This window comes from Rhipicephalus microplus, unplaced genomic scaffold, assembly GCF_043290135.1.
Source record: "Rhipicephalus microplus isolate Deutch F79 unplaced genomic scaffold, USDA_Rmic scaffold_15, whole genome shotgun sequence".
In the NCBI taxonomy this organism is placed as follows: Eukaryota; Metazoa; Arthropoda; class Arachnida; order Ixodida; family Ixodidae; genus Rhipicephalus; species Rhipicephalus microplus.
Window position 1 is genome coordinate 13,773,524 of NW_027464588.1, and position 72,089 is coordinate 13,845,612.

General features: G+C 45.7%; 2 protein-coding genes across 2 annotated transcripts in view; both read right to left on the bottom strand.

The window, feature by feature from the left end:
- LOC119183988 (uncharacterized) overlaps positions 1 to 5,715 on the bottom strand; it is a 13,269-nt gene extending 7,554 nt beyond the window's left edge. The window contains exons 1-2 of the mRNA XM_037433831.2: positions 5,570 to 5,715; positions 2,098 to 2,275 (exon numbers count right to left, since the gene is read on the bottom strand). Of these exons, the coding sequence (XP_037289728.1) occupies positions 2,098 to 2,275; positions 5,570 to 5,657 (266 nt within the window). The 5' untranslated portion in view covers positions 5,658 to 5,715. The remainder of the gene's footprint in view (positions 1 to 2,097; positions 2,276 to 5,569) is intronic.
- A 9,278-nt stretch (positions 5,716 to 14,993) lies between these two features.
- LOC142784777 (neprilysin-1-like) lies at positions 14,994 to 48,079 on the bottom strand. The gene is made up of 6 exons (XM_075883276.1): positions 47,951 to 48,079; positions 26,793 to 27,068; positions 24,579 to 24,840; positions 21,012 to 21,199; positions 17,174 to 18,084; positions 14,994 to 15,429 (listed from the first exon to the last, which is right to left on the bottom strand). The coding sequence occupies exons 1-6, from the start codon at positions 48,077 to 48,079 to the stop codon at positions 14,994 to 14,996; spliced, it is 2,202 nt and encodes a 733-aa protein (XP_075739391.1).
- Positions 48,080 to 72,089: the final 24,010 nt, after the last annotated feature.

Sequence of the window (72,089 nt, forward strand, 5' to 3'; positions counted from 1 at the left end):
AGTGTCTTTTTGGCTGGGCAAAAGAACTCTGGCGAAGTCCGTTTAATTTTTAGTGCAATTGGCTGCATTGGTCGACGTTGCGCGAAAGTACGGAAAACAATCAAGAATGGGGAAGGGGAGGGCGGTAGCCCTATCGGCACCCTCTCACCTTTATCTGGCTGCGCCACGGCATGGGGCGCCTTATGAAAGTGCGTATTAACGAGACAGCAAGTGGTCTACAACAAGAAACGCCCGGTCTTTCATTTATCCTTCTCTAACAACTGAAGCTTGAACCGTATTTTTTACGTTATTTTGTTGTAAAGAAACTCTATTTTTGCGTTTTTGAATATCCTAATAGCGCATAATTTTCCAGTGTACCTGTTATAAGCTTATGCGTAGGGTAGAAGAGTATATATTGGAGCTATTTGGAAAAAGACACAGAGAAGTTGGTGTATGTGGGCTACTCCTCAAGACTATGATTTCCTGCTAGCGCAAGTATTCTACGTCGGTGGGCAAACCGGAAGCCTTCCAGGACATGAGCCTGTAAAAAGTAAAACCGTGAGTGCATGCAGTGGTCTAAATTACTGACACTATACTGTGATTCTGTACAGTGTATATGTAGACGGAAAAATTTTTTAACGCAGAAATAATTGCTATAGAAGCATATTTCCAGACTACACAAGCTAACAGCATTTGTAGGTTAAAAAGACGAGTGTGCAAATGTCATCCAATTGTATGCGCATGTCATGTGGTCAGAACGGACAAAGCAAGAGCAAAAACATTGGTTCCAATTCTGCATGTTAAACCGCAAATGTAGTCGAAAGACGATAGTCTTGCGTCTGGAAAGAGTGAACAAAACGTTTAATTGATGTTCTGCTCAAGAAAATCGGTAAAGGATATTCTGGAGGTGCTGCGTTAGAGCGCCTCTAGCGTGTAGCGGAGGTGAACGAGCGCATCGAGGCACGTCAGACAAAACCACCATCTGGCAGTTATCTTCGAAAAAGAAGGCGTGCAGACCGCGCAGAAAGATGCGCACCAGACTCGGAGGTGATAAGATGTAGAACGCAAAACGACGGGCAGGTGCCACCACCGTGACGTCGTAGCAAAGCGTTAGAAACACCTTTTTGAGCATCGCGTTGCACTGTCAGCGCAGCGCGATAAACGCTAACTTCCTTAGTGTTTCTTGTGTGTGCCTCTTCCATTATGAAGGCAGTCATACAAAACTTCGAGGTGTTGTTATGGCGCCTCAGATATGCGCAATAATTGCTTTTTTTTTATTTTACAATCGCACAACTATGCACGCTAAACTTTGAGTAATATTGGTGGGCGGTGCGAATGGGATTGGCTTTTTGCTGCCGTTTGAGATATCGTTAGGGCGGACATACAGCCAAGTGTACAGACAGACAGATCAAAATTTTTTCATCGAAGGTCTCCAAGAAAGACTATCGTCTTTAAAAGTCGCGCTATATGTGAGGAATTGCTCTTGGCAGAACGTAAATAAATGTGTACGGAAGATGTAACTTTGGTAGAAGACTTGTTGTAAACATCTTCAGCATGGATCAGTGAATTATCTGCATAAGCATAGAGGAAATTACCTAAACGCATCGGTGCAACTGCAATAGTCATTGCTAGTTTGACGCCACCTCACGGGGAGTACTCCTTTCAGTGTGTCATTGGGGTAGTATTAACTAACCTGTATCTTTAAGATCCTAACTACACACTCCTCAATGCTGTGAGCTAAGGGGCAACAAGAGAGAATAATATTTTTAAGAACCACGAACTGCTGGGCGAGGTCATAGTTCATTTTAATTGTGTGCGCGAAAAGATTTAAAGCACAAAAGGAAAACACAAGGACACAGCACACTGCCCAGGTGTCTCACTTTTGTACTTAAATTTTTTTCGCGCAATCAGTTAAGATGAAATATTTTTCACCTGTATATTTAGTAAGTATTGTAACATATCTTGTGGAATTCATATCCAACCACATTGAAAATGCCGGCATTCAGCGCGAAAATGGCATCCGCTAATGTCATCTCTTTAACAGTATTTCAAAACGGAGCATTCTCTAGGTGAACAATAATAATAATATTGTATAATTAACAATCAAAGGGTACTTACCATGAACCAACATTGTTGATGCATGGAACTGTGGAACCACTGCTTGTTTTAATCGTTATCTTCAGGGTTGGGCTCGATGCTAGTTGCGTGGTGATGATCATAGAAAAATTCACTTTCATAGTTTTCCCAATCTGAGCGTCCGTTATGCTTACGCCGCTAAGCTTGACGCTCTGGGCACCTGAATGGGAGGGGAGAATATTGTGGTGCATATCAGGGTACATATAGTTCTTCATTCCTACATGAAGTTTCATGTGCCTCTACGATAAATAAATACAGTTTTATTCAAGGCGGATAAGTTTGATGGTTTTGATTTGTGGGGTTTGACGTCGCAAAACCACGCTATGATTATGAGAGACGCCGTAGTGGAGGGCTCCGGAAAGTTCTACCACCTGGGGTTCTTTAACGTGCACCCAAATCTGAGCACAAGGACCTACAACACTTCCGCCTCCATTGGAAACGCAGCCGCCGCAGCCGTGATTCGATCCCGCGACCTGCGGGTCAGCAACCGAGTACCTGAGCAACTAGATAACCTGAGCAACCAGGCGGATAAGTTTGTTTCTTACTTCCTACATGGTTAGTCATTCATATGCTTTTCACCCCTTCAATTCACACAAAGGTGTCCTGGAGACAAGGACACAAGGTGTATGTGTTTTCCCAAACGGTAACCTAGCACCTGAGCGGACACTCAAGCAGGAAAAAACAGCAATATCAATATAGAGCTTCGCGTCTTCATAATGTCTAACGCAAACCATGCCAGAGTGTCTGGCATTTGGTAGGCTTGAGCACGAAAACTAGAACAGCGGCGTTCATTTTCGAGCACAGCTACTATCGGTAATACTCAAATTTTGACTGCCACATGGACACGTGTGAAGGCGGCCGCGCCTCACCGCAGATCAGTGGATCGGTGAACGATGATCTGTTCATTGTATTAGCGTATTAGTGCCAGCGTGTATCACTGTATTGTAACTTTCCATCTACCGACCACAAGTTCGGACTCTTAAACAATTTCTTCTTGGACATACAGTCTACTGCCTTCGTCAACGTCACGATCACGTTACAATACATACAAACGCTGTTTGATACACCTTGAACAATATGTATTGCATTACTATTAAGAAGAAAACTCGGGAAACAATGAAGTATTCTTCTTTAATATGGGTCTTATAAAGCGCGAACGGCAACAAGCCTTAGCAGTAATATAATGAGCATACTCTATTTGTTCTAGTAACAAGCGCTCATATCCATTTTGGTAGCAGTGTGCATATCCATGCCTGTCCATGGTGATGGCTGCACGAAGAACGCTATTTTATTTGAAATGCTTGCCACTGATCACCTTTTTCTTTCAATGATGAGAGTACGTCTGACCAAGAATCTTGAAGTACAATAAAAAACATAATAGTTCAGAACAATCACTTACGTAACTAGCATTCCTTGAGAAGCTTCCTGTATACACAAGGGTAATGTAAAACTGCTCCGTAAATTTCGAATGGTATGCTGGGTATTACATTCAGAAACCACTGTTTGATTAAGAGAGATGCCTTAGTGAAGTGCTTCAGACATTTGGAGTGTTTTGTGTTTCTTAACGTGCGCTGACATCGAAATGCGACCACCGCCACTAAGATTGAACACGTGACTTTCTAGGCCATGAACCATAACAACTGTACCACCGAGGCAGATGTACTGAACAATTAGTCACTATTTCTACGTCGCAGTGTAGGGCCACACTGCTCACAGCGCCTTTGTAGACTGCCAAGTATCGCTCATCTACACGTACATTGCCTAAAGGAAACTAGTAACTGTAGGCCCCAACCATCATACCCTGTGAATATTAGGCACTGCGAAAATAACTTTGTTTTCGGGGCGAAGCTCCTTACGCTGGGGCTCAGTAACACCTCCATAGCCACCCCTTACTTTTCACGGTGTTCACTTGATGGCACTGCGCCGTTGCAGTACGTGAGTGATAACTAAGCGGCGTGGAGACAGACAGACAGATAGACAGACAGACAGACAGACAGACAGACGAACGGACTGAGCTTCACACCATTCATCATCAGTCACTACGTAGATATGCTGTGAATTTTTGGGTTCGCATAATGGAGACACGTCCGAGTAAGAACGATGGTTCACACACTCTTGAACTCTAAGAGGCCCTGCTCAGCAGCCTATACCCGAGCGTTTGGCAAAACACAAACAGTCACATCCTTGCTGCTGCTATGTCTCAAGAAATTCCAGCCAAAGGTTGGGGGCGACTGGATATGCATTGCGTGATTGACCGATTATTTTTAATAAAAATTTTTTCTCTCTCTCTCTGTCTTCCTCTCTATCAACAACTCATAAGGTTCAATAAGCAGATATGGCACGTTGCTTTCTATGACGTGATTTATGTTTTGTTAAAAACCGTCTCAGATTCCCCACGCGAAATGCGCTTAGAATCAACCACTCTGTAAACTGTAGATCTTGTACATGTATTTTTTTGCTGATTAATGTTCATCTCGGGAAATATTTCTGAGCCCGGCAAACTTCGTCAACTTGGTGCATCAGTCATTACAAACTTAAAGTTTAAGTATTGTTCACTGACTGCACTTGCGACAAAACATCACGTTTCCAATGAACAGATAAAGCTCTTAATTCTCTAAAATCTTTTAACTTCTAAACGGCCATGATGAAACACGCCTACGTAAAAGCGGAAAAGGCTAAAGGTTAAAGTCTCGTTTTTCTTTAGTTACAACTTTAATGAAAATCAACAAACAGTTAGGTTAAAATTGATAGGGTGGAGGCTATTTGTATTTTTCTGGCTGTATTTAATTGGTATATAGATATACAGAAAAAAGGAACAAAAAAATAACATCCGGCTGGCAGAGACCTTACCTGCAAACTCTAGTTAACACGTCGGGTAATCTACCCACTTGGCTGCAGTGGCATTAATCAACTCGTTCAATTTCAATACCTGTGCTTACAAACCTTCGCCGTCACTCATAGTTATAACGCCGAGTGTAGAACAATCTTTTTGTCGGCTGGTACTACGTAGGCCATAAACTCTATACATGCTGGCCACAGCCTAATAAGCCCTCACACATTATCTGAAGACTTCCATCCTGCATAAATGAGACCAGGAATTTGTCTGGCCGTTCGGGCACAAATAGCAATATTTGTTAGCTTACGAGCTTCGTGAAACCTTATCTCGAATTATCGAGTTTTAACCCCAGTGATAAATGTTATTTTATTAACACGCTTCTAGTCGTTGCAGTTATGTCCTCTAGCCTGCTCTTAGAGGTTGTTTGCTAGTTTCACTTTCAGTAAAATTTAGCCTATACTTAAAGATACTGATCTCATACTGCAATTTAGATATACGCAGAACGGCATGTTACCTAATACTGACTCTTATCAGTGTCACAACAAGTTATACAAGTTTAAAAGCTGAATATAGCAATGAGGGGTGCATGTGCACACCTTAGTATACTACTATACTCACTGGAACATGATGTTAGCGTAGGCGACTGTACTGAAGCTGCGACCAAGTTAGAGCACACTAGCGCGATGGATAACACAAAGAACAACATAGTCGGCTTTCTATCAGCAAGCACTGCTTTGCTTAAAAGCCGAGAAAACACGCAAACACTTTCAGTTCTCAGTAAAGTTGGTATTTGAGTGGTTAATTTATACCTGTGCTGTAGAATATTAATAGGCAACAAAAGCTACACGTGCAAGAGCAGCGGCGAGTATTGACTCGTTCATTTTCCGGTCTCTTGCACTTTCCCGGCACATGAGAATAATTTTTCACTTAACTATCACCAAATAGAACACGAAGTTTACAATGTGCAGTGACGTGTCTCGACGAAATGGCTTGAAAATGCATCCGGCCTCGTGTGTGCTGTCGCCATTAAAAGTTCGATAGACTCCAGAAAAAGCTTTAATATTCACCTACAATGAAATAGTGTTTCTGTCTACCTGTTAGTCGAGTCTTGTCACTGTTCCTGTGACAAAATATATCCAATTTATATATATATATATATATATATATATATATATATATATATATATATATATATATATAGCTAAATCATCAGTATTTCTACATGATCCGCCAATGTTACCTCAATACGAAGGCACAACATAATAAAATAACTGACGCGACCCTTCAGCATTCGATATTGTTATCTATATACAATTCTTGAATGAACATCTTTTCAACTATGGCAAAGTTTCTCCTGGGCTTGGGGTCACAATTCATAAGTTTTATTGCCTGAATGCGTAACCTTCTTGATTGTTTTGCTGTGAATCACTACTAAACACTTAAGCAGCTTGGTTGAATAGTATGATTGCTGTGATGGAAGCCAAATTTGTAATCATGTACAAAACATCATAAATACCACAGGAACGGTAATAATGAACGGCATAATAAAAAAATTGTAGTATCAAAGGTTATACGTCCCAAGATTAAGATATCAATACGAGCCACGTTGTAGTGGAAGGATCCAGAAGTTTCGACTATCTGGTGTTCTCTAACGTGCATTGACATCACACGTAATACGGTCCTCTACCATTTTGCTTCGATCAAACTGTGACCGCCGCGAGCGCGATCAAACCCGTGACCTTCAGTCAGCAGCCGAGCACCTTATCCACCACTGCAAAGAGGCGGACAGGCAAAATATCGGAAAAAAACACAGAGGATGCAGGAGTTCCAAGATAATAAAAAGGATTCTGTCTGAGCAATGAGAAAATTGTTCTTGTGCTAACTTCAAATCTACATTGAATCGAGTTCTCAATCCGACAGACAACTAAGTGGGTAACCCCATCGGCTGCTATAGTTTGTAGTTCGTCACACAAATATTTCCAGATAAGCCATGTCATCAACTTTTCAGCGTCAGTACTTATGGCCTTCTATATATTAGTTATGTATGTATCTGAATAGCTACCCATCTCTAGACTAATAGTGCCAATAAAAGCCAGATCGGCACTGGTTTTTCCATGCAAGCTTCATGACGCATATCTAAATTCTACCTGAAAGTTCAGGTAAGTGCACACTATATTCATCGTTGTTCATTCTTTATATCTAGCTCCACTGCGGTAGTCTATGGCTAAGGTACTCGGCTGCTGACCTGCAGGTCGGGAGATTAAATCGCGGCTGTGGCGGCTGCATTTCCTATGGAGGCGGAAATGTCGTAAGCCCGTGAGCTAAGATTTCGGAGCACGTTAATGAACCCCAGGTGGTCAAAATTTTTCGGAGCCCCCCACTACTGCGTCTCTCATAATCAAATGGTGGCTTTGGGACGTTAAACCCCACAAATAAATCAATCAATCTTTTACTTAGAGTAAGTGATCAACTGTTATAAATTTAATTTTGTGCGCATCAAATGTCATGCGTTGCTTTTTCTTGGGTGATACAAGCAACAGAGTGTGGTCATAAACGTTATGCTGGAAGTCAGCACTTGTATTTTGTCTCCTGCTTTGATGTTCTCGTTAATCCAGCGCAATCTTTTCTCCTCATCAATGTGTACCAACGAGCAAAACGTTCAACAGCAATTGTGAGGTTTCTTACTGATATCAAGCACTGTCTTGTTATCGCATGTAGGTCAAGACACTGAAAAGTTCATGAACATAACTTTTTTCAATTTGTTCGTGTTGGGCTCTGGCTAAAATTATTTTATAGTCCCCTTTGTCGACGCAGCACGCTACCAAGAACGTGACCGCTTTGTGGCCGATGTCGTAGACCACAATCAACAATATAAAAACAGCGCGTCAATTATCACACGGAACGTAGAAAAGTCAGAGGAAGTGGCTATCGCGATGGCCATAGCCCACACTAATGGCTCATGTGTAATCAGCGACTCGCAGACAGCCGTTCTAAACTACGCCAGCGGCAGAATCTCCCCCTCCCCCCCACCCCCCCCGAAGCATAGCGGATTCTTAGTGCAGGCAAAATCCACGAGGAGAACAAATACGTGCAAGTCCTTTGGTTCCCTGCCCACACACCACTAGGTAATCCGGAGGACAGTCCGAATGAAGTGGCGCACAACGTGGCTTGAGGTCTTACGTTCCGAGTTGCGTCAGACGAAGCGGCCCCCGAACGGACTTTTCTGCACCGGTGTGGGAATGGGATGATCGGCTCATTAAATTTAATGACATGACAACACTATCCACTGCAAAGGAGGGAGTACCCTCCGCCTCACCCCAAGCTAAATCGGGCCCAGTCCGTTCAGTGGCGGCCGCTACAAACACGCACACACAAGAACCCTGTCATCATGCATCACATATATCTCGGTGTCTATAGCCCAAATCTATACCAGAACTGTACCACTGGAGCCACTCTTGACGATATTCTAAGGGAATGTCCAGCATTAGTCAGAAATTCTGGGGTCGCGGCCTCCAATGAAGACCTTCGGGCGCGTTGGTGGACTACGCTGCTCAGTTCGAGCCTGGACAAGCAACTTTGGGCAATCCAGAGGCCAAGGAAGCTGCCGGGAGACACGGTCTCTCCATTATCTCGTAGGTGGGAGCTCCGCCCAGCAATTCGCCGAAAATTAATAAAGTCTACCCCTCTCTCTCTCCTCTTTTACAGCATTCTTACGCAGAACCTTTGAGATTATTGTAAATAAAACAATAAAAATAAAAAGGGCGCTTGTACTCTCAGGAAATTGTGCAGGATCTTTAATCGTTGTCCGGTAATTACATAACTATTGTATGGGTGAAGCACCTTAAGCCTTGGGTCATGCGTCCTCGATGTATGTAGTAGTAGTAGGCAGCCAACTCTTGTTTAGTCCTTGGATTGTCTGCTGGATGGCGGTACTTGTATATGATGAATGTATGATGAGAAGATAGAAGACGGTGGTACTAGGAGTGCTCACTAGATGTAATGATGGACGGACGGACAGACACACAGACAGATGTACATATGGACAGGAGGGAGCAAGGATGACGGGCTATAGGCAATGTATCTAATACTGTACTTTCGTGTCACGGGTGTGAATTACGTCATTTTATATAAACAGTGTACACGTATATATGCAGCACAATTCCTCAAGCAAAAGTGCTTTTTCGTCCTGTGAGCATTATACCTCTAATTTTTCTGAAATGAGGGTTTGCGAATATTCAAAAGTTTTGCCCAACAATTTCAATAACGTTGCATCCAATGCTTACTCGAATCGCCCAGTGTATATTCAAAACACCGAATATCTTTCAATAATCAGCACCGACAGGAAACCGTGAAAGCAACAAAATGCCGGCGCTTCCAGACGTCCTTTTTGTCGCTTTCGTCATTGAATTTACAAATGTGCAGCGCCGGCTTTTACACCATCGACGTCCTAATAAACACCGGATGAAGCTATTCTTTGTTTAGAGCACCAGTGTCACCGATGAGAAAGCCTCATTAATCTAAGTTTATCACCATGAGATCGCTGTTTCTGATAAGTGATATGTACGTTTTAACATTTCAGAAGATTTGATTAATTATGCCATCTAATTCAGAAAACTAACGTATTACGGAATTCTGGGGAGTTTGTTCTCAGCATGATTCAAAATTACTTCACCTCGACATTACAATGCACAAGTTATAAGGGGTTATATTCACAGATGAAAGAAATAACTCTTGGGGTCCCAGAAGAAACATTATTAGGCCCTCTTTTTTTCTAATATATATAAACGACATACCCCTTACTCCAAATGTAGTTTTGTATGCTGACGACACAAGTTTATTTTTTAGTAACAGTCTACGTGGGCTGAAATCCACAGCTAATAATTGAGTGAATCAATTTTATAATTGATTCTCTGCAAACCAATTATAGCTGAATGTCAGTAAAAATAAATATGTTGTTTTTAAGCCTGTAAATAAACTGTATATGGCAGTCTTGTTTGTGTAAAATTTAATAACGCTGTAATAAAACAGACTTCAGTTTTTAAACTTCTCGGAGTTCTCGTTGATGAAAACCTCAGTTTCACAAAACATATCGTGAAGGTTCATTCCACCATCTGTAAGTCAACTGGTAGATTGTTTAGGATCAAGCACTTTGTTGCCGTTTGGTTAACACATCGCTTGTATCACGCAACAATTCAATAGTTACTGCCTCATATGGGGAACCACATGCCAATCAAACCTGAATAGGCTCATAAATCTTAAAAAACGAACTGTTCACTTAATATAAAGCCTTGGATATCGTGATCATGTGGCCAATGTATTTTTAAAACATCGTCTTCTAAAACTTACTTATCTATAATATCTTATGCTCGCAATATACATACAAGGTTAACTATAGAAAAATGCCATCTTTTTTTTCAAAAGTACCTTTCAAGTAACCATCAATGCAATTTTAGGCACGATAAGTTTAAAGTTCTCTTTTGTAGAACATTATACGGCACTAAACAACTTACATACCTAATCCTACCCTTTGTAAATGCACATCCCTGTACTATCAGTGTTTATCGAAACAGCGTGCCTTTTAGTTACTTTAGAAATACCATGAACAGGTACTTCCTTTATGTTAGTGACTGAATATATTACTAGGTCTCTTCTTTTGACGTATTGGTTTGGTTCAGTTTTGTATGCTTAACTATCCTTTTAGGTTGCTACTCTGCCAGTGCCACTTTGTGCTTGTATATATTTCTTTTTTGTTATTACAATTCTTATTGGCGTATACAAAATATTTGTTTCTGAAATGTGTTAGTTTCTTTTCTTCATTTTCATGTAACATAGTTACGTTTGTTACTCTATTGAACAAAGTTTGAGTATTTTTGATGTTCTATGCCACCGCTTGCTGCCCCACTATTGGAGCAATGTACGGGTGGCAAGGTCTCAATAAGGCAGACAATGTTCTCCCTTTTGCCTTGCCATTCAAAACTCACTCTGTGTCTGAAATAAATCACTTATTAGTATTGTTATAAAACCACCATATCATTATGAGAGACGCCGTAGTGGAGGGCTCCGGAAATTTCGACCATCTGGAGTTCTTTAACATGCACCCATATCTGAGTACACAGGCTTACAGCATTTTCGTCTCCATCGAAAATGCCGCCGCCGCAGCCAGAATTCGATCCCGTGACCAGCGGGTCAGCAGCCGAGTACCTTAGCCACTAGACCACCGTGGTGGGGCAGGTTGCTGTTTCTGTTGACCTCATTTGTGAGTCGTGACAAAACACCACGACATAAAGTAGACAGTACATCAAGTATCAATTTGCTTCGTTTTGCATTTCCAGTGATATTGGCACTTGCGTGGTCTTTTCTGTAAATTTACTTATGTGTTATTACCATGTGAGGTTTAATGGTGCAAAGTTTTTCTTCTGATGCGACTGCTGTCCAACGACCCGTTCTGACATTTATCTTGTATAAAGTGATCATGGGTACATGGCAGAACAGCTTCAGAAGAGTTATTACTTTACACGCTTACTTCTACAGCTAAAGGCGCAAAAGTTGAGTTCACGTAAATTGTTCTTTCAAATGCGTAATTCAACGCTGACTACTTTATTTTGCTGCTGAATCTCATGCTGCGTTCAACGATTTATCAATTTCATTCCATCTTGTGCTCTACAGTGTGTCTGCGTGTTCACTTCACCGATGAGCTAACTTTATGTCTTACTTTCATTCACAGCCTGGGTGCTAAATACCACCATCAATGCTGCAGTATTTTCTGTGTTGCTGCCTACAGTTACAAACATTTCGAAGGCTCTAGAGGGCACACTATATGTCAGCATGCATCACCTTGCGGAATTGCAATTCACGCCTTTTGTAAGTAATAGTAATGTTCAATTCTTGAAGTTTGCGCATAGTTGTTCCGAATAAAATATGTATGATTCAAACACTAGAATGAAAATAGTGACCTATACTATTCGACAGTGACCTGCACGTTGTGGTGAAAGGTTGTGTGAGAGACTGTTGTAGTCGATAAGAGCCGAGTATTTGTTCCGATGTGAGACTGCGAATACATGTACTTTCCCTCTGAGTGCTACCTCACTTATTGGCTTCTTGAGTATGAGTTTCTGTCGTTTCTTCTTCAAGTCTAGGCGAATCCGAGACCTCACCCTTTTATGGTTACTACACCGTACCTCCCCAAGCACTTCCACATGCTGCACTGTGCCTGGCTTTGCACTCGGTATGAAGTCTATTTCGTTCTTACTTTCAGAATTAGGGCTCCTTCATTTTCACCTATGGTTCACTCGTTTTCGGTACAAAGTGTTAAATATCTGTAAATAATGCGTTCTGTGAATTCTTCCAATAACTTCTCTCTGGCATTTCTAGTACCGGTACCATAATTTCCAACTGCGTGGTCTCCAGCCTGCTTCTTCCCTACCTTGGCGTTGAAGTCGCCCATCAGTATGGTATACGGTGTTCTTACTTTACTTATTGCCGATTCAACATCTTCATTGAAATTTTCAACTAAAACGTTGGATGTAGGCGCCTAGCCTTGTACCACCTTCATCTTTTATATCTTAATAAGCTTAATTAACAAATGATTCCACCCTTCCGGGAATGGTATAATATTCCTCTATGTTACCAGTTAAATTTTTGTGGATAAAGAACCCCACACCCCTTCTTATGGAAGCCAAGTCACGAAAACAACGGACATGCCCACTTTGTAGCACTGCATAGGCCTCATCTGTATTGAGCCCTACTACATCCCACTTAACACCATCTAGATTTTCTAATTGGACAGCTAGACTTGCCTCACTGGATAAAGTTCTAGTGTTGAGCGTTGCCAAGTTCAGGCTCCAATTGTGGCCTGTACGGACCCAGAGATTCTCAGCACCCTCTGCTGCGTTGAAGATCTTTTCACTGCCGTGGTCAGCTGCTTCGAAGCTGCTGGGGACTGAGGGCCGAGGACTATTTAACGTATGCTTCAGCGAAGTAGTGATCATTTACTGCACCATGGTGCAGTATATCCTTCCTCTGTTGAGGTATTGTGTTACCGGCGATGGTCACCGGCGAAGCCGCACCCCCGGCGTCTTTCATGCAATTGCATCAGCACGCGGATAACTTATTTTTAATCTGGTAGGGCATTGCGCAGCACCGGAATTAGAACCAGGACCTATTCTATGTGAGGCTTATACTATAATCATTACTCCACCGCGAACTATAATTTATTTACTATGTACTAAACATGCCATCGAATGCCATCATTGTGCGCACAACGTGAATCACAGACACTGGCATGAATATTGTGTAGCGCATATCATTCACGTCAGGACGAGGTCTTAGTTCGCAGTCGGCTACTTTGTCCATCGATAACTAGTGCAAAACTTACCGCAATGAATTGCGCGTCTATGCAAAATCTTGGTATTCTCGCGGCCATTGCATTTACTTAATACGCAATTGAACTAACATAGCACACGACGTCGGAGTAAGAGAAATATTTCACATCGCGTAACTTTAATGTGATGCCTGTCAGGACATACAATAGTGTTTTGGGGGCCGTTTGATCGACCCTTTTTATACTATAGGTACACCGTTCATGCATGATCAGCATGTTTTCTGAGTTGTGACATCAGTATAGCATGCATTTGCCATTCGTCGAGACATGAATAGCATGATAAGCGTGCCCCGTGCGCTATGACATATATGAAAAGGCAAAATTGTTCTTAATGTGCTGTAAACTGAAAGATGCATTGAGTGATGAGTGCACATTAGGAAAAGAGTGACAGGCTGTGTGAGCAATTTACATGACATTTAAATACCAATTAAGCAATCGTCCCCATCTCCCAAAATTTACAATGGCTAGATCCGTCGCCCTGACCACACACACTCACGCATACCACAGTGCTTCCATCTCTGTTTTCTTTTTTGTTCTAAGCAATGCGGTGACGAGGGAGCATTAGCCAGGAAGCTTCAGAGTTACTCCAGAGTTGGAATAACGTTTCTGGTTGGCAGCACAAGCACTCCATTCGTCTGGTACGCGCCGTGACGTAATATTATCCTACGAAACCTAAAAATTTTGAACTATAGGTATACCTTGTTGTGATAAGTGAGAGACACTACTAGTTATTGAAGAACAGACACGTGCCGTCCTTGCTCAGTCTATGATGATTCGGTGCTAGCAGGTTATCGCTAAAAACTACTAACACATCCTAGCGTCTACGCTGCTTTGCACTGCGTTCGTGTTCCCGAAACGTTGTCAATAATGGCGTCAGCACACAATATATTCTGCGCTACACATCTAGGACCCGTATTATACCAGAAGGCAATACAAAATGTTGTAGTGAGATCTCTTCCAGCTTGCCAAAGCAACGTCAAGGCAAACAAGGAAAATTGCAACCAACGAAAGATACCCTTAGGTTCATATTTATGTAACTTTGTTTATTAACAACTCACTGCATACCCAGTAAGGGCCGAACTAAGAGGAGAATAGGAACACAATATTAACATATGTAAAAAGAGGGGAAAGAGAAATGAACATGTTTTGTTTGAGCAAGAACACAATTTGTTAACAAGATGAAAAAAATGGTGCGTACATGAACAGTCCGAAACCTAACATATAAAAAAATAATGTGAACAGACGACACTATTAAAAGTGCAAATAAAAGATGGCCAGTTTGTTATATTATCCAAAAGGTGCACCAAAAGCAACGACGTAATCAAGAAGTTATTGCATCAATAGCGCATGAATCAGCCACGGCTGAGTTTTCAGCAAGTAGTGGCACAGAAAAAAACAGTATATTTAAAAACGTTATTGCTCGTTGTATAAGGCGTTAAGGATGCTGCATAGTGACGTCTCGTTCAGCCTACAACAAGCGGCTTCATACTGGTGCTTGTACTATGCACGTGAGTTCGTTATGCCTTTATTACCCTTTCAATGCAATAGCCTTCAAAAGTCCGCCTTTCCTACGCATTAAAACAAGCTTTATTAAAATTATTTCTGCTCATATAATCTACTCAAAAAAACCACAATGTCTAGATCGTAGATATTCGCAATAACTCAGAGGAACTCACACGGGCTCCCGCTCACCGTGCGGTCTTCACAGCGGAATGCCTTGCGAAAACGCGCCGTCTTTGCGACCAGGTCGCAGAGTTCTGTACGTTCTTTGTCTCCGCAGAAATGGCTACACAAACTCACAAAGAACGTTTGGTCTTCACTCATTGACTCCAGGAATCGGAGCTTGGAATAGCTTTGCGTAGCGGAATTGCTGTCCTCAAAAGCCCGTAGAGTCACGTTCAAGGCGAAGACCTCTGCGAGTGCTCGCTTCTCGCGTCTGGTCTTCGCATCATAGAGCGAGCACTTCAGCTTCTGAGCCCATCGAGAATCTGGCTGCCCCTTGCCGTCGAGCATTCTTCCGTGACTGTCGAGTGCACAAACCAGGCTACGGGCGATTTCGAAACCCAGGCCGCTGAACATCATGAGACTGGAGCCATTCCTGCATTCAAAACCCGCAAGGTGAACACGTCATCAGTGCTGTACAGCCAGCGGCAGAAAGGGAGTGGAATTCAAGGTAAAGCAAATGTTTGGGCAAGTTGTTTCACAGTTGTGAAAGAATTTCACAGCACACAAAGACAGGCAATCCAGTGAAGTGCATTTACTGCTCTTAGGTCATACTCAACGCAGTGTATGTGTGCCTTCCTGGCTGCTACGTTTTCTTGAGTGGTTAAAACCACTCATTGGCAGTCTAGTAAAGACCTTTAATTTAATATTACAACGTGATCGTTTCAGGCTTTCATCAACACCAAAGTGCAATCCCACCTCTAATTTTATAAAAATATACCATAATGGTACGCTTTTTTATGTACAGATAAGTAGGCGTTATGGGGCGATTTCAGTATGCTTTCTCTACCGTATATATTTACAGTTCAGTTGAATATCATCACTGAAGTGTTTCAGCATTTCGTCTCCATCTTAATGCTGTTGCGGTAGCCAGATATCTATCCCAAGTTTTTGTACTTAGCTTCGTGACATCAGAGGGGCCAAGCTACGCCAACGCAGATATCATCCATGTCATCAGTAATCACCTAGTGCACTTCCCTCTAGCTCTAGCCTACTTTCTTTCCTTATGTGTGACCTTCGGATCCGGAGGTCACTGACGGCAAGTTGTCTTTTCGCCCACTTCACTTACTTCACGTCTACATCCAGAATATTTACGATACACTTAGAACAGTACAGTAAACGTTCCCCAATCCTTCGTTGGCTTCATCGTCTGCTGGTTTTCGTTGAAGATACAACTAGAGTATGGCGCATTCCGAGTGTTAAAAGAATCTGCATGCAGAAGTTTGGACCACCTATTCTAAGAATGCCTTCGTTCTTGCATACCTCAAAGTATAAGCATGAGCTGCTTTTACATTGCACCGCTGTGCCACATTGTTGTGTATTTCTTTGGCTCTGGAGCATGAAAGAGAGACAGGGATAGTAGCGCGAACAGCAGGGGCGTTCATATTGCCGGATGTGTTGAGCTCGGGTCGCATTCTGCTTCTTCGCGACCAGCCTCAACTCATCCTCGAGATGGCAACTGGCCGAGGCTCTCTCTTAATGCTCACTGGTTTAGAAGTGAATCGATCATTGTACTGTTCAGCCGTAAGGCATGCATGGTTAAGGCGTTCAGTGCAGATCGCTTGGCAGCCAACTCCAGAGCAACAGTAGCGGGAGCCACAGCAGCAACCACGGCAATTGAACAATTTTCTACCATGGCCTCTGTGATGGCCAGCGCACGGCGTGTTTTGCTTCGTTCAATTGAACACTGCTAGATGGCACCGCCTATCTAGCATAACCAGGCAAAAACAAAACTTTTAACCGCTCGCGTGAATCCCCATAGTAACGCCAGGCGGTTCTATTTTCGATAAAGCAAACAGAAATGGACAAGCAGCATTTTACTATGTCTTTTTTATGCACAGAAGATTCTTTTTATTGCAGCTAGTTTGATTACTAGTGAATGATAGTAGTCGGATGATCTGACGTCCTCGGGATTATTTTCAAACTATCCCACTCATGGGGCCAGTCGTGTGGCACGTTTAGCCTAATTTCTCGGTAAGTAGGGCACTGCAGTTGAAAATGTTGCCGTTTTAAACGTTGTCTGACAGTGAGCTTTCACTCTTACATAATTTTTATTTGCCTTTAGTGTCTCTTTAACATCTTCGAAAGCCAACTGTTGTACTGTTGGTAATCCCACTCACCTTCTATAGGAAGGTGCAAGGAGGGCCCACACACCGACTTCAAGGTAATTTTGGCTGTACAGGTAGCGGACGCTACGAGTAAACCAGCGGACGCGCCTCGTGAAAAGGCTGGAGTAATAGCGGCTGGTCCTCGACTCCTGCAGCACTTTCATCGTTTGAAGCCGTAGAGAGAACAGTGACGTGCCTTCTGCGGGAAACGCTGTGGTGATCTCGTTGAGCATCTGCCTGCTGAAGAATGGTTCGGGAGGCCAAAGAGAAATGCCTAGTTCGTCGGCTATCTTGGCTTCCGCCCTAAGCCTTGTCAACGGAGTGATACTATTAGTATTTGTAATGACAACGCGCAGGGCGTTAGTAATAGAATCCAGTATGGCTTTCACGTCAGCCCGTTGCGATGCGTTGAACAGTTTTGACATGTAAACAGCGACAATAGCGAGACCGTGCATTTCGTGAACAGCTAAGAAGCACAGAGTCCTGGAGCTCAATGTTTCAGGGTTTCCATGCCCAGAATAGAACGTGTCGAATCTGGCACCCATCGTCCACCCGTAGATGTAAGCGAACATCCACCCCGTCACATTTAGAGCTACTTCATACGGTAGATCTTCGAGCATGGTGAAAGCGTCGTTGATTGTCGCCTTGTTAAAGGCGAGTATTTTAGTTTCATTCCAAAGGGTCATGCCGAAAGCGTCTTGAAGTGAGTTCCGTAATGCGGCCAGCCACTGGTCAGAACCCACACTCCGAGACAGGACATGGACTTCTGCGATGGGCATAATTACGTCTACTTCATCTGCTTCTTCACCCTCCGGATCCCGGCGAAAGGACAAAGTGTTCCGCACAATTCCTTCATCGAGACGCAGGTCGGTCAGTTCTGTTTTGCTGAGCGTCACGGTGCCTCCAGAAAGGAAAGACGCCATCTGGTGGCGTAAGCACAAAATATTTCTGATTAAATGGTCAGTAAGGGGTGTATTGACGCTACAAAATAACACGTTTCAAGAGACTGTTGTATTATATTGAAAGTGTTTACGAAAGCATGGCTTCAAAGATATACCTAATCGACAACCTGAACATACCCTATATAGCACGGGCAGAAACGTATGTGCAGAACAAATGCAGGAGCCTTAAAATTGAGCTTCCTTTTTTTTTTCTTCGTCTTTGGCTCTTCGAGAAGTTAGCGTTTTTAAGCAGGCTGTGTGGAGTTACTAAAGATTGTTAAGCAGCGCAGTTTCATTGCCATATATATTCGACGTACAGGACTCTTGCGTGTTTTAGATTTAAAAAGACGTTTGTCATTATTACAGCTTCTTGGGTCAATTGTACGTCCTGCGATTGCCAGCGTACACTTTAAGCCCACGAAGGCGACTCAGAATTCCGCCAAACGAATTTTTGGCTGCAATCAGTCTTTGACTCTTGTACCTGGCATCGTGTTATGCCAAATGTATACTGGCGTCGCCTCATGTAAACAATGCAATGCGTTTCCAAACTTGTAAACTCGAATTCCGGAAATTTTTGCCACTTTTGAGCAAAACAACTGCCCGAAGTACTCTTCTAATAATCTTAGTTTTTTGATACACAACAGTAACATATTCGGTGAAAAACATTAAAACGAGGTGTGTCTCTCGAGCCAGCGTTTCGGTAACGGGCCTTGCTTACATGATGGCGCTCATGAGGGCAGGGCCACTTTGCCAGCCGTTGGCTGCAGTGGCACACCTCTGTTCCAGAATTTTTCACCTGCTCAGGCCTTCATTTTCCCCTGAATCTCTGCTACAAAGATACTTTTATGTCACCAACATTTTCCGCCTTCCGAGAAATCAAAAATCTAAAAGCTGAATTATTATTGAGGCTGGCTTGACTATCACTTGAGCTTAATTGATAAATTTGCTCAAACTGTTATAATACTCCGATGCTATAGATACGATTATGTGTTAATACTTTGTTTTTACCGTTATAGAAATAAATTTTATAGTCACAAATGATTCAATCACAAGAGGTACAGGTGGATGCAGTAAAGCTCTAAAATATCATCAAGAAATAGCAGTATTTTGAGAGTCTCATTAAGCTGCCCATTTCTGGGGTGGGTGTTGTATGCGCAACACACACTAAAGTTCCAATACAGTCTCTCTATTTTCCGATTCTGGCTTGTATATTTGTTACCAATGAATCTAATGAAAAAAACATGATTGTCAAGAGGTTTATTTGATCCGCTAAAACAGCCTGATTAAACGAACCCAAGACGTTCACTTTATTGCTTGCATAAAAATAAACAAAGGTGGTAAACTACACTCGCGATTATACCGTACCTGGCTCGCTTGATGGTCCCACCACCACATTTTATAGCTCAACCCATTCACACTGTGTTCCAGGCTGCTTTTTCATATTAACCTATCAGGCTCATAACGAATGTTCAACTGTAGAACCTGTTTGATTTTCTTGTCTTCATGACTACTTTGCTCTTTATTGCGTCCTTCAAGCATAAATAAGTAATGTCTTACCTATTTCGCCTATTTTATTCACCGCGCAAGAAGCAACGTAACTTTGCTGATTGTCTGTAAGCTTGCAAATTATATTAAAAATAACATTCACGCATCAGCATCTTGGCAAAACGTGCCCTATGCACTTAAAATTCATGTATGGTACTTTTATGATTACTCTTTAGGAACTCCGATGCTGTGGACCACCTGCTCTCGGACAACGCCTCCTATATTTCTTTCAGTGACAGTGCAAACGCGCACTTATCAACGGAGCCGTCAGTCTGCCTTCGTACATGGAATGGTCGTATTTCGAAGCTGCATGAGGGGTCGCGCTAGGGAGCCTACATGACCACCTGTCTCACGTAGGCTCCCTAGGTCCCACTTCTTGCGTCACACGTGCTTCCGAGCGCTTCACTCTGCAGATGCGACAGACGTGTTTCTCACCACAATAGCGTACGTCTGTCAGATTCGTTCCTTTGTGCTCCTTTTTTGTCGCTAAAAGCAACGCCGCCACCGCATCACGGCGCAGCTCATGTAGTATCATTGCAGTGATGCATCCCCATTGGTTGCTCGCATAGTGTCACGAATGGCGACACACTATCTCAAAACCGTATCTTTTACAGAGGCAGCACGACAGCCAACATAGACAAGAGGAATGCAAGACACCACCCCACGGCTCTGTACGCACCTGAATGAGGAATTCGTACAATTTCCTTCGTCAGGCACTGCATGAGGGGGTTGCCTCCCCCATGACAGCAAAGCACACGGGAAGGCTAGACGATGGGCGAGAGCAGGAAAGGGGCTAAAGGAGAGGGTGGTGAGCGGCTGGATTGGGCGCATCTAGCTGGAATTGATCCCCAAAGATGTGTCTCTACTCTAGTATTACCTTTAAATTTAAAAGCATTATAAAATATCAGGCGAAAATTGAATAAACGTATGAAGAAGGGTTCGACACGAAAGGCGCCGTTTTGTTTCTTCTGCACTGTTCATTTGTTGACCTTCTCTCATAAAGCAAAGTTTTCCGAGGAAGAAAGGCATCAAATTAAAAGCAGCATTCGCAAATATTAAGCTAAGCAATACGCTCAATCGCCAACAGTCCTGTCAACTGAATCAACGTGTCGAAAAGCCGATACCTGCAGGACAGCGCACGTTTCAGAAGACCATGAGAAGCACTCGAGAGGTGAAACATTGACCTAAGCCATAAGAGCATGCGACCGTCGTCGTTCAAGTCTGTTGCGGTACTTCACGCTCACGTAATGAACTGTGCTTAAAAACTTCCTGTTTAATTTCATTATGAGCACATGTATTTACTCTACATATTCAGCGAACTCATATGCAAAGGAACTACGTTTCTATAAAACGACCTGCTGTACAACTCCGTCGTATGCGTCATCTCCAAGGGACGAAAGCTGCGCCATGCGGAACACAGGCACAGGTCCTGGGTCGTCCAGGGTGACAATGAAGCTTTCTTCACGGTCCAAGTTCATAACGTTCACGTCGAACCAGAGAGATACTCGCCAGTTCAGGGACAAGTCCACCAGCATGGGAAAGATCGGGTTACCTGCGCAAGCGAATGCGCACCGGTGTGTTCTTTTTCTCGATTCTCAAAGCCGATACCTGTGATAACGAAGCTTTGTTTGTCCTGAGCTGAACGTAAAATTTCACGACGGGGTTTGTCGTCTCAACACACGAAAGCTTACACCAACTCGGTGCATTGGATAAGGTTTTGATCTGTCAAATCACAATTCCATGACGATACCACCAAAATTTCGTTTGTGCATCTCGAAGTCTAGGCCTGCGTGTCACAATCGGGTGCATTGAGCAGAAGCTACGCATATATCTGTGGCGTCATGGCACCCACTGTCGCAAGAGCCTAAGCTCCCGCGTGCATTGTGCGGTTTGGCTACCTGTCAATAAAAGTCACCACGTGGAGTCAGCAGTTAGATTTCGTACGCTTCGGTGAGCTGCTGACACACCCCGTATTGACACCTTTCATCACTACAGCTTATCACCCACTGTCCAATGAACTTAACTCTTCCAGTACCTCAAACAATCTCTCATGCTGCATAGATACCTAAAGAGACACTCCAGAGGCCTGTGGCTTTGCTCGTCATAACAGGTACACGCAACAAATATCTGGGCGGCTCCTTTGTTAGCTCGTCTGCACCCATATGCTCACTGAACTTTCTCGCTGAGGTGTTTTTTCTGAAAACGTTCACACGTAGTTCCTCTACACTTTCAAAGCACCTGATTTAAGTCAGTTTTTCATGCACTGAATACTTCTATCCAGGTCTTCGTCTATAACTGCGCTGTGCGTAAGCTTTTGCAACTTCACGACACCAGCCCGATCTAGTTCTCGTGCGCTGGCCTGACTCGGCGTGACCATGGACGTGAGCTTTATTGGCTGATATAATATGTGTCAAGTCCGCCTATAACCCATCCTAACCTTCTAATGAGCCGATTTCGCAAGCCATTCTAAAGTCGTAAATTCAGTTTAAGAGTAGCAAGTGTCCTGTCTTAGTCTTCATTGTTTCGTTTAAGTGTGCTACTGCACTGTACGGTATATTGATCAGTCACCAACTAGTCCAGCTCTCACCTTACTGAACTTCATTTCACTGTTTCCACTACGAGCCTTCCAAAACACCACATGTCACTCTAAGTTCGCGTTAGCCGTCCGGCTTGCTTCCACACTTAGCGAGTGGAAGCCACTGCAACTTGAGGTGCATTGCACATCAATAAAAAGAGTGGATACTTGCCTACTCACGAATGCAGATGCTCTGTATGGCATGCTCTAGCACAGGCTAGTGTTCAAAACTGTTGAAACCTCTGACACGTACTGTTGATTTTCTTCAGAGGTCCACATGCAGAGGTGCACCATGTGGCCCCGCCGTGGCGGTCTAGTGGGTAAGGTATTCGGCTGCTGACCTGCAGGCCGCGGGTTCGAATCCCGCTGCGGCGGCTGCATTTCTGATGGAGCGGAAATGTTGTGGACCCGTGTGCTCAGATTTGGGTGCACGTTAAAGAACCCCAGGTGGTCGAAATTTCCGGAGCCCTCCACTACGGCGTCTCTCATAATCATATGGTGGTTTGGGGACGTTAAACCCCACATATCTATCTATCTATCTGCACCATGTGTCCTGCGAGTACCTTCCGTCTCTGCTCACCTAGGTATATGAACAAACAATGAGTGGATACACAAGGCCACTTATTATTCTTTACTGTATAAATTACAGGTTCATTTCAGTTCAGCTTATTACCTAAAAGGCCTCCTTCCTAGGAAGCTTTGCATAAGGTGAAGCTTGCTTCACCTTCATAAGGGAAGCTTTGCTTGGGTGAAGTTTCGTAGATGTTAAAAATTAACGGGAAGCATCGTTTTAGTGTTTCAAGCAATCAACGATACAATCTTGCAAAGCAGATGAAGCAGAATAGTTTATGCTATTCCATAACTTCTCCTTTTATTGCACGAAAGCCGCCGTATGCACGTAAAATTTACAACCTGAAAAATGTTCAAAATTAAACATGCCGTTAAATGCACCCGTCACGGCAAAACACATTCGTAAGCATTTGTAACCCGGGAACTAAGAAATTAATACTTGTACGCTTTCATGGTCTAGATTACTTCTAGTGATAAAATGAACTTCTCCCACTATGTGATCTCCATACTGATTATTTTGTCTTTAAACTCCTACTACGAGCTGTATTCGTAAAACTCGTACTCGTAAAATCCATGCACGATCGCTTAGCCCCCGTCGTCAGTTTTGCGTTCATTGCACCTTGAACAGTCCGGGTTCTTTGTGAATATTCTCGTTAATAATAGTATATCTTCCTTGGGACTCTTAAAATACTACTAATACAAAATATGCCCAGCAAATGCAACTGCCACGGCGAACATGGCTGACACCAATCTTCTCTTATTTTTTATATTTTTTTTTATTTCTTATGTGCTTGTCTGCGTGCGTATTCAATAGAGCCATGAGATAGCTCGATGTATGCATTTTTTTAGTGGCAAACCTATGGATATTGCACAACATTGCAGCTGCATTGTACAAGCTCTCATCACTGCTCCAGGGAAGAAAAATTGCGTTCAAAAAATGTTTTTTTCGAGTTTCCATTATTTTTTTTACCAAAACAGTCACGATAAAGTCTTGTGCATAACAGTTTATGTGTCATTTATGAACACTGAATATAAAAGACCTTTCTTGCGAATGAAATGTCCCAGACAATGGGTTTCCTACAACCCAGTACTGTAACCCATCTTCTGGTAGCTCTGTAAACTCACGTGCCAATGGGCATCTTTGGAAGCCGGCAGGCGCAAACACCGGGAGCAAAAGAACACAAAGCATTCAGCCGCATGCCGCAAAGTGAATTGCTTCTGTTTGCTCTTTTGAGTACACTTCTAAAATGCTCAACCACATCATATGCAAATTAATACTTGACGTTAAAAGCATATGACAATTGTAGTGGTCAATAACTTTTCAAATACTGAATAACTACAACAATTTTTGCTAGGTCCCGTAACAATTACTCACTTTTCAATATGCGGTATCTATTTACTCTACTTGGTACCTGTAAGTAATGTACTAAAGCACAAAAAGGAAAACATAGTTGTGTGAGCCTGTCTATTTTTATTCCCGCGAACATTATTGGGAATTTGGCGCAGCATTTTGCTTCAAAAAAGAACTGTTAATAATAAATATACAAGTGTTCAATATATTATAAGTTATGTGCGTCTGGCGATCTACAAACACTTAATCAATATTGCCACAATCACTGAGCAGCAGAGAAAGTAGCTAGCAAAGTTAACGGATTAACGGGAATCAGCAGTGCTATGTGTCTAAGCACCTCATGTCTTCTTGAAAAACATCTTAAACGTATTAGCGTTTATGCATCATCCATACGCTTGCTTATTGACGCAATGTAAATTTTTGGTGACAACTCACCTGACTCTTTGCTTGCACGTTTGGGTAGCTTTGGTTCCATAGGCCACATCATTCCATGTTCACGCATAAACTGGACGAATGGTGCCGGATCCGTAGTCTGTGGTCTATTCAGGCACATGTACAGCGCCCGCGAAGCCTTCAGTTCGTAATCGTGCGAGATGCCTGTGTTCGTCCGAGGAACTTCTTCTATTTCGTGCATAAAGTCCTCCACCTTTATACTGTACATTCTTAGCACCTTTTCTTCGTCAACGTCGAAAGCCGCCTTGGTGTGATTAGTGCAGAAATACAGAAAATTAGTGCCATGTTTAGCAGATAAATGCTAGAAAAAAACACGGTAAGCCTTTTTTCATGAATTGTTAAAGTGACATCATCGTTTAGTTGGGTCTTTTATTATATTTAGGGCACAAAATGGTGAACTTTATTAATATCCATGTCGCAAAAGTAAGTAAACATGAATGAAAGTTTGGGTGAAAATTTGACGCATGCCAGAAAGATATAGTAAAGCATATAGGTTACTAGAACTCCTATCCCTCGATATGTCGTCGCTCTCTGGCTTACCACCTCATGACTCTTTCTCTCTCTCTGCACATTTATTCCTATTTTTTAATCCCTCCTCACCCTCATCCCTACAGTGAGCTACTGTTGAGGTGTCGCTCGCCGAAGCAGACAGTTACGGGGCTCACTTTTCTCTTCCTTTCTCTCTTAGAACCACTTTGTGAATCCCATTTTACGTCAAAACTGCCATGTCAGCCTTCAGATAGGACTTGGCAAGGAAAAGCGGCAGAGGGTTTGACGCCGTGCCACGGTCAGAATAATAGTGCACGAGGGCCGCATGTCACTGACCCCTGAGCTAGACCATTTTAACGTGCACATATATCTAAGGGCACAGATGTTTTGGCATTGTTCTCTCATCTAATCGTGGCCACCATGACCGGCGATTGAACCTGCGCTGGTTAGCTTAGTAGTCATATAACCTTGGCCGCTGTAGTACCATTGCGGGTAATGAGTATAACAATGTCAGTACTTTAACTTTGGTGCTTCAGGAGACATTCGCCAAAATTACAGAAGCTTAGTAGCTCAGATATGAAGCATCTGTCTGTGTGTGTGCTGCGGTGGAGGGTGGAGTAAGGGAACGTTCAATAAATAGCAAAAACTCTAACAATGAAAAAACGTTAATCTTTTTATAATGTATCATTTTCCTCTATTCTCTGTTGTACGAGCCTGCAGACTTCCCCTCCCCCTTTTCTTGTGAATGGAAGTGGGCTCCAACCCACGCTGTGCCTATGGTTTACAAGAGAAGCTGTGCTGTTACTTTATACGATATACCAATGGGAGATAGTAATATTATATGGATTAATGCGAACCATAAAATGATTGACAGCAATACAAGGGCGCCTTGCTTCCGTGTTAGAACTTTTTTTTTCGGGAGTCCTAACTTGGCATGGCCTTCACATTGCCATGGCCACTGACATAGCGTAAGACTACACAAACGAAATCGCTACATAAAACTCGTTGCCATAGAATGCGTTTTCCACATGTGAATCACACGTGGCGAAAGCTAAGTTGTTCGAGTTGATAGAAAGTGCCTAAACTGGTTAAATTACTTTGAAAATACGTTACAAGTGTTGACACAAGCATAGCGAAACTGGCGTTAAGTCGTGCAAAGTCTGAACCAGCAAAGCTGGATGATTCTGAAGTCTTCTAACCTTGCTACTAGGCTACTTCAAGGTTGTTTCTAGGTGTTCCGAGCAAATTGCTAACGATTAGGTGTTATATTGGCTCCCACTATGATACCAGCTCGGTAACTTCTGGACGAATGCTTAACAATAGAGAACGCATAACCATAATGAACAATAGGACTTCGCGAACAATACATACCCAAAGCTGCACTTGCGTAGAAAACACGTAGCTAATGCTTTGTAATTAGCGCAAAAGTTTCTTGATAGCTGCGAGAAGATTTATTACGGCACGCGTAGTACCTCTAGCGGTAGATACTTCTAGCATATATTCATCGAACAGTTTTGTAAACATGCATCTGAAGAAATCCAAGCATCTTTGGCTCTAAAGCCGAGACTGACTGCTGTCGCCGAACTTCGAACGAATTTTGTTTAGATGTTACGTGGCGATTCGCACCTTGCAATAACTGTAGTTAACACGGTCTTGCTTGCCAATGATGTATTGCTTCAAGAATGACACGAGGTTTCGTGCACCTACGTTTCCGCAGACGTAATGGTAGAAGTGGGAACACGGGTCTACCGAGAGGTTGAGCCTCGCGAGCAGAGAACTCCCGAACAGGATGCAGTCTTCGGTCGTGCAGACATGTTCCTCACTAGCATGTCGCGACGCCAGTTGTCGAGTGATGAAGACAGTCATGGCCACCACCACGAGAATACAGAGGAAGATAGCGCTAGACAGCGCCGCCCTCGAGGCCTCCTCTTTTTCTAGCTCGAGAACCGATGGCGAAGACGAACGGCGCCGCACGGGAATGACCTAAATAGAGAACAGGTGAAAACAGCCTCCTCAAGACAACTTCGAAAAGTTAGGCAGATCGACCACTCAAGCGAGAAGTGTAAGTGATAACAATGTTTTTTAGAGGCGAAGCTTCTTATAACGGCACCCGTTCATCTCTCGTAACTGTTGCGGTATGTAACCAGTATAACATTTTGACCTCCAAGGTGGTGCCAGTGGGAGATTTCTTCTGTGCGTTGTTGAACAATAAAAAATATTGCTCAACGTACATGCCAATGGCTACCAAGGGGGAATGAGAGACAGGAGCATTTGGCTTTTGGCTAACGCACACGCTGCAATCCCTATTAGCAGCCATTGCCATCTACATTGAGCACTGTCTGACAAAAAAGGGTTGCTACGTCATACTCGCTGGGTGTAACCTCCTTAGTTTTAGAAAGGTTTAGCGAGCGTTGAGCCGCGGTGCCATGAATACAAAGAACTAGTATATACCATGAATGAACTTGAGGTGGTTAAAGGTGGGAAGTAGATACGAAGCGCAAGCCGTGAAAAAGCAACAGCCGAATTCTCCTGTCTCTCATTCCTTATTAGCAGCCATTAGCATGTACATCGAGCACTATCTGACAGGAAAAGGTTGCTACGTTATATTCGCTGGGCGTAACCTCCTTGGTTTTTGAAAAGTTTAGCGAGCGTTGGACCGCAGTGCCATGAATACAGTGAACTAGTATATACTATGAGCTGGAGGTGGTTAAAGGTGGGAAGTAGACCCGAAGCGCAAGCCGTAAGAAAGTGTGCGTGTGCCACCTCTCGTTTAGTCCTTGGAATGTCCGCTGGATGGCGGTGCTTCTATATGGGGAATATAGGATGAAAAGATGCGAGATGGTGGTACTTGGAGTGTTCAATAGATGGACGAACGGACACACAGACAGATGCATGGATGGACGCATGAATGGACACAGGGGCGGATGCATGGACGAACGCAGGGACGGACGCACGAACAGACGCACGCATGGACGGGCGGACGTACGCGCGCACGGTCACACAGACGAACGCATGGACGGATGGAAGCAAGAACGAATGGACGGACGAATGCTTCGCCCCACTCTCCATCATTCACTCCATGGATATGCTGCCAATATTTTTCATCGTGGCGTTGACGTTAGCGTTGCCGCGAGAAGAATGGGCGGAGTGCACGCGGATCTAGCGGAGCGGCCGTGGCGTTTCGAATCCCCTAAGACCAGATTCTGGAGAAAAAGAAAAGAGAGAGCGCAGGGGAAAGCGAATGTGGCCTCATATCAAGTTATCTCGGCATCGAAGCGAAGGCTACGAGGTCAAATCACGTGCATCCTATCCCCAGTGAATGTAGTTCCACAATAGCGCCCGTATTTCCAACGTGAAATATAGAAGTTCCATTGTTATTTCCTACGAACAGCTATGTGAGACAGACGCACCTCGCACCAGTAAGATATTTCTATTTCTTCTGCTTTATTCGTTGTGACCTACCATTTTTTGAAAGTGCGAGAAAGTCTCGCCTTTTCACAGGACACGAGAAAGAGGCAAATGCCAACACCACTTCATTCAAGTATCATGAATCAACTGGACCAGATATCAACCCTTCTCAACCTTTTCAAATTTCGCGCTAAATATCTGAATGTTTCGCGACAGCGCAAGTTATGTTCGGGGCAAGCAAGCGATGGCTGGTCAGTAGAAGGCGCCTGACGAAAAGGGAAGATTATGAAAAGCTACTGCTGAGGACGGGTCATTAAGCCATCATCCCTAGCATGCACCTTTGTCGCCGAACTGCGGGAGCTTTTGTTCATCGCTCTTTTCGCTGGTGAATCGCCCACGTGGCGTAAGCGTTCTCACAGAGAGCCATACTGAGAAAAAAGTTATCCCCGTCACAATCCCCATCCTGGCTGTGTGCTGTCACATTAATTTTGAACAGGCGGCCGCACCTTATGTGTACCAACTCGAGAAAGCTCATTGACTGTCTAGCGAGGTCTGTTGATTCCGTACGTGACAATACATTTAGGCTGTACCTTGAATAAGTGGCTCTTTGCTTCTGTAGCCGATTTGCTGCAGGATAAGGGCAGCAAAGTGTGAGAACGCAGAGGCGGAGACACGTCTCTGAGAAAAAGTAAGTTGTTTGCTTCCTTGGCGGAGCATCAAAAAGCGGTTCATCCCACAAGTCGACCTTGGGTGAAACGGGATATATTTAAAAGAAAGAAATGAAGGGTGGAGAGCTTGGTGCTCGAAAAGGAGATCACGAGGAGTGGACAGATGCCATGCTTGGCACCGACTCTGATTTATTATTACATCGAGAATTGGGTGTCGGTGAATTGGCGGGTGACGCCTTCGTGTATTCAGCCTGGTTATTTTACGGCGTGGTCCGTTTAGTGGTTGCCCTGGTCTTCGTAAATTAGTACCAGTGTGTGAAAGAACTGGCAAGTTTACCAGGAACTAAACAGCCAGATCCTTCCAGTTCTTCAACGTACCGTCGTGGTCATAGAAACCATCGTCATCAACCCCTTCAACCATCCTTAACCAGGCAGATTATCTAAAGCACTGACCTTTGATACTAGGCTTTTGTTCTTCAGAAGGTGTTGTAAATTGTGAACCCCACTGCGCCGTCTCACGTTCTCTTGGTCCTCCGGTTTCATCTGTCCCACTGAAAAAGAATTCCTTTGAAGTTTGAGTTGTTTCATTTTTTGATCTGTACATATTGTGAGATAATGATAGAAATTCACCATAGCGACAACTGTTTTTTTTTTTCACTTGGTCACGTAATTCACTTTTCTGACCCACCAGAATGAAAGAAAAAGACTGGCCGCGTATCTTCATGTTTTTCCGCAAAGTACGTCAAAAGACGGTAGTCTTCTATCTGGGGGTGCTGTGTGAGATATGGTGCCATCTGGTAGTAACGGTAAAAGACAAAAGCTTTTTTAGAACGCTGAGCCACTGGTAGGTGGCAGCACAAAGGCGCTTTTGGTAAGAGTGACTGTCTGTGCTACCTTTAGGTTTCATAGTAGGACATTTGTTTTCTCGTGCCGCTAGCAACCATGCACTGCAGAGAAGCTGGTGCACAGGCCACACCACCCAAGGTGGTCGCCATTTATCAAATTATCGTCGTGCGCTCTCTAGCTCGTTAGCTAAACTGGTGCTTTTACTCGCTTTAGATGCATCTCCTGATGCTTCGACAGCAAATTACTTGCGTGCATACGGCACTACTTTCCGAAAAACATACTGCAATAAACAATGCCTTTCGGAGGACCTATACTTTGTGTTTGTTAGTTGTTGCTTATCTTTCATAGCAGGCCCCATTTGACAATGTGACAGCGACAGTGCATGTTATTCGGTGCCTTCGCGCTTTTCGTTGCCGTATAGACTAAAAATGATTTTGAACTCTCATAGCAATGTCTCGAAAGCACGTGTTTCTTTCTTCAGCGGTGGTTGATATGCCAGGCACGTCGCCTGGTGATCGGTGACACGCTTCGCCTGCATAAACAGAGTGTGACTTCGCCGCGTAACAATAGCTGCTAACCAGGCAATATGGCAAACTTATTCACTACTTTGCTCACATAGGGAGCATATATAGTGACCTAAGAGTTTTAGTTAAAGCCCTTAATTTTTTTAGTGAAGCTTTAGAAAATCCGCCATCTCGCTGATAGCATCGCATTTTCAGCCCAGCCTGCCAAACACTTTGGCATTTAAAATTGCTTACCTATGCGTTTTATAAATAAATATATTCACTGCCTAATACATATGTATTGATTTTTGCTTCAAGTAGGCGTAATATTCACTTCGTAGTTCACCATGTCTACAATTGTGAACACAGCGACCAGATTTAGATGGGTGGGTTTTGAGCATAAAATTTAAGTTTTCGCCAGGTGTCTCAATTGTTGCACAGACACCAATAGCCAGACAGACAGAGATAACAAAGTTTTGACTTGAAGTTAAATCAGCCTTGTACAGGCTGGTCTGAGGCCCACGGGACGGCTTTATGCTCTCCCAGAGTACAGCACCTCGTACTCTAAATTGTTAACAACTCGTTCTAAGCACACAGACCAAAGTTTTCGCGTTAAAGAATCCCGAAAAGGCTATCGTCTTCAACTATCCTCTTTAAAAATAGTGGTGATATATCTACCATGGAGAAGGCCGATACTGAAAATGGTTATATGCAAGACGTTTTGGGAAAGAAATCTGTTATTCCTGCCGTTCTTCTTACGTAGCATGGAGGGCTAACGATTCGCCTGTGACTCCGTAGGTTGCAATTTTGCTGGTGTGAATGTCGTACTTCATTTTTTGTTTTCCCGTTCTTTCTTTCTTTGAAATAGTGCATTAAAAACAAAATCCATGCTTCTAAGAAGTAGAATTACTTTTTTTTGAAAAAGAACAGCAACTTATAGACATTTTTACCAGAGAGGAGGATTCCCTCCTTCCTGTGCTACTGCACGAGAGATGTCACAGCTTCGGCCACCCTGCATTTTTGGGTGGTCACACATGTTAACAACAGCCCAGAAGGGCTCATGGCGGCGCCCATAGGGAATCTTCAGAGAAAACATCTATAGTGGTCAATTAGTGGAAACCGCGAAGTGATAACTAGCTCCTCAGCTCAGTAACGAACGTTAATGCGGTTAATGAACATTAATGATGTTGAACGTTCATAAAGCTACGAAGGCCAATGACGCGTATGGCGATTTCTGTATCGATTCCCTCTGTAGTATATATAACGGAAATCTTCAAAAAAGTATGGCACAGAAGCTGTGAAAGTCACTCTGTCGTGAATCTAAACCTGAGCATTCTGATATTTAGATTTAGAGAAGTCTTAATTTTATTTTTTTTTCCTGTAACCATGGCCTGTTTCTTAGTTCGCCCTTGAGAATGCAGCGACCACCATGTGCACAACCCAGCAGACCATCTCACAAACGCACACGAAACCCATTTTTCCACTTTAGCCAATGGGTGCATGGGCAAGCATGGTTGCGAAGCGCACACTAGCAGCGCGGAGGATACAACAGAACTGCGCAGTTTAGCAGTTTCATCTGCTCGACCTAAATATACCTAGGTTATACTTTCGAGTCAATTTTGCATTTAGAGTTTCCTGTCCCAATGTATTTCATACCTACTGAAGACTGTGTGTCTGAATTTTCTCAGAGATGTACTAAGTGCTGCAAACATACCTGTCCACTATTAGCCGTCACTATCGCGAAGCATTAAGGAGTGTAGCACATATCACAGTACTTAAGCGCAGTGTAAAGCGCAGCACATACAAAGTCCACAGCATCAAAGTTGATCTTAATATAGCATACCGATAAGTCTATCCTGAAGTCTTCCTGCTTGAAGTATTCACACAAGGGCGTCGTTTTACTCTACCTTATGGATAACCAGGACAACAGACTGATCGCTGTACGTTCTCCTTCTTCTTCTTCTCAGCTTATGGGAGTCACGTGCTCGTCGATAGTACTGATTCAAAAGAAATATTCGAACTATACCAATGTAGAGCGTGCAAAGAATATAGCCTGTTTCAAATTTCGGGAGCACTATCAAGTGCGAAACGTTCCGTGCCAAAGACTTTTTTTTACGCGTTTTCTAGCAAAAAGCTTTCGGTGGAAGCGGGCGTCTTCGTATCAAAGAGCTCCTTTGTGGAACAGTGCTTTCTAAAAAGAATGAAGTTGCTGCGAACTACCGAGAGTCACTTTTCTGTATTTTCAGCTGAGAGTCACTTTTTCTGTATTTACGTGTGCTTTATCCTCCTTCTTTTAGGATTACGTATAATTTGAAAGGCCTTAAAAGTCATATCTGCAAATCTTGGCCAATCAACCAGAGCGGGCAAGAGCCATAGTGGAGACATCGTCATCATCATATTTGGAAACTATCAAGGAGGTTTAAAAAATTGACAGATACCACAAACAGTGGGCATTGCTGGTGTGTGAGAAGAGAATCGGAAAGGTTGATATGTCACTTTATAATCAGCACAAAGTTCATCATCTATTCACGTCATGTGATACCAAGTTTAGTATATGTATAGCTAGCGAAGTTGCCGTAAGCATGCTATGAGCGTGGTATGTTGTCATGTTCTTGCATGACACGCGTGGCATGATTATCATGTTTGCACTAGTGTTATATTTTGACAACCATTGACGTCACCTAACACCACATTTGGTGTATGTGGAGCTAGTAAAACGGCCGCGAGTGCATCATGAAGGACCCAGTATACTCCAATGTAGCGTTGACGTGCGCGCACGCTGGGCACAGCGACGCTACGTTAGCAAAGCGCGAGCGCTCCATAGTCTAATGCCAGGCGCGACCAGCATCCGTTGGCACGGCCCGATGTCAAACGGCGCGATATGCGACATCCAGCATTTCGCGCCGATGCCATACAGTAACATTGCTCTATGCCGATGCGTTACCCAGGCAACACTGCGTCTCCCTTTTTTCGTGACGGAGGAACAACAGACGCGCTGAAACAGGCATGCGTCAAAGCAATGCAGCGCGGTGCGCGCATGCGAGTATATGGCAGGACCGGCGCCTGGCGCGGCAACGCCGGCGTGACGCGTCGAAATGAACGCCGGCGAACACGCACACCGCATCATGTCGAAATGTATTCGCGCCTTGACTGTGGCATGTAGTCATGTTCTCACATGACACGCATCTGATGATAATTATGTTTGCACCAGTCACATACCCTCGTCATCCATCGGCGTCACGTAATACCGAGTTTGGTACATGTGAAGCTAGTGAAACGGTCATGAGCGCATCATCAGCGTAGCTTGTAGTCATGCTGTTACATGACAAGCATCTCATGTTTATCATGTTTGCACCAGTATCATACCCTCGTCATATCTTACCGTCCCGCATTACCAAATTCGGTATAAGTGAAGCTAGCGAAACTGCCACCAGCGCATCATGAGCTTGGCATGTAGTCATGTTTCTATGACACGAGTCCTATGATAATCAAATTTGCACCAGTCATATATTTTCGTCATTCATTCACGTACCGTAATACCGAATTTGGTATATGTGGCACTAGCTAAACGGCCGCGAGCGCATCATGAGCGTGGCATGTAATCATGTTGTTACACGACACGCATGTCATAATTTTTATATTAGGGTCTGTCGCTTGTGTTCGCCATGTAATCATGTCATACCATACCTATTTTACAACATACCATGTGAAAGAAACCAGCGCAAGAGCTGCAGGACCATGAAATGTAAATCATGACATTCATGACATACATGTCAGGATTTTGATGTTATGATTAGTCAAATATGTTCTTCATACAGTGATGTTATGCCATACCAAGTTTGGTATTGGTACCATTATCGGAACGGCCAAAAGAGCTAAAAGTCGTAGGTGGCTAGATAGATAGATAGATAGATAGATAGATAGATAGATAGATAGATAGATAGATAGATAGATAGATAGATAGATAGATAGATAGATAGATAGATAGATAGATAGATAGATAGATAGATAGATAGATAGATAGATAGATAGATAGATAGATAGATAGATAGATAGATAGATAGATAGATAGATAGATAGATAGATAGATAGATAGATAGATAGATAGATAGATAGATAGATAGATAGATAGATAGATAGATAGATAGATAGATAGATAGATAGATAGATAGATAGATAGATAGATAGATAGATAGATAGATAGATAAGCTCTAAGTGTCGCCGAAGTTTACTAAAAAATTTTTCGCATTTAAAAAATTGCTGGAGTCGAAGCCTCGTAAATGCTTTGCCAGCAGTAGTGAAGCCTGCTCTTGCCTCCAAAGATCTCAGAATCATGCTGTTGTCTAGTGATGCCTATTTAGACATCAAGCGGCTTTGATTTGTTAGTCTAAAGGCTATGGTAAATATAAATTAAAGGGTGGTCGTTTCCAAAGAAATAATTCGCAGAGACTAGTATCAATGACCTAGTCTCCGATATATTTAGCCTTTAATTTGAGGCTCACTAAAGCAAACTGGCAACGCAAGGACGAATTTTAAGCCCTATCTAACTCTAAAATACCACGTTGAACTTGTTGGGTGTGCCAGTAAAACGCTGCTTCGGAATATTAAGCAGACAAACAATGCTTCCTTAAGGCATATTATGCCGCCAGGGACAGCTTTATGCTCTCCCATAGTACAGTACTTCGTACTCAAAGTCTCTAACACTTTTTTCTAAACACAGATTTAGCTTAAAGGGGGATCGTTACCGTGGACGGGACAGATTTACGCTCTCCCATAGTAGAGTACCACGTACTCTAAATCGTTAATATTTCCTAAACACACAGACAAAGCAGTTGTATTGCTCAACTCTTCGACTTGTGTTTAGAAAAAGTGGTTAACGATTTTGAGTACTCTGTACTCTACTATGGGAGAGCTGAAAGCCGTCTCGGAAGGCTTAGAACGTTGTGGTCGACTTTAATAGGGATGGTTTTAAGCTTTCCCATAGCAGAGTACCTTGTACTCTAAGTTATTACCCACTTATTTCTAACCCCCCACACGTGTTGATATGGCCTCATGAAGTGTGAGGCCCACGGGACGGCTTAGTGATCTCCCATAGTAGAGTACCTAGTACTCTGAGTCGTTACCCACTTTCTTCTAACCACAACATGCGCTCTTTTAGTGCTCCGTGGCGAAAGGCGCCTGGCACATGGTACAACGCCTCTTTGGCTTTCGCACAGTGTGCATGAGTACAGAACGTGGGCTGTTTGCAAGACTGATCTTTGCAGTGACCATGTGCATACTGTGGTGGCGACGCTGCTTAGTGGAAGAACGGCACAAGCCTCATAGAGGCGCCTATTCCTCACTCCAGAATGTACGGCTCATTGTGTGGAATACCTAGACCAGCCGCTGAAAGCACACCACGAAGAGGCTTTCCTTCGACGATGGCACACATGTTTCTTCAGAGTAAGAGAGGGACAGCTGAAGTTTCCAGTTCCGTACTAGTCATGCGCCCTCTCTAGTACACAAGCATACGTCGTACTCTGTAAAATGTGATTAACTTTATTTATTTTATTTTCCTTCGACTTGTAACATTAGGATACGCAGTGATCAATTATATCTTTGGGATCATTTGTAAGATGTATACATGGTCTTCACAAGTTCTCGATGTTTATTTTTTGTGCGTACAAGTTGAGTGTACAATAAACTTCCCTTTCTCAATCGCCGTTTTTTTATTGTGTGAGTGCAGTGTTAAAAAAACAACATATCTCACGTACTTGGGAATCCACCTTGGGTGAAGCATGCGGAGAGAAGGAGACTGTTGTACTTTTTTATTGAGTGACGCAGCATGAAATGACGCAAATATATGTACAACTGTTGCACGTACAGACGTATGTTCAAGAGTGGCAGATGTTTATATAACTAGCTTTTTGCAGTTGAGCAACGATGCTAACTGGAACATGCGCATTAGCAACACCAGAAGCTGATACGAAGCGCTGATGCTCGCGACGATGCTGGCCCTTGTTATGCCTGCGAGTCGACAGCGAACGTCCGTGCCTCTGAAAAAGGCAATCTGTGTCAAGGCCAGCCCACAAGTCCGCCTGACGCGAACAACTCAACGGCGTCAACAGGCGACGGCGCCTTTCTGCCGCCCACGTGCAGTGAGTCAGCGCACGTGCAAGCGAGCCCGTCGAGTAAACAACTGGCGTCTTCCTGTCTGGCGGGTCTGACGCAATGCTTGCGACGTCACTCGTCCTTCGGTGCAGCCACCTGCAGCGCAGCCTCTCCAGATTCGATGACAAAGAAGGACGCGGCCCAGCGGCGACCCCCATTGGAGGAGTCTGCCCTGACGACCAGCGGCGCTTCTGGTTGGACGTTTGGGTTGGACCCGGTGCATATAAAAGAAGCCCTGCGGCGCGTCGCGAGCGGCGGTCCTAGGTGAAAGCTGACATGTGCGTCGCGAGCGGACCCGTTTGAGAGCAGACTTATGTGTTAAAGAGGAGAGCTCGGCTCTTCGAGTCTCTGTCGGCCCCAGTGCCGAATTTGTAACGCCTCTGTATATATGCTGTACATAAACCTTGTTTAACTCACCGTCGTCTCGTCCGCTTGTCTATCAGCTCTGCGCAGAAGCAGTCGCGAGCTGAGAAACCTACGCTACCAAACGGCTGGTGACCATCCCGGCGGAGTTCGAAGCAGTGGCGCCTTCGGGACCGTGTTGGCGTCGCCGTCTTTCGCAACAGTGGTTGGCAGCTGCGGGATCGGCCGGCGTCAGCGACATCGATGCGGTGAGTGCCTGATGTTTTCCCCTCAGTTCACCAGACTACTCTAGCTCAGGTTGTAGTAGTTTAGAGAAGGGCTGTGTGAAGCATTGAAGTGAGCTTTGATCGTTTCAAGCCAAATCGAAGCGCTTTGAAACCAAAGTTAATGCAGAGGGGGTAAAAACGGGAGTGTGAAAAATTGCTTGCACGTCTTGCTAGTAGGGTTATAGCGGGTACGGCAAGTAGATTCTTAACAGGGGCAAACAGCAAGAGGCTAGTGTGAACGATGGAGAACCTTAAGGTGAAGGAACTCATCGAAATTTGTGAGGAACTCGGCATTACTTTGGGCCGTGCGAAACGAAAGCAAGTGATCCTTGAGATCATGAAGCATGAGGGAGTGTCGGCTGAGGAAGTCGATGAGGCCTGGGTGGATATTAAAGCACGCCGTGAGGAGGCTGAAAGGTGAGAAACTCGTGAAGAAGCTGAAAGGCGCGAAGCTCGCGAAAAAGCTGAAAGGCGCGAAGCTCGCGAAGAAGCTGAAAGGCGCGAACGTCATGAGCGCGAGGAGGCCGAGAGACAGGAGCGCCTCGAGTTGAAACGAATAGAATTGGCAATCCTACAGTGTTCGCAGGCGCCTAGCATAGCTTCTCCGACGATTCAGGTCAGCGGTTTTAGAATTCGGGACCAACTGCCACCGTTCGTAGTAGGCGAGGACATGGCGAAGTATCTCGTCAAGTTTGAACACGTCTGTGAGCGAAACGCTTAAGAGCGGTCTCTTTGGGCGCGGAACGTGTTGGCTCTTCTTCCCGGTGAAGTGTCCGACGCGATAACTTGCTTGTCGAGGGAAGTGTTTGAGAGCTATGACGAGGTTAAGGAAGTGCTCTTAAGACGTTATAAGTTGTCACCCGAGGCTTTCAGGCAAAGGTTCCGGTATGCTAAAAAGGGGAATGAGTCACACATTGACTTCGCGTTTCGTCTTAAAGTCGATTTAATTGAATGGCTCAAGGGCGAAGGTGTTTATGACGACCGCGATATAGTGGTGGAATGCGTTGCATTGGAGCAATTCTTCCGCTGCATCGAGGAGGATGTCAAACTTTGGCTGCAGGACAAACTTGGTGAAGTACAGCTAAACAAGGCAGCAGAGTTAGCTGAGGAGTATTATACTCGTCGAAAGTTGCAGAGCAGGGCAGTGCGCGTTGAAAAGGATGAGAGAAAAGAGGGCTTTTCAAAGAAACCTGATCAACGGAGACCCGCTCCGCACCGTAATTTCAAGAAGGACCCGTCTCTTACGAAGGACAGTGTAGGGGAAGGGCAAACAGAAGCGGAGAAATCGAGTGAGGTTCCTAAACAACGCACTGATACAACACGGGCATTTGAATCACGGAAGCCGCTAATCTGCTACAACTGCAAAAAGAAAGGGCACATCGCGATAAACTGTAAGCAAAAGTTTGCTTTTTGCAACAATCCAAGAATTGGAAAAGAACATACGGTTGTTGGAGCCGTATATCCAAGAAATTAGTGTGAATGGGAAAGCGTGTCGAGCACTTAGAGACTCAGCGGCAACCATGCATGTTGTCCATTCTTCATTGGTGTCTCCGGATGACTTTACAGGAGAATGCACGTGGATCAGGCAAGTCGCTGAGGAGCAGAGTGCTTGCTTACCAATCGCCACAGTTCTCATTGAAGGCCCGTTCGGTGAGCTTCGCACCAAAGCGGCTGTGTCTGCCGCGCTTCCCGATCGTTTTCCTTATCTTTTCTCCAACAACTCAGAGCAGCTTCTTAAAGAGCAGGGTAAATCGTTCTTCCCCAACTTAGCGTACATGGCCCTCACGCGATCGCAAGCGCGGAAGCTTTCGCAAGAGCTTGACCTTGTTCAAAGCGGTTCACTCTCAAGTGACCTTGTCGGCGGGTCGACGGAACCTCAGAGAGGAAATTTTCCGCGTGAGTCATGTGAGCAGTCGCGCGAGCGGCCCGTCGCCGAAGCGACAGGCGCGGTTTCCGTAGAAAGGGGAGACGACATGGCGCCACTGAATCAGAGCGAAAGGGCTGCAACGCTCTCGCCTGTAGCGGAAAGTTGGAGTGAGCTGTCGAGGGTTGACCGAGAAACGCTCATTCGAGAGCAGCGTGAGGACCTCTCGATTAAAGCGCTAATGGAAAGCGTAAATTTGGGAAAAAAGAAAAGGAATGTTTCTTGTTTTGAGAAAGCAGGGCTTTTGTATCGGAGCTACACAAATGCGCAAGGTCGCAAGTATGAGCAGCTCTTAGTGCCACAAAAGTATCGTCGCCAACTATTGGAACTGGCGCATGAAAACGCATGGGCAGGGCATCTCGGCATAAAAAAGAGCAAGGCTAGAGTTTCCCTTGAGTTTTATTGGCCGAAATGTTGGAAGGATATCGAAGACTTTGTGCGCTCATGCGACACTTGTCAGAGAGCGGGGAAATCCACGGACAAGTGGAAGCCACCCATGAAGCTTGTGCCAATTGTCACAGAACCTTTTCGGCGCCTAGTAATTGATATAGTCGGGCCATTGCCAGAGTCAAGGCAAGGATGTCGGTACATCCTGACGGCTCTCTGTGTAGCCACAAAATTTCCGGAAGCGATACCCCTTAAGGAGCTCAATTCTCCTCATGTCGTGGATGCACTGCTATCTATATTTGCACGCGTCGGATTTCCTTCTGAAATCCAATGCGACAATGGTAGTGTCTTCACCAGCTGCCTTACCTCTACCTTTATGGATAAATGTGGAATAAAAGTAGTGCACAGCTCGATCCATCACCCACAATCTCATCCGGTAGAGCGTATGCATTCCGTTCTGAAACGGATACTCAGAGCTCTCTGCTACGAGCACAACTGCGACTGGGAAGCGTGTATTCCTCCCGCTATGTTCGCTTTAAGATCATCTCCTCATGAGAGCACGGGTTTTAGCCCTGCAGAGCTTGTGTATGGCAGGAGTTTGAGAACATCATTGCGAATGCTACGCGAGTCCTGGGAGGGATTCGATGAGGACCCTAATGTAGTGGCGTATGTTTTAGACCTCCTTCAGAGGCTTGGAAAAACGAAAGATCTTGTGGAAAGCCACATGAAGGCTGCACAAGTATTGTCGAAGGAGTACTACGACAAATCGGCGAAGAAGTGCACATTTGAAGTTGGTAGTCAAGTAATGCTGCTGCGGCCGTCCAAAAAGAACAAGCTTGAGGTTCATTGGGAAGGGCCCGCCAAAGTAATATCGAAGCTTTCTGATACCAATTATAAAGTGAAATTAGGAAGGCGGCCGAACAAAATTTACCACAGTAACTTGATGAAACCATACGTTCAACGTCAAGCTGTCGTAAATCTGCTGTTGAATGCTCCAGAGGAAGAGGGAGAAGAAATTTTGAGTTCTAGTGATGTAATCGAAAGGGGATCGGAGGTAATCTTTTAGCAGTTAAACCTAGAGCCTAGGTTAAGTGAAGTCCAGAAGGAGGACCTTGGAAAGATTGTTTCCGAGTTTGGAGACGTGTTTTCGGACCGCCCCGGAAACACGAGGGTGATCGAACACGATATCGAGCTAAGCGGTGAGTAGTCAATCCGTAGCAAGCCGTATTGTTGTTCTCCTGTGGAACGTCGCAAGTGTGAGCCGCTCTTGGTACCACATAGGTATCGTCGCCTAAAAGTGGCCGGTTACTGAGATGGAGCGTGATACTCCGACAGTGCAACTTTGACGTTCGCTACAAAAAAACAGGGGGGGGGAAGCTATACGCTAATGCAGGTGCATTGAGCAGTGCGTTCTAGCTAGTACCTTCTCAACCTTTCGGTTTCTCTCTGGCGATTCGGGGCAAAATTTTGACCTCATCACGACCTGGGCTGAGCGCTCTCGTTCAGAGTGATCTGAAGGGGCCAACTTTATGTTGTATTCTAATTCGTTGCGTTGTTGTAAGTGTGAAAAATTCAAGTTCTTATTTTAAGAGTCTTTTGTCCCACATGTGCCTCTTGATGTAGAGGGAACGAAATTCCGATAGACACTTAGCTAGGTATATGTAGTACTATACTTTGTCTGGTGTTCTGTCGGGTGACCGAGGGCATTTGCTCGTGTCGTGTGTTGTCTGTTGTCGATCCGTTCTTGACAAGTGGCAGAACCATCGACAAGTGCTGAAACCGAAGATGGTCAGAAGAGACGAGTGAAGCTGGTCGACAAGTTGTGGTGAAAAGCCAGTGGAGCTGGGATCCGTCCTCAAGAATGGTATGTGTTCCTGGAACAGAGTCTGGAGCTGCATTCTCCCCATGGCCCTGGAGGCGAACCTGGAGGGACCTGGCGAACGAGCGCGCCTGACATACGAGCCCCGTGGAAGCAGCTCGTCTTTTCGGCGCATTGTCTGGCGGCGGGGGTGCTGTTATGCCTGCGAGTCGACAGCGAACGTCCGTGCCTCTGAAAAAGGCAATCTGTGTCAAGGCCAGCCCGCAAGTCCGCCTGACGCGAACAACTCAACGGCGTCAACAGGCGACGGCGCCTTTCTGCCGCCCACGTGCAGTGAGTCAGCGCACGTGCAAGCGAGCCCGTCGAGTAAACAACTGGCGTCTTCCTGTCTGGCGGGTCTGACGCAATGCTTGCGACTTCACTCGTCCTTGGGTGCAGCCACCTGCAGCGCAGCCTCTCCAGATTCAATGACAAAGAAGGACGCGGCCCAGCGGCGACCCCCATTGGAGGAGTCTGCCCTGACGACCAGCGGCGCTTCTGGTTGGACGTTTGGGTTGGACCCTGTGCATATAAAAGAAGCCTTGCGGAGCGTCGCGAGCGGCGGTCCTAGGTGAAAGCTGACATGTGCGTCGCGAGCGGACCCGTTTGAGAGCAGACCTATGTGTTAGAGAGGAGAGCTCGGCTCTTCGAGTCTCTGTCGGTCCCAGTGCCGAATTTGTAACGCCTCTGTATATATGCTGTACATAAACCTTGTTTAACTCACCGTCGTCTCGTCCGCTCGTCTATCAGCTCTGCGCAGAAGCAGTCGCCAGCTGAGAAACCTACGCTACCAAACGGCTGGTGACCTTCCCGGCGGAGTTTGAAGCAGTGGCGCCTTCGGGACCGTGTTGGCGTCGCCGTCTTTCGCAACACCCTCGACACTCCTACATGAATCAACTTCAGCGCATGGTAACTAGCCACAAGTGACGTTAACCCGACGTGACGGCTGTATCAAAACAACAAATAAGTAATTTTAACACAAAACTTGGTAGGCAGCACTGCAACCACCATTGACCTTTCACGAAGGTTACCGTCTGTTCGAAAAGTAGCTCCGAAACCTGGCATAGCTTTGTAGTAAAATGCTTCATTGCCACCCAGAATGCTTGGGTTCAACTCCAGCTGGGACCCTGACATTTGTTCTTTGCATTCGTCGGGTTGACCCTTCTGATGTCGGGAATTTTTAATGCTCGCGCCTTAAAATTGCCCATGTGTGTTCTCGTCGTGCCTGGCTAGATACTAATTGTCAATTACCTGTGGCACATACCCGCGTTCCAGTGGCAGAAACCCACCCATGGATATGTGCCCCAGTCTGGCGCGAAGTGTAACGACATTTCGTTTTCATATATATAGATACGTATACATATACGGTGCATGACAAATCCATCCTGGAGTGCCCATATAATTGCTATCGAAGTAAAACGTTTAAGTGGAAGTCATCGGCCCACCAAGCGTGTTCATTGTTACAGTGGCGTAACAACTGTCATATATATATATATATATATATATATATATATATATATATATATATATATATATATATGTGTGTGTGTGTGTGTGTGTGTGTGTGTGTGTGTGTATTCTGCTGGTTGACGAGTGAGGTTGGCTTGCCCCCCTCCCCTCTCGCGAAATAGTTGTTACGCCACTGTAACACACTCATGAACACACTTATATATATATATATATATATATATATATATATTGTTACGAGTAACTTGTTTAATTATCTATTTACAGCGCACAGAACTCGACGAGTAAGATACGCCAGACCAGCATCCAACGGAAAAACCCACTTTGTCCTCCTCTTTCATGCAGCCGTGTTTAGCGGCTGTTTTGTATCATAACCCCCGGCGGTAGAAGCACCGTCCCGGTGCTAAATTTACGCAGATGATGTCGAAGGGGGTAATAGGGCTTTAGCCGAGCCACGTGAACAATGTCGCTCGGAGCTGACGATGACTTTGTTGGATCAGTTGGAACAATCTCGTACGTGACGTCTGTCACTTGGCGAACGATACGGAATGGTCCAGTGTAGGGCGACGACAGTTTTTCAGACAGTCCCACACGCCGAGTAGGTGACCAGAGGAGCACGAGAGAACCCGGGGAAAAGTGCACGTCCCTATGGTGAGAATTGTAGAGCTGTTGTTGGCGCGACTGTGAAGCCTGTAGACGGTTGCGGGCGACTTGGCGCGCGTGGTCGGCGCGGGCAATGGCTTCATTACCATATTCAGTGGCCGCAGGTAGTAACGTGTCTAAAGGTAGAGTTGGGTCCCGGCCATATAGTAGATAGAAGGGCGAATATCCGGCAGTGTTGTGACGAGATGAGTTGTAGGCGAACGTCACATACGGCAAATGAATGTCCCAATCGTGGTGGTCTGGCGCAACGTATTTGGCAAGCATATCGGTTAGGGTCCTGTTAAGGCGCTCCGTGAGGCCATTTGACTGGGGATGGTACGACGTAGTAAATTTGTGCTTGGTATGACACGACCTCAGGATTTCATGAACGACAGCTGATAAGAACGTGCGGCCACGGTCGGTGGGAAGTTGACGGGGAGCACCGTGCACTAATATTATGTCGTACAGCAGAAAGTCCGCAAAGTCGGTAGCGCAGCTGGTCGGGAGTGCTCGTGTGATTGCGTACCGCGTCGTGTAGTCCGTGGCAACAGCAATTCATTTATTTCCGGCTGTGGAGAGTGGAAAAGGGCCCAACAGGTCGAGACCAACTCGAAAAAAAGGCTCGTTGGGAACGTCGATCGGCTGAAGGTAGCCGGCTGGGAGGGCAGACGGCGTTTTGCGATGCTGACAGGGCTCACAAGCGGCGACATAGCGTCGAACAGAGCGGGCAAGTCCAGGCCAAAAAAACCGACGTCGTACTCGATCGTACATGCGAGAAACGCCCAAATGGCCCGTTATGGGGGCGTCATGGAGTTGATGCAGGACAGAGGAACGCAGGTGCGCTGGGATGACAGGAAGTAAGTCTGATCCGAAGGAATCAAGGTTTCGGCGATATAGGATCCCGTCTTTCACCAAAAACATTCGTAGGGACGGGTCGCGTGGCGTTGACTCCAGTTTGTCAATGATGGCTCGTAAAGAAGCATCCCGACGTTGCTCTTCGCCAATGTTTAACAGCTGCGAAACGGAAAAAACGTCCGTGATAGCGTCGGTATCGGTTGCTTCGTCAACAGGGTAGCGGAATAAACAATCCGCATCCTGATGTAATCGCGCTGTTTTGTACATTACAGAGAACGTGTACTCTTGAAGGCGTAGAGCCCAACGAGCGAGACGTCCCGTGGGTCCTTCAGGGAGGCTAGCCAGCAGAGCGCGTGATGATCCGTGACAACACGGAATGAGCGCCCGTACAGGTATGGGCGAAACTTGGCGACTGCCCATACAAGGGCGAGGCACTCGCGCTCCGTGATGGAATAGTTGCGCTCGGCTGGAAATAGTAGTCGACTTGCGTAGGCTATAACACGGTCGTGTCCGCGTTGCTGCTGCAATAGCACAGCTCCTATGCCGTGTCCACTGGCGTCCGTGTGAACCTCGGTTGGGGCTAATGGATTAAAGTGAGCCAAGATTGGTGGCGTAGTAAACAGTGTCGTAAGTTGCGAAAACGATTACGCTTGATCATGGCCCCAGGTAAACGAGGCGTCTTTCTTCAAGAGGTCTGTGAGTGGGCGTGCAATGGTCGCAAAGTCCTTAACAAAGCGTCTGAAATACGAGCACAACCCCACAAAACTGCGGACATCCTTTGTGGTCCTCGAAACGGGAAAGTTCGTGACTGCACGAATTTTCTCTGGGTCTGGACGCACGCCTTGGGCATCGACAAGGTGACCAAGCACGGAAATTTGGTGACGAGTGAAGTGGCACTTGGAGGCGTTAAGCTGGAGTCCGGCTCGACGAAAAACGTCCAAAATAGCTGACAAACGATCAAGATGCGAGTCAAATGTGGGCGAAAAGACAATAACATCGTCAAGGTAACACAAGCAGGTAGACCATTTCAACCCTTGGAGCAATGAGTCCATCATTCTTTCAAATGTGGCTGGTGCATTGCAGAGTCCAAAGGGCATCACCTTAAACTGATAAAGACCATCAGGAGTGATGAATGCGGTCTTCTCGCGGTCCATCTCGTCGACGGCTATCTGCCAGTACCCTGACCGAAGGTCAATAGTTGAAAAATAGGTGGCACCGTACAGGCAATCGAGGGCGTCGTCGATGCGAGGTAAAGGATAAACGTCTTTTTTGGTAATTTTGTTAAGGTGACGGTAATCGACACAAAAGCGCCATGTTCCATGTTTCTGTTTAACAAGGACGACTGGAGAAGCCCAGGGGCTGCATGAAGGCTCGATAATGTTTTTCGCAAGCATTTTGCCGACTTCATGTTGTAATATTGCACGCTCCGACGCCGACACACGGTAGGGGCGTTGGTGAATGGGGTTGCATGGCCAGTATTTATGCGATGGGTGACAATGGTCGTTTGGCCTAAAGAGTTGCTGGCAAAGTCGAAAATGCTACGATAGCCCTCAAGAACGTGGCAAAGCACTGAAGCTTGCTCAGACGTGAGGTCCGATGACACCATTCGCTCAATGTCGGCACCCCAAGAACGTGATGGAGTGGAACCACTGACTGAGCTGCAGAAATCGTCAACTCTGAAGGGCTCGACATGGTCATCTTGGAGAGCAGTAATTTTGGCCAGGGAGATACCCTGTGGCAGAACTAGGGTGGTGAGTGAAAAGTTGACCAGTGGAAGGAAGGTGCGATTTCTCCTAATCGTCAGAATCATATGCGGCACATCAACCCCATGCGTAAGCATCACTGCAGGAATCGGGGCCACCATGTAATCACCATCAGGTACTGGCGGCGTGGAGGATAAGTCGACATGTGTGACGGGGTTAGGAGGGAGACGCGTGAAATCAATGCAGCAGAGGCTGGTTTGCGGTGGGCTAGGCGGGTCGGAAAAGAGGGGTAAATCGAGATGGAGAGAGCCAGCTGAACAGTCTATGAGGGCAGAGTGCGTGGCTAGAAAATCCATACCGAGAATGAGTTCGTGAGGGCAATGTTCAATAACGGCGGAAAGAACGACAGTGCTTCTCTCCCCAAAAGACACTCGCGCAGAGCACATGCCAAGAGTTGCGGCAGTTCCTCCATCGGCGACTCGTACAGCTCGGTTGAGGGCGGGCGTGACAACTTTTCTAAGTCGGCGGCGAAGGTTACCACTCGTAATGGACACATGCGCGCCAGTATCTATCAACGCACTGACACGAACATTGTCTACAGTAACGTCCAAAAGGTTCCGGTTCGTTGTTAACGTTAATCGAGGATTTCTTACGAAGGTCGTCAACGCAGCTCCACCTCCAGAAGCTGCACGGCCTAGTTTTCCGGTGGTAGATGCTGCGAATAGGTCGGGGAGGCAGCACGGCGTTGTGGGGGAGACCGGGACTGACGACGAGCAAGGGACGGTGACCGGTCGTAGCGAGGTCTGCTGAGAGGTGCTGTAGGAGCGGAAAATGTGGTCGGCGTTGATGGAGAAAGTGATGGGGACGATTCGCGAGCAGAAGTGGTGTAATACTGAGGTGCATAATGGGACGGTGGAGCCCAGCGGCTGCGGCAGTGACGTGCGATATGACCAACGCGTCGACAGTTGAAACATATGGGCCTGTCATCAAGGGTACGCCATTCGGACGGATTGCGTCGTATGCGAGGAGCAGAAGGGGGACGAAAAGAACGCGCAGCAGAGTATACGGCAGGTACAGGATGTAGGCCGACATTCGATAGCTCTTGACGAACGACGGCTTGTATCAAAGAAATCGTGGTCGGGAAAGGCGTAGGCGTCGGTAGTGGCGTGGCTACCGGTTGTGCTGCCTCAACCTCTCGACGAATGATGCTTGTGAGGTTGTCACATGGAGGGGCCTGGTGGAAGACGTCGTCACATGAAGAGGTGGCCGCTGTGTTCGGAAGGCGCACGATGTTTTGGGCTACACGGCGGGCTTTAGCTTGTTCGAGACGTCGGCATTCTTTAAGGATGTTGTCGATGCTCGAGATGTTGTTAAAAACCAGCAGGTTGAAAGCATCGTCGGCAATGCCTTTCAAGACGTGGTTAACCTTTTCGTCTTCGGACATGGACTGATCGGCCTTGGAACAAAAGGCCAAAACGTCAAGAATGTAGGAGACGTACGATTCGGTAGAAGACTGGGTCCGTGTGGCAAGAGTCTTCTTCGCAGCGAGCTGACGACCAGATGAATCGCCAAAAAGGTCACGTATCTTTTCTTTGAAGAGATCCCAGCTCGTTATGTCGGCTTCGTGGCTTTCAAACCATGTTCGGGGAGTGCCGTCCAGGTAGAAAAGCACGTTGGCGAGCATGAGCGTGGGATCCCAGCGGTGAGTTGCACTGACGTGCTCGTACCGCTTCAGCCAAGTGTCGAGATCGATCGTACCATCACCAGAGAAAGTGCCGGGATCCCGAGGTGCGGGAGTGTGACGTAGGTGGTGGCTTGGACTGACGAGGGCGGCGTAGAAGAAGTACCAGCAGCCGAAGCAGTCGAAAGCTCGCCGATGGTGCGACCGCTGCGCGTCTCCATCGAGGTACAGGGGTACATCGTCAGGTACAGGTACATCGATGTACAGGTACATCGTCCACCTCCACCAATAATGTTACGAGTAACTTGTTTAATGATCTATTTACAGCGCACAGAACTCTACGAGTAAAATGGCGCCAGACCAGCATCCAACGGCAAAACCCACTTCGTCCTCCTCTTTCATGCAGCCGTGTTTAGCGGCTGTTTTGTATCAATATATATATATATATATATATATATATATATATATATATATATATATATATATATATATATATAAAGAATTGAGACAGTCAAACTTGTTATTCGAGACCAGGTAGGAGCGTAGGCCTACTAGCTAGCGAAATCAGCGACAGTCCATGCCGAGCGTCTCGTGCTTAGCACTGACAATGTGTTTGCCGAGATTTGCATGACCCACTACATTCATCATTACATATTTCCCCCTCGCTGAAGATGGTGCCAAGTAAGTGTCCTAAGGTGTCGTGAGGACAAGTGGTTCATGATATGGTTTGAGGCGATCCACATGTACGATTTCGCGGCCTCGGCGACGCAGGTTCACAGTGGCCGTGAGGTGTTCGATGAGGTAGTTAACAGCGGAAGTTTGTTCTACGACGCGATAAGGCCCATGGTACCTGCTGACAAACTTTGTAGAGGTACCCGGAGCAGCACTGGGGGGCACCCACAGCCAAACAAGAGAGTTGGGCGAAAATTGGTAGTTGGACCGTCGATCGTCGTGACGAAATTTCTGTAGCCCTTCTTCTTGTGTTCTAAGGGTGCGAGCTAATTGCCGACAATCTTCCGCATACCACGCGGCTTCAGAAATTGGCGTGCCTTCGGATGAGTCGGATCGGTAGGGGAGAATGGTGTCGATTGGAGATGATGGTTCTCGACCATAAAGTAAAAAGAAGGGAGAAAAGCCTGTCGTCACTTGAGGTGCCGTGTTGTAAGCGTACGTTACGTAGGGAAGGATAAGATCCCAGTTGGTGTGGTCGGAGGTGACATACATAGAAAGCATGTCGCCAAAAGTACGGTTGAAACGCTCGGTCAAGCCATTTGTTTGTGGACGATATGCGGTAGTACAGCGGTGAATCACATGGCATTCTGCAAGAAGTTCTTGAATAACATCCGCGATAAAGACGCGGCCTCGGTCGCTCAAAAGTTCACGTAGAGCGCCGTGACGCAGAACAAAACGTTGCAGCGGGAAAGACGCAACATCACGTGCCGTCGCGGCTGGTGGAGCAGCCGTTTCTGCATATCTCGTGAGGTGGTCGATCACTACAATAATCCAGCGATTCCCAGCTGACGTATACGGTAAAGGACCATAAAGGTCTATTCCAACCCGGTCGAATGGTCGCACTGGGCATGGTAACGGCTGCATTGGTGCAGTAGGACGGCTAGAATCGTGCTTGCGGCGTTGGCACTCTGTGCAAGATCGAATGTACTCTTGAACGAATGTGTACATGCCGCGCCAATTAAACCGAAAACGTAGCCTGGCGTAAGTTTTAAACAAACCGGCTTGCGCACACTGCGGATCGGCATGGAAAGCAGCACATATGCTAGCACGGAGATGCCTGGGTATGACGAGTAGCCATTTGCGACCGTCAGGGTGGTAGTTGCGGCGATAAAGTATTCTATCACGGATGGCGAAGTAAGAGGCTTGTCGGTGTAGTGCTCGAGATGGCGGGTGGGCGAGTGTTTCAGATAGGTAATCAATCCATCAGAGACGCAATCCACAAATCTTTGCGCTGTTCCGCAGACATGTTGATGGGTCCTGATAGTGAAAGGAAGTTGTCTTGAATGAGAGACACTCGCAATATCAGTAGAAACCGGCGAACGCGAAAGAGCATCGGCATCGGCGTGCTTCTGGCCTGAGCGGTAAATGACACGGATGTCATACTTTTCGAGCCGTAAAGCCCTTTGTGCCAAGCGTCCTGAGGGATATTTGAGGGAAAATAACCAGCAGAGCGCGTGGTGGTCGGTAACAACATCGAAAAGGCGGCCGTACAGGTACGGCCGAAGTTTTGTAATGGCCCAGATAATCGCTAGGCATTCTTTCTCAGTTACCGAATAATTTTCTTCTGTTCTTGTAAGAGTGCGGCTCGCGTACGCAACAACATATTCTTGGAAACCAGGCTTTCGTTGGGCGAGTACAGCGCCAAGATCGACACCACTAGCATCTGTGTGGATTTCTGTGGGAGCGCTTGAATCGAAATGACGCAGTATGGGTGGTGTTGTAAGCAGTTCACGGAGCTTCGCAAAGGCACTGTCGCAGGCTGGAGACCGTGCAGATAGATTGTGGTCTCCCTGAAGTAGGTCTGTCAGAGGCGCCATGATCGAGGCGAAATCCCGGACGAAGCGGCGGAAGTATGAGCAAAGCCCAATGAAACTACGCAGCTGCTTGAGAGACGCGGGCCTCGGGAACTCGCGAACAGCACGTAGCTTAGCGGGGTCAGGAAGAACGCCATCCTTCGACACGACGTGTTCGAGAATGGTCAGCTTGCGCACTCCAAAGTGACACTTCTTCAAGTTGAGCTGGAGGCCTGCTGCAGAGAGGCAGCGTAGAACCTGTTCCAAGCGACGAAGGTGCGTGGGAAAATCAGGCGAGAATACGAATACATCCTCTAAGTAGCACAAACACGTGTTCCATTTGAGGCCTCGTAGGATAGTGTCCGTCATGCGCTCAAATGTTGCCGGCGCATTGTATAGGCCGAATGGCATCACGTTAAATTAGTATAAGCCGTCTGGTGTAACAAAGGCAGTTTTGGCCTATCATCTGGATTCATGGGCACTTGCCAGTACCCTGAGCGTAGATCAAGGGAGAAAAAGAACTCTGCGCCTTTTAAAGAGTCGAGGGCGTCATCGATTCGAGGCAAAGGATAAACATCCTTTCGTGTTATTTTGTTTAGGCGACGATAATCTATGCAAAAAATTCCGCCATATCCACGAAGTGAATGATGATGAGTGGGCGAAGCTCCGGAGGTAAACCTGGTAAACCATGAATCCTCTGTACATTTGGCCCACTCGATTTTATTACATCGCTCCCCCTAGCGTACGTCGCCGCACTAAATCGAACGATTGCCTTCAACCAATGACACGCGCCATATGTGACATCATTCCTATTTTATAAGATCTCGCGTCTTTCATCAACTACAAGTACCGCTTTCTAGTTTATAACATCTTGCATCTTTTCATCATCAGCTACAAGTACCACCATCTAGTAAACACTACAAGAACTAAACGAGAGGTGGCTACATACAGGAGACGGTACCGCCATCTAGTGAACACTGCAAGAACTAAACTAGAGGTGGCTACATACAGAGAACGGTACCGCCATCTAGTGAACACTGCAAGAACTAAACTAGAGGTGGCTACATACAGGCTACAGGGGACGCACAGCCCACGCCCTAAGGAGCTTTGCCCCTAAAACGTATCTTGTCATCCTTCTTTTTAACTAAAACAACCGGCGACGCCCAAGGACTGTTTGATAGTTGAACGACGCTTCGCTTTAGCATGTCACCTACTTGTTCATCGATGACATGACTTTCAGTCGGCGAAACACGGTATGGTCACTGCCGTAGTGGTGGGTGATTACCTGTGTCGATCTGGTGGCATACAGTAGATGTTCGACCTAAATTAGTGCTGTGACTGTCAAAAGATGGCCGAAACTTGTCAAGGAGGCTCGAAAGCTCACACCTCTGTTACGGGTTTAGGCCTTCGTCGATGACACGGTTGAAAATGTCGGTAGTGGAAGGGTCTTTCACGGAACTGCAGGAGAGGGCGCTGACTTCCGATGATTCATCAGGAACGTCAAGTGTAGCGATGGTTTCGAGTGATTCTATCGAACCGATACATTCGCCTCGAAGCAGCGTAATCGTGAATGGGAACGGATTCTCCCCAGGCACGTTGGTCGCACCACCTTGAAGAGTAAGGAGAGCGGTTGGGAGCGGTGATAAGTGGCGATGAATGAAACCAGCGGAAGGCGTGAAGAATTCGGTAGCGTCGACGATGGCGGAATACGACACAGGTGCGAAGGCAGTAGCGCGTGGAGGGATCTGGGTGTCGTCACTAATGACCAACTTCGCGTAGGAAGGGCGATCGTGCACTGGTAGCGCATCACCAAAAAGACAAAAGGTGAATTCGGAACGGGCGCAATCTATGACGGCTTGGTGATGGGAGAGAAAATCCCAACCTAAAATTATATCATGAAAACAGTGTGAGAGTACTACGAACTGCACTGTGTAGGGCACTCCTTGAATTACAAGTCTGGCAGTACACGCGGCCACAGGCTGCACAGGCTGTGCAGTGGCAGTATGAAGACATGAACCCAAGTAAGGCATTGTCACTTTTCGAATTGAACGGCAATTTTTTTGGCGATGAGAGAAATTGCGGCACCAGTATCAATAAGGGCAAGTATGGGTATACCTTCAAGAACGGCATTAATTACATTCGGCGGCGAACGAAGAGGGCTTGTGCTTTGCGACGAGGACGCAGTTCTTGCCTCGGGAACTGCGTCATTTAGTTTTCCGCGTCGATTGTAGGGGAGCGTCGGCGCATCGGGGAGGGCGAGCGTCGACGTGGAGAAGGAGATCGGCGATCAGGAGCTTGTCGGTGGCTTGGTCGAAGAGCGTACAATTCGGGGTCTGGAGTGTATTGAGTGTACGTGTAATCGTTCTCATATGGACGTGGGTTTTCACGTGAGTGTAGTGGGCGGTGGCGGCACAGACGTGCGACGTACGTGCTCAGGTAGACCACACGAAAAGCAGATCGGTCGGTTGTCGGCAGTGCGCCATTGATTAGGGACTCGGCGAACTGGAGGTCGTGCCGGCTCGGCGGCATAAACAGGAGCAGGCAGTGGAGACGGCGCTTGGAACGTGTGTGGGCGTGGTCGTGCTGCTGCTTCGGCGTACGTCAATGGTGCATTGACTGGTGGCACTAGCTGCGGAGGAAGGACCTCAGACACTTGATCTCGTGTAATAGCCCGCACAGTAGGGCTAAGCGGCGCACTGCGCTCCGGTAGGCCAGAGATGAGCGAGAGTTGGCGGGCAACTTCTTCACGCACTAAATCTTTGATCTGCGAGAGGAGGATGGGGTCTTGTGAGGGAGTTAAGCCGGACATTGATTGCTGATGTGGGACAACACGGCGGGTGACGAGACATTGCCGGCGGAGCTCATCATAGCTTTGGCAGAGCTCTGTAACTTGAGCGACAGTAGCCGGGCTTTTTTAAAATGGTATCTGGAATGCGTCCTCGTCAATACCCTTAAAAATATGCTTGATGCGGTCCATCTCTGTCATGTTCACATCGACGCGTTTGCACAAGTCAATGACGTCTTCTATGTAACTTGTAAAGTTCTCACCAGGCTGTTGAGATCTCGACTGAAGGTGCTGCTCCGCACAAAGTATGCGGACAGAAGGACTACCGAAGGCTTCGCTGAACTTTGCCTTGAATGCTGTCCAGGTGGGAACGTCGGTCTCATGGTTCCGAAGCCATAAATGTGCAATGCCAATGAGGTAAATGCCGACAGTGGCCAGTCTCGTGGCTTCGTCCCATTTGTTCAAGACACTCACGAGTTCGCTAGTAGCCAGCCTGTCGTCGAAGTCGTGATCGTCAGTGCCGCTGAATATGGGAGGATCCCGCTGACGGACCGCGCCGGAGCAGACGATGGCCTGGGAAGCCATAGGAGGAGGGCCTGTGGCATATGCAGTGGTCATGACAGCAGGTAAAGTCCGGCTTCGCACCTCCAGGATTGTAAAGAGACCCCGCAAACTCCACCAATTATAATAAAGAACTGAGACAGTCAAAACTGTTATTCGAGACCAGGTAGGAGCGTAGGCCTAGCTAGCGAAATCAGCGACAGTGCGGGCCGAGCGTCTCGTGCTTAGCACTGACAATGTGTTTGCCGAGATTTGCATGACCCACTACATTCATCATTAATATATATATATATATATATATATATATATATATATATATATATATATATATATATATATATATATATATAAGGAAAACAATATAAGCGGCAATATTGGCGAAATTTTACTATGTAGTAACATAGCCTCGTAACAATGTCATTCACCCGTAGGAACATATTTGAGTAATTCCTGTCGTGATGGAAAACTACACCTTACTTCCTCGTTTCCCCAGCGTGCAGCCAAGAGTGACCACTGTCGAAAGGGGGGGGGGGCTCAGCTCCCAATCTCTTCACAGTGGGGGGGGAGGGGGGCTCTCGTTTTTTTTGCCGCCCCAGCTGGTACACCTATGAGTGTGTACAAGCTGCCGCCATAAGCTGCCGATGACGCGGCAGTCTCGGCTTTGCTGCATTTCGGCAAAGTACGTAGTATAACATACGTTACTCTGCAACGACGTCAGTCTACATTTTTCGGTACACGAGTGGGGAAGATGGAAAAGGCAAAGCCCGCCCCGAACTTCATTTCAATCCATGGACGCCGCTTTATGTTGGAGTACTGTGGCACGCATCACGTCTGTGTGCGTTGCCACAATGAAGGCCACTTTGACAAAAAGGTGTTGCACAGGCCACAGCATAGATTCAGCGCGTACGGACACGCTGTGGATTAGTGCACTGAAACCTGCAGAAGGTGGGGAGGTGATCACCCGACCAAAGCGTGTTTCAAGCACAAATCATACGCAGTCACCGCTCAAAAGGCGTCGTCATCGAGAGTACAAGATTTCTCAACGCTGGAAGAATCTACCTCAAGCTCCGCAAATGGGGCCAAGCAATCTAGAACCTATAAAATACTGCGTCGGCAAAAAAAAATTGGCAGCATATCCACGAAGTGAATGATGGAGAGTGGGGCGAAGCATTCGTCCGTCCATTCGTTCTTGCTTCCTTCCGTCTGTGCGACCGTCCATGCGTCCATCCGCCCGTCCGTGCGTGCGCGTGCGTCCGTTCCTGCGTTCGTCCATGCATCCACCCCTGCGTCCGTTCATGCGTCCATTCATGCATCTGTCTGTGTGTCCGTTCGTCCATCTATTCAACACTCCAAGTACCATCATCTCGCATCTTTTCATCATATATTCTCCATATAGAAACACCGACATCCAGCGGACATTCCAAGGACTGAACGAGAGGTGGCACACGCACACTTTCTAACAGCTTGCGCTTCGGGTCTACTTCCCACCTTTAACCACCTCGAGTTCACGGTTTATACTAGTTCACTGTATTCATGGCACTGCGGCCCTACACTCGCTAAACCTTTCTAAAACCAAGGAGGTTACGCCCAGCGAGTATAACGTAGCAACCTTTCCGTGGCAGATAGAGCTCAATGTACATGTCAATGGCTGCATGGGAAATGAGAGACAGGAGAATTCGGCTTTTACTTTCTTACGGCTTGCACTTCGTACCTACTTCCCAACTTTAACTACCTCGAGTTCATTCATGGTATATACTACTTCATTGTATTCATGGCACTGCGGCTCAACGCTCGCTAAACCTTTCTAAAACTAAGGTGGTTACACCTAGCGGGTATAACGTAGCAACCCTTTCTCTTCAGATAGTGCTCAATGTACATGCAATGGCTGCTAATGGGGATCGCAGCGTGCACGTTAACTAAAAGCCGAACGCTCCTGTCTCTCATACCCCATTATCAGCTATTGGCATGTACATTGAGCGCTATTTTTTGTTGTTCAACAACGCACAGAAGGAATCTCTCACCGGCACCACCTTGGAGGTCAAAATGTTTGCAGGTCAAAGCGTAAGACTGGTTACATACTACGACGGGACGCGGGACGAACGGGTGCCGCTATAAGGAGCTTCGCCCCTAAAAACGACACGAGCCAAGACACCAGATCACTGGGAGGAAGAGAGCCTGACAAAAGAATTCGTAGACGCGCAGTCGGAAGACGCTACTCGCGTCAAGCCGGCCAGTATGCCAGACGGGGCAACTTCAGATGAAATGCCCGCTCAGACGCAGCATGTACACTCATATAATCGCCTCCCATATTTACAATCACTTGGAGCAGAATGACTTTTTCTTCCTTAACCAACATGGATTTAGAACGGCCCTATCATGCGAAACACAGCTTTTTGAATTCACGACTGACCTACATCATCACTTAGATCTAAACTTGCGAATTGACTGTCTTTTTCTGGATTTTTCCAAAGCTTTCCATCGTGTTTCTCACTGCCGCTTAATCACTAAACTCTCTTCTTTGTGTATAGATTCATCAACATTGTCATGGATACGGAACTTTCTTACTAACCGGCAGCAATTCACCAGTGTTAATGACTTTTCATCCCCACTTTCATCCGTTTGTTCTGGTGTGCCGCAAGGGAATGTTCTTGGTTCACTGCTTTTTCTTATTTATATTATTGACTTACCAAGTAATTTATCCTCACAAGTGCGCATTTTTGCGGATGACTGTATAATTTACCGAGCAATAACTAGTACTTCGACCACGTAATAATTCAAAATGACCTCGACCTCATCAGCGATTGGTGTAATAGTTGGCTAATGTCCCTTAATTCAAGTGAATGTAAAGTAATGTCCTTCTCTCGCAAACATTCTAACTCTGAGTTTTCTTACTTTATTAATGGCAATACCGTATGTTGCGTTGACTCTTTTAAATATTTAGGTGTAACCTTCACATCTAACCTTTCTTGGACTACCTACATCACCAACATCTGCAGTGACGCCTCACGATCATTAGGCTACATACGCCGCAATCTACGTAAGACGCCCACAAATATACGTGCTTTAGCTTACGTAACAGTTGTATGCCCTCAGCTAGAATTCGCTTCTGCAGTTTGGTCCCCTCATTACAGCTATTTAACTAACGTGCTGGAATCGATCTAGAATAGAGCCGCCAGATTCATCTCACAAAACTACGACCATAGCGCAAGCTTAACACAAATCAAAATAAACTTATCACTTTCTCTTTTGAGCAGCGGACGTGATCTAAACCTCCTATCAATATTCCATAAATACGTACATGAAAACAAGGGCATTATCATTGACATTGCAAACATCTGCATTCACATCAGACACTAAATAATCATCTTTCATTCACATGCATATATGGTAAAACATACATTTTTAGCTCATCTGCACCCCCCGTGTCATCCGCATGTGGAACAGCCTTCCAGATGAAATCGTTGCGGAACGCAATCGGGAAAAATTCCGGCACTTTTTACTCACCCATTTACAAGATTAACTGCACGTTCCATTCATATCAAAATCGGCACCTACGCGTTTATCCACTAATACCTCGCTTTTTTTTTCTCTTACTTTAAAGTTATTTTGTTTGATGGTTTGAATACTAACATGCCATTCAGTTCTGTTGTGTTTTATTCAGTGATGTTTTATTTTGAATATAGGAAAGTATTTTCACAATTTATGCTTGTTTTTTCAGCTTGTTTTAAATCGTTATCTCACGCGTATACTCATCTGATGCTCCTTGCCGTTCTATTCCTATTAAAATTATTATTAATATTTTCTCATTCTTATTCGTGTTAGGGTTTGTATAATAATTGACATTTAGTTCATGTTATTGTTTGTATCGAAAGTGTACCAATTCATGTATGTATTTCATTTATGCTCCCCTTACACAATGCCCTGTTGGGTTTGTAAGGTGTTTTGAATAAATAAATAAATAAATAAATAAATAAATGAGAGTTGCACGAAAACGTCCAGTTATTTTTCTTCACTAGCAGGCAGCATCGAAACTCGACATAACTGCAGCGCATCAATGGTGTCCGAAGTGCATCAAACGCCTGACGACCAGGCACCCCTTAAGAGGCATCTCAGAAAGCACTGCTTTGATTTCCTCTGCCACGACAGTGACAGACGCCAGTGACAACACACCGAACGCTAGGCTTGGAATGTCTACGACCCTGGATAGCATAAACGTTGCTACGCCTTCGACTTCGATGAAGCAGCTTATGCCCCTGACACACGGGCACCCTTAAGTCCTTTAGACAAGGGGACATCTTTCGGAAAGGCGTTCGGGCGCAGTGACACACGACAAAGAAGTAACTCCTTTCCGGCAAAGATCCTTTTCGCAAAAGCAGATGCCGCATCTACTTTTCTGGCAGGAAGGGGGTACTCTCGCATATAGTGTGCATAATTTATCAATAGAAGAAAACGTGTCGCAACACTGCGGTGCCCTGTCAGTATTTTTTTGCGCTGAGAAAATGTTTTCATATTCAGCAGCAGTGCGATTTGTTGAAAAGTGAAGGCCTATAGTCTGTCCATACTCTCAAACGCCTGCATTACGTCACTAGCGCGATCATGTTAGGGTTGGCAGAGGCAGTTGCTGTGTCGGCGATGTAGTATCTTGTGACCCTCTCTAGCGAAGGGCGTAGGCTTTCCGCAATGAAACGGAAGGTGGCTGGGCTCACTCGAAAACACTGCTTAAAGTGGCCGTCGCCTAATAACGGCAATGTGTCTTCGAACCAGCGTTCGTTACGCACATAGGCCCACATTTCGCGGTTGATGGCTTTGGGGGACAGTGCGGAAGCAGTCAAAATGAAGCTGTTCATGACGAATCTTTGTTTGAGGCTCATCACTCTTGCCTTCGCAGCGTTTAGCTCATCTTCGTTGGAGCCGAGGGCGACAAGAGTCAGGCCCACCTCAACTGTTGCTTTTTCTCTGTCTTTGCGCTGAGACATCGCAGGACCACGATTAAACACGGCACGCCGTCACTGACCCAGCTGGACGCAGCCATGTAAAAAGCACGACAAAAACAAAAACAAAAACAGCAAAACACCGACTGTTCATAGTTGCCAGACTAACTTAGGTTGCTGCTAAAACGCAAAAAAAAGCGAAAGATAATGACAGGTATGCGCATTATAAGCCACCAGACAATAAAAAAAACGGTTTTATGCTGCGGCGTCGCTGAATGTGATGTACACGCGCAGATTCTTTTTAATATTTCCAATCTTGCTGCTTCCCCAAACAGCGCCATTTTTTTCTGCAGCGTTCTTCTAAGGCACCGCCTAAAGCAGTAGTCCGGTGCCGTGTGTCATCAGCGCCACTCTTTTCTGCAAATGGTCGCCTTAGGCGACAAAAGGGGTTTACTTCAAAGTACTTTACTTTTGCCCGTGTGTCACGGGTTACCAACGCGGAGCAAACCAGCGGACATTGAGATTTCTACTAAAACCGCGCGATCTGCAGACGCATCGAGCTCTTCGAGATCACAACGCCGTTCCAAGCCAGGCAGCTGGAGCAGTGGCAGTGACTCCGCCAAACACGGATTATTTAAGAAACCCTGCGAGGGATCACCGCCTCGGCAAACGTCACCAACCGTGAGCGACGACAATATGTACTTTTAACATTTGGCTCTCCTCTCTCTTACCTTTTCTTTCCTTTGAGCAACTTCCTCGCATTTATTTCAACGATGGCATCACTTTCTTTTATGTCGTTCAATGTTTGCGGTTTTCGAAATGCGGTGAAGCAGAGAGCTGGACTTGACCTCGCGCGGGCGCATCACGTAGACTTACTTCTTTTGCAGGAGACAAATTCGTACTAAGCCTAACGTTGCAGAGTTTCGGGAAAGGGTTCAAGTAGAGGTTTTCTTCTCTCTCACAGATGCGCGTGCACGTGACACAGGAGCTGTTTTCATGACGCAACGCTGAGGAGGGTGTTCACTGTCCTATTGACACCGAAGGCCGCATCTTAATGGTAGAAGTGGTACTTAACTGCTAACAAGTAAGATTTGTCAACGTATATGCGCCCGTAACGAGGTCAGAAACGAGCGGGTTTTATAAAGGTGTTAAAAATTTTTCATCTAGCCGATATTACTCGCAATGTTCATGGAGTGTCGCGCCGCTAAGCGGAATCCAGGAGCGCCCTCTCATGAATCGGCCATACCATGCTGAATGCGCCGGTGCTCGTCCCTTTCATGAAGAATCATTAGGCAGACGCTCCGAACGCTCTCTTGTTCGGCAATGCTATCCTCTGCGTTAACGCGTTAGCAAGGAACAAACATAAACCATTTTGCATGTTGCGTGCATCAGTGAATATACTGGACCAACCGTGACGCGATAAATCTGATTCGTTCGTGCGAGAGGCGAAGTTTTCGTGAAAATACGTGACAACTCGCGCTTTCGATTATAGCCCGCAAAGTACACATATCAGCCTCACTAAACTTTTGCAGCCATGTTGGGTAGTTAAATGTTACTGCCTAACCTTTTCAGTTCAAACTGGCCTTGTTTTACGTGCGTATAGCATTCGTCAGTGCTTTTGTAGTGCAAAAATCCCATAATGTCTGTTACAAGCGGACAGTAGTGCAGGCGCATGATTTGCGCTTCCAAACCTTGGCCTACGCGGCGTCGCTTGTTTTTTTACTTTTGTTGATAAATGGCAGTGTACTGCAAGCGATTCATTTCTTGCCTGCTATCGGAGCAAAATGCTCTCCGCACCCCCAGATAAACGCAGTGAGTGACGCCTTGTTGGGGCTGTGCAATGACGCGTTGTTGGTGCTGTCAGAGTCGTTCGGCAGAAAGAAAAATGCCTCGGATTACTTTGAACAGTGATGTTTAATGAAACTGTCTTGTCGTTGAGGCTTTTTCACTGGACGTAAATGGTTGTCAACGCACTGAGAGTGAAAGCGACGATGAACGATCAGCTGCTAGCTCGCGAGCAACGAGTTCTACTTCTCGTCCTGTCGTGCGTTGATGTTTTTTTTTTCATGCTCGCAAGACACTTTGATTTTATTTATTTTATATTATCCTTCAGCGAGCTAAAAAACAATTACTCTTGTGCATTACATGTAGGCTTATTACAGTGAATATTAAAACGCTGCATGCTGCCAACACGCTTGAGCTCGACCAGCGAAGCGAATTGGTTAGAGCAATGAAATATGCAGTTACGACTACAGTCCACGCTAACTTCTCCAGCACTTCACCGGTGCCGTCCAAAAGACTTTGTTGTTCCACAAATTTTCTCAATTTTGACGTTGCGAAAAGCGTAGGCATGAATTCGTTTCGATCGCGGTGATGGAACCTGCAACATCCGAGTGCAGCGAATTGCGCACTGTTAGTCTGATCATGGCTGGCACAAAAGCGCTACTTGATGGGAACTTAAATGCTTGTGTTCCGTTGAAGAAGCAGCTGCATGATGCTTACAGCGCAAGTAATGACGACAGCTTTATATGTTTGCAAGCCATCGCTACGTTAAACATTCCTCCCTGTGCAGCCGCGACGGCCCACTACTCGCTAGGGGCGTACTACCGCGGCAAACTCGGCGGGCAGGCATGGCACAAATTATCTCTGAGTGCCGTTCACTTCACACGTGAATCCTAGTTCGCGCATTTTTATGTAGCACGTACAGTATTACGCAAAGCATCGTTCATACACGGACGATCAGCTGACACCACCACCATTCGCAGTGCAGCACGAAATGAGGTAGCGAACATTCAGCAGTTCCTATAGTTCGGGAAAGTAATTTGGTCCAGTCTACAACCATTTGACGATCAAGAGTTCATCTGGTGAAAGTGGCACGGAGATTACGTCCGTGCGTAATATATTTTTCTATACGAGTTCACGGGTTCATCCACCCTCCGCAGCCATCTTGGATTGCACGGCGCACCACCTATAAGCTGTGGGCATTGCGAATATGTGCTTGTCGGACATTTCAACTGCGTGTTTGATACTACACGGGACGTCAGGGATCTCGACCAAGGCGCCAACAATTTTTACGCCAGAGAACTACAGCAATTAGTTAAAAATCTCAATATGGCAGATGGCTGGTTAACTCCACATTGATTCAGGCTCGTTGCTACCCGCACTTGTGGCATTCACCAAAACCCAATATATAAAACTTGAGTGGCCGATGACTTTTTAGTGAACCTACAAGCATGTGAGGTGGTACAGCTTGCGCCAAGCCAGCAGAAACTCAGCGAACACGCTCCGTTACTCTTCACCTTTAACGTGAGCACAACAACGAGAATCCACAAATTGTGGAGAATGGACCCAACTATTCTTCAAGATGACGAAAGCATTTCCGGGCTTCAAACTGAGCTGGCGGCCTCCGAAACAGAAGTCTGTTGCATAACTCCGACTACATGGGGCCACTTGAAATCTCACCGGCACCTCATAGCTTAGCAGGCAAGAAAAGCAAGCCATGCTCACCCCACGGCCAATAGGAATGAGATTATCCGACGCATTCAAACCATAGAAAGAGGTTCGCTATGTTCGAATACGTTGAAGTACAGAAAATCAAATATCGAAATATTTTAAAGTAGAGGTCTTAGGCTACAAAGCTCGCAAAAGCAATGTACTTATCCACAGATGAAACCAAGACATTGACTTATATCCAAAGAAACAGTGATCATCAATGCCAGCCCTGCTACATCGAAGAGGCGCTGAAAAAGGATAATATCATTGTTTATTACGCGGATGAAGTTCAAGGAGTTTTCTGAGAGTAATTTGCAAAAGTGTTTGCTTCGGAGCATCACGCTTAGGACGACAAGCTTAGTGCCAAACTCTCAGCAGTTTGCGAAGGTTTGCCATCGCTAGGCTCGAAATACGGTTTAGTAATAAATACAGAAACTGATAAAAAAAGGTATGGTACGCCCTAAAATCAATGAATACGTCCATATCACCAAACCCAGACGGAATACTGACGAAATTTTATCTGATTTTCTTTGGTATTTTGGGAGATTCGATCACTGATCTCGTGAATATTTTGTTAAGTGACGGCCAAAAACCACAGTCTTTCTCCGAAGGAAAGGGGACTCTATTGCTGAAAGAGGGTATAGAGCCATCAGATCCTAAATCGTGGAGGCCCATTACCCTTCTAAACACAGGCCATAAGTTAGTAGCCACGCTGCTATCATGGCAGCTGCGGCCTTTGTTGGAACAGATCATGTCACCCTTGCAGTCATGTGCAGTACCAGAGCGTTCCGTCTTATTCGTACCTCTAACAATTATCAAAGACCTCTTCGCATATGCCAAAGAAAAACACATCACAGGAGTATTTATTTTTCTTGATCAGTTCAAAGCACTGGTATGTTTTCACTATTTTGCGCATTTTTGGCCTCCCAGAGCAGTCTGTGTAACTGGTAGAAATACTTTATCAGGACCTGTCAGGCTGTCTTTGCTTCAACAATGAAGTGACCAGAAGCTATGCAATTTAAAAGGGAGTGAGGCAAGGCTGTCTGTTGTCTCCGGTATTATTCATTTTGTCTCAAGATCCTTTCATTAGAAAGGTTGCAAGCTGCGAGCGCATAGTTGGTTGCCCGTTGCCAGGCAAAGAAATCTTCTGAATCGTCGCATACGCCGATAATATTTCGGTATTTTTTCGTAACTTCTCTGGCTATAGTACGTTGCTTGACATTTTTGCTGAGTATTCCTATCTTTCTGGTGCTCTTTTAAACACCGCCAAATGTAAAGCATTGCGCTTTGGAGGCTTCAGACAACTATTACCTGGAAACGTAGAATACGTTCAAGCTGTTAAGGTGTTGGGCATTTACTTTGAGAAAGGGGATGTCTCAAAAAGGACCTGGGATTGCGTGGTTAAGAGATTCACCCATGTCCTATCAGCAGGCATTCATTTTAACTTGTCAATAACGGCAAAAGCAACAGTCATCAAGGCACGGCCTTGCGCTTTCGCGTTTTACATAGCAGACTTTGCCCTTCTACCTCGCTGTGTAATAGGGCGTCTCGACTCCATTGCGGGGACCTTCTTCTGGGAGAAAAACCAACAAAGGTACAAAGAAAATTTTTACAGTTTCCCACAAATCGTGGAGGCCTGAGTCGCCAAAACCTACCAATATTCACGAGAGCTGTGGTTGAAAAAACCATACAGAAGCTTTTTGATGACGGCACGCACCCCGGGTAAAGCTTTTTATGTACTATAGAGCAGTACCCTAAAAGGAACTTTCACGGCAATCCTTACATTGGACCACGAGCGCAATTCCGCTCGTGGTCCAATGTTTACAGAGCACTACATAGCTGCTTTACAGAGCTACCAGTAGGGTAAAACGAACAGTGGAATCAATAGGTTCATGCAGTCTAGAAAATGTTTCATCACAGTAAATAAGTAAAATAGTAACCAGTAGCATACTGAAAAAAACAAAAGAGAAAGAAAAAGCATCCTGCATGAAAAAAATGAAAATGATGGCGTTGCAATCGCGTACCTATCCAGGTGCACGAGTTTGACTGGTTGAGAAGATGGAGGGCATTGCCTACGCGCGACCAGTTAGCACATTGGGGAGTCGTTCGAAATGACCGATGTCCAAAGTGCGGCAATAGAGAGACGGCACAACATGCGTTGTTTTAGTGCTTGGTGACGAAAGGCGTCTGGCACATGGTACAACGCCTCTTTAGCTTTCGCACTGTACGCATGTGTACATAACGTGGGCTGTTTGCAAGATTGGTCTTTGCAGTGACATTGTGCATACTGTGGTGGCGACGCTGTCTAGTGGAAGTACGGCATAAGCCTTATAGAGGCGCCTATCTCCCACTCCGGAATATACGGCTCATTGTGTGGAATTACCTAGATCAGCCACTGAAAGCGCACCGCGAAGAGGCTTTCCTTCGACGATTGCACACACATGTTTCTTCAGAGTAAGAGATGGACAGCTGAAGTTTCCAGTTCCGTACTATTCATATACCTACTCTAGTACACAAGCATATATGGTACTTTGTAAAATGGGATTACCTTGATTCATTTTATTTTCCTTCGACTTGTAACGTTCGGATACACAGTGATCAATTATATCTTGGTGCTCATTTGTAAGATGTATACACTATTTTTTATGTTTAGTTTGTGTGTGTACAAATAAATGTACAATAAACTTCCCTTCCTTGATTGCAGAACGCCAATAGCTCACCGTGCCTCTAGTAAGATGGCTGCCATAGCCGCCATCTTACGATTAGGACGGCTTCACTCGTGGGCAAGAATTTCCACTCCGGCATTTTTTTAATTTCCTTGGAAAGGATACTTTGTTTCTTGGCGTGGGAGTCATTGGAAGCTAAACAAGCGCATAAACTGGTACCGACAGTACAATATTTTATGATTGGTTTATGTAAAGTCGCACATCACAGCTTTAAAAAAAAACATTCTTAAAACCTTGTGAACCTGCTGTCACAAGCCGTCTAGCATCATTAAGTTTGTGATCTACCATTTCTCTAACGCAGTCTAATATTTTCGCATTTTTGTCAACTGCGTTGACTTCACTTGTTATGTATTATAACTTCTCCATGGTCAGCCTTGCATTCACTTTTCATTCTAGCCAATAAACACACAAAGCCAAAGGGGCTGGGAGACTAGGAGAAGGAGGAGAAATAAAATTTATTATTCGATACCAGCAGCTTTAGGTGGCCGAGCCTTAGCCTCCCTTGAGAAGACGTCAAGGGCTTGCCTGGGAGACTAACTTCTCTGATTGTTTTAAATGCTCTTCATTTTGTTTTTGTTTTTATGTTTTAAAATGTGCCTTGCAAGTCATAGGAAGAGAACTCAATCAGGACGGCCTCAATACTCATTTCTGCTTTTATTTCTGAAAAGAACGCTCAAGTCCCGTCAAAACTCTGGACGAGCGGCGAAACGAAAAGCGAAGACCATGCTCGACCGTTCAGCTCGAACAACCACTATTACCGCCTCATTACCATAATTTCGCCTGAGCCGATCATTCGCACATTACTTTGGTTGTATTTCGTATGTTTTTAAATGCAGTAAAAAGGCAGCACCAGCAATCTTGTCCTTTGACAGTGCTTGAAAATCATTTTCTCAGTAGAAATAAAACTAGTGCGTAGTTTCCCACCTACTTCCATGTCAGTGTTCGTTGTGTTTGTACGACTTTCAAATCAGAGTTTTGCTGTAATATAATTTAGCAACAACTTGCTCAAGCCAATATTTTGAGTTTTGCTCCAAGCAACCATTTTTTTCTATTTAGCACAAATCGATCTTTGACGATATGATTGTGCAGCGCTTGGTACTCCTCCCTTTTACCCTGTTACCCACTTACTCACTCTCCACGAAAATGCTTTCCTGACAGCTTATCCAAAAACTACAGCTCGTTCGTCATATGCTGCATTTCTACTCCGACATACCTCTTCTCAAAGCTACTTATCAGGACAGGCAACCATAAAATATAATCAGGCAATGAACAATACAAACTGCTGCATTGCAGGGGATGACCATTCGGGTGATTTGTTTCGAACAAAATACAACTAAATGGTAATAAACTATTTACCCAGTCAGGCACATATTGTATTTTACTATTAAGTTTTACAAACATACAAGTCGATTCTTACAAGTCATTACATCGCTACATCTCGTGAACTTCAGTACATATCAACGCCTTCTATGTGCGCTTAAGTGATTATTTACTGTCATAACCTTTTCAGTCATGGTGTCCTCATTTGAAGACGTGAACTTCAAAGGCACGCCAGACCCCACGTGTTTCTTCAATGGCTTGAAACCCAGTCTGTACATTCCTGCAGGCTTCGTGAGCGGACAACTATCGGTCATTTATTCCATTGCACTGCGTATTGCTGCATAGTACCACTTTGCTGAAGACACTCTCATGTTCAACGATCGTTCGACGCGTCGTGGTCAAGGACGAACATGAGAAGTATTTTTCTTCCCAGTTCTAAAGAAATACAACCAAAAACCAAAGGGAAGTATGCATGCATTTAGGGCCTAACATTCGATTCTTTTTATGCAAGTATTTAAGGTGACTGATAGCAGTATAGCTCGATAATTAGTTTCACACTCATTCCTAATAATTACTGACACTCACACTAACACATTCATTCATATTTTTTGTCGGAATGTATTACTGAGTGTCTTGAAATTATGCCCAGCAAAGTTCGAAACATTTTTAACAGTGCATCATATTCGTGACTGAAGTCTGAAGATGATAAAGAAGACAATGCTTATTTTGGGTCTCAAGACAAGAAACAATTTGTAAGCACTCATGGTTGCTTTCCACATAACCTTTGGCGTGTATAGGGAGAACTTTAATTTCATGAAATCAATCTTCCGCAGTCAACCATCAGATGACTGAGAGGGTGCCTGGCATGCCTATATAGATGCGTGACGACACGTTTAGCCAAATTTGAATCTGGAGGACAGACTCAAGTCTTACTGAAAATCGCAGCGTGAAATTAAAAGAACAATACATGGACAAACAAACAATTCCCACAGCGTAGGCACTGTGGCATGTGCATAGGGGTTTTTATTTGTTGCTGCTTACTAATATTTATCTTGAATAAGAATCATCCCTTTCGGATCAATTGCATTTTAAAAACCTATTTTCTGAATCATTGGAAAATCATAAGTTATTAAGCCTCCGGAAGCGCTCGGAAAAGAAACAAGGTTGCCGCTTCTTGCTCAAGCCGCTAAAAGCTATCATACTGTAATAAGTACGCGGTGTCATGCTGTGGCATTGTTCGCCAGGAGTTCAGCCTTTTGATCTAATATAGCATGGTGACGCTACGACTTTTGACAAGTAGCGCCAACTTCGGCAGAAATGTAGAAACCGGAATGTTTATCGCGCGTTCTCCCTTCCTTCCAATGCGCTGCCGCTCGCTTACGTGCTCGTGTTTAGCGTGCCCCTGACCGCCTGCAGTGTGGCTCCATAAAGATCTCTGAGCTGGACAAGCACTTTTGTGAAGCAATTCTAACAAAAAGAGCAAAAGCTCGTTAGTCACGTTTGTGTTTTGAAGCAGACGACGGAAGACAAGGATGCCCGAAACACTGCGAAATGCATTTCTCAGGTCCTTCGTAATAATACCGTGTACGACGTATGTCTAGAAGTAACTCTCATTCTGTTGGCATGAAGGCGCGTACTCTCTTGATGTGCTTTGTCGACGTTTATTACAACCATATAATTGTTGTTTTGGTGAATCTAGCAGTGGCAGCTATGTACTGCTGTGTGCAAACGCTTGCGGCGTGCTAAAAAAATTTAAACTGGACCTGTACGGCCAGGGCAATAAAATGTCCAAGAATCTTTGGAGTCGTGTCCCGCTTGCCGTGAGAGCATGACCCACTGACTTCGCCGGGAAGCAGTAAGCTGCGCTTTAACCACTGCGAGTCTCAAGTCAAAGTGCTCACCTCATTTTTTTCCGGCTCTCGTGTCATGCTAGTGCTGTCTTACGCGAATGCAGCTGCGTTCAATTTCCCGGCCTGACCCGCCGAATAAGCGATACAGCTTTACACGTGGAAAGCGCCTCTTGGTGTTAGCTGCGTTGTTGTGGCCGCCCAAATACATCTATACTTTGGACTTCAGTAATGTTTCCACGGAGCCACTCCTTTCCTAACGGAAAGGCAACTCGCACAGCGAGCTTCTCGATTTAGCGCGTGAAACTGACAGCACGGCGCCAACAGCCCCACCTTATAGGAAGGAGGGTTTTGTCCATAGTGGTAGGCTCTTCGACCGCAGTGCTCCGCCATGGTGGTCTAGTGGCTAAGGTACTCGGCTGCTGACCCGCAGGTCGCAATATCGAATCCCAGCTTCGGCGGCTGCATTTCCGATGGAGGCGGAAATGTCGGCTCGTGTGCTCAGATTTGGGTACACAAACCAGCAGACTATCTCCCAAATGAGCGTCCACAATTAAGCATTGTGCAGACGGGCATTGACATTTTATTCGAATTCTCTGACGCCAATTATCGTTCAGAATTGTCAAATATATGGGATATAGAAAAGTTCTAGCCTTTCTTTCCAAGACTTATTGTTCAGTCCTACTCGCCCCCTTCTGCTACCGTTTTGACCTTCTTGGGTGTCCTGGCCCTTGCGAGGATTTATTCGCTAGACTGTGGTCCATTAGCTGAGCCGAGTTCGAGATCCCAACTGTGCACGCTTGAAACACAGCAATAAAATGGCTGTGGCTTTAACTCGTTATGCTTGGGTGTGCGTAGCGAGAGGTACGGTAAATCATATTGTTTAGCTCGGTTCTCTTAACGGTTACGCTTCTCGGGGCATGTGGCTCGCTCTAACTCCACATCCTCAGTTCACTGCCTTTTCTTGATTTCGTTCTGACGACGAAGCCTGGCTTCTTTTGGTCTTTCCGACTCATTTATCATATCTGCCGATGAATCCCACCAAGCCATCCCTTCTGTATATATACGACGCAACGCCGGCGCAGCCTCTGTTGTTGCAATGCAGTTTTACCGGCTCCTCCCCTGCGCTTCGTCAGATGGCGTAGTGAGCAGCGCTGCTCACTACGCTGAAGAAACTGGTAGGTGTTCTCTGGAAACACGTAGCAGGCTTGTGCCCACTAGCTACCTGCCAGCGAGCGGTTTGAAATAAGACGCAGCAGCAGCCACGCGCGCAAGAGACCGGTATCTGTTTTCTGACGTGGTGGTAGAGGTCGGACGTGTTTTTGGAGAGCTCCGGAATGACAGCTACAGATAAGTGTTTTTGCATGTTTCCAGCTTGCCTCTGTCTGTAGCGTTATGAGAACGTAAGGCGCTGGCGTAAAGCTTGATTAGGTCTATTACGGTGTACGTTTTTTTTTAGTATTTTGTACTGTGTCTTTTTTTCTCCAGCCACCACGTGGCTGAGGTCTGCGCGTAGACCGACCACGTGCATGCGCAGGTGCTGTGAAGTGTAGCGTATTTATTTATTATTGTGGTTCTTTTTGGCTTAGACCAGTGTATTTTAGTACAGTTTTCTAACACGTGGGCATCGGTAAACTGAGCTAGCCATGGTCAAAAAGACCGTAAAGTGTTCAGAGTGCGGGGTAGGTTGGAAGGTGGAAGTTAGTGCGGAGGAGAAAGCAGAAGATGACGCTAAGTGTAGACAGTGCGAGTTCGAGGAGAAAATGAAAAATATGATGGCGGTCCAGAGTGGGCTCATGGAGAAAATCGCAGAGCTGGAGAATGCATTGGCGAAGGAGCGAGAGAAAACGTCAGCCATGGAAGAAAGGCTCCGGTCAGCCGAGAAGGGCCTATCGAAGGTCGTGAAAGGGAACGAAGACGCAGGTGACTGCGGAAGCAATATGGCGACGACCCCCCGTGCGGGAGAGATGAAGGAAACAGGCATGACAAAGGCAGATACATTGGCCACAGGGCCCAGCTACCGGGAAGTAGTTTTGAGGGAGGGAGGGAGCAAACCAGCAGCCGTGACTCACGCTAGTCACCTAGTCAGCAGCCAGGTGCAGGTTTCAGAAGGAATGTCTGAACAGGTCATCATCGCCGGTGACTCAAATTTAGTCCGATGCGCAGCGGCAATCAAAGAAAGGGGGAAAGGCGACAAGAGAGTTGCGATAGGGACGTTCCCAGGACAAACGCTGGGGACAGTAATGAGTCAAGCGGGTGAACAACTCGCAGCTAAAGCTAACAATCGTAACCTCGTTGTAATTGCGGGAGGGCTAAATGACGTCCTGAAAAAAGAATCGTCAGGACTAGCGACGACCTTGGCGAAAGGAGTGGATGACATGCGCGCCGTGTCCCCCCAGGTGCAAATTGTAGTATGCACAGTACCGGAAGTGCCAGTACGCAACGTCAACCTGCAAAGAGCGGTTGTCGACGCAAACAAAGAGATATGGCGAATTAGTCGAGAGAAGGGTTTCGAGGTAGTGGATTTAAACAGGGAAGTGCACAGGTGGGGTGGATTCCAAAGAGACAAGATTCATTTCGATAAGAGGCTTGGACACGAGGTGGGCTGGCGACTGGCAGGACGCGCAGTAGCTTTTTTGGGGGGCTCACGGGCCCTTCGGAGTCCGGGGTAGCTCGTAACAGGGAAAACAACCAGGAGGACGCTTTGACAGGTAGAATTGCGAAAAACCAGAAAAAAAGGTAAAAGAAAAAGGAAAAAGGCGCGTGTTGCAATTAGTTACATAAACATGCAGGGTGGCAGAAAGAAGGCAAAATGGTTAGAGATTGAGGAGCAGTTAAACAAAGAACAGATAGGCGTGTATGCGGTTACAGAAACACACCTTAGAGACTTGGAAGAGCCACCACATATTGAAAATTATGTTTGGGAAGGGTGTAACAGGACCATATCGGAAAGGAAAGGTGGGGGTGTAGGAATGCTAATTCATCGCGGAGCCAAATGGGTTAGAGTGAAACAGACGTGTTCAGAGCACCTCTGGGTTCTGGGCACAGTAGGTGGAAAGGAAACGTGGCTAGGGGTAGCCTACTTGTGGACGGGGAATAACTGCAGAGAAAAGAATCAGGAGATAGTGAATTGCATGAGTGCGGATATTAAGGAATTTGGTAATGGGGTTGAAATCATCCTTCTAGGGGACATGAATGCCCACATACATGACCTTGACGGATATTCAGACACCAATGGGAAGTTATTACTAGATCTTTGCGAGCAACATAGTCTGGAGATAGTTAACACGGGGCCTAAATGTGACGGCCAGATCACATGGGAAGTCGGAAACAAGCAATCAAGTATTGATTATTGTCTCATGACTGAAGGAATTTACCACAAACTGACAGAAATGAGGATAGACGAGGAAGGCATTAACAGCTTCGGTAGTGATCATAAACGAATAACATTACAAATGGGATACGAAACTGAAAATATGAGCATGGAATCAAAGTCTGGCAGCTCGTATTTAAATGACAAACAAATAATAAATATAGCCGCAAGAGTCGAGGAAGAAGTAGGCGAAATACCAGGCAAGGACTGGGAGTATAGTGAGCTGTTACATCTAATGACGAAGGAGATAGGGAAAGAGAAGAAAACTGTTTGCTGGAAAGGAAAAAGGAAGCCAAAAAGTTGGTGGAACAAGGAAATCCGGGAGGCGATCGAGAAGCGACGCGAAGCATCACGGGAGCATAGAAAGGCAAAAAAGGAGAAGCGGCCGCAGGACGAAGTCAAAAAAATATGGGAAATATATTTAGAGAAAAAATCCCTTGTACAGAAATTGGTAGAGGCAAAAATTAAAGGTGAAAGTGAACGCTGGATGACAGAGATACACGAAAAAAAGGAGGCCGCGCCTAGGATTTTTTGGAGCCACATAAAGGCGCTAGGTAGGAAGTCTGTCACAACGCAACAACATATTCTAGATGAAGGAGGAAATCAATTGGAAGGGTACGAAGCGCTAGGTTACATCCAAAAGGTAACAGCCGATTCGTTTCAAAAGAGCGTCCAGGGGATCTCCCCGGTGAGTAAAAGTGTGGCGGAGAAAGCAAGAGGAAG

Bases quoted from the DNA above. Each gene is read 5' to 3' on its own strand.
- LOC142784777 (XM_075883276.1), bottom strand. From the start codon at position 48,079: ATGTACCTGTACATCGATGTACCTGTACCTGACGATGTACCCCTGTAC. The intron at 24,841-26,792 runs GTAGGTGCACGA...AATCACACCAAG, and splicing joins ACCATTACGTCTGCGGAAAC to GCGGCTTTCGACGTTGACGA. The intron at 18,085-21,011 runs GTACAGCAGGTC...TTACGCCACCAG, and splicing joins ATGACGCATACGACGGAGTT to ATGGCGTCTTTCCTTTCTGG.